The sequence below is a fragment of the Cryptomeria japonica genome, chromosome 3 (genome assembly GCF_030272615.1).
Source record: "Cryptomeria japonica chromosome 3, Sugi_1.0, whole genome shotgun sequence".
NCBI lineage: Eukaryota > Viridiplantae > Streptophyta > Pinopsida > Cupressales > Cupressaceae > Cryptomeria > Cryptomeria japonica.
In genome coordinates this window covers 615,657,255-615,729,343 of record NC_081407.1, presented here as the reverse complement: position 1 = coordinate 615,729,343, position 72,089 = coordinate 615,657,255, and positions in this window count along the sequence as shown.

Genomic DNA, 72,089 nt, shown 5'->3' with positions numbered 1-72,089 from the left:
TAAAATTGAGATGGCTAGATCATCTAAGTAGATAGAAGGAATGATAGAACTAGGTAAGTTGAGGATGTAATGAAGAAACTTGAGTTAAAAATTGAGCTGAAAATTGGGTTAAAGATTTAGGTATAATTGGAAATTATTAAGAATTGTTACAAAAGATAGATCAATTGTAGTAGAAGTTAGACAACGAAGTAGAGTAATGAGTTAAGGAAAAGGTTGAATCAGTGGTGACCCTATCAAAAGAGAGCCCATAGATCATACTTTGTTGCTCGTAGACAGATATTCCTTGCCATTTTTTGAAAGAGCGGGATGGATACATTATTGTTTGCATATGATAGAATACAATGATGAGATGACCAAATAATTTGCAACAACCTTTTTTAATAATGAGACCATTTTAAAAGGATTAAAGGTTGATGCATCAAAGGCCACCATTTAAGAGGTGACTAGTCTTCCATGAATTGGATAATTCCCAACATCTCCAGATGTAGTGTTAGAAAGAGAAGAATTTTCCTACCCTAACGAGAATTTTGATTCAACTTCTTAGGGCACTCAATGGGTTTCTTTGTCTCAACACTGGAGAGAAGTGGCATCCTATTTTATTAGTTATTCCACTTGTGATAGTAGGCACTCCTTTCTCTATATTGTATATTTTAAGTTGATGAGTCATCTTCATTATAATAGGTTAGTAAATATGTTGAACTAATTCCATCAGAAAGAAGATGAAACCCTCTTCCTTGTCTCATCATTGTTTAATTGTTCTATTGGTGAAAAAATCTTGTTTTCTGAATTTTTGAATTTTAGTTAGCAAGAATTTAAACAATGGGATAGTAATTATAATAGGCTTTTAAGAAATATTAAAAAAATGTAAATGATAGAGATGAAGGGTTTGGAAGAATTGAGAAGGAAGAATAACAAATAAGAAGGGTAGAAGAAACTAAAACCCTCATAGGACAAACATCAGGAGTTAATGATAGTAACATACCATCGTCTTCCTCACCTACCCAAAATTATAGGAAGTCCAAAAGGAAAGAATTGGAACATGAAAGTGATACTAACAATGAAACAATTGCTTCACTCATAGCATCAATGATAACACTTGCAGCCTTTGAAAAAAACCTCATATCATCTTCAAAACAAAGCCATAGACCTTCTACCTCACTAGAAAAGAAGAAAAGAAGAAATGAAAGGAGTTTGTCTTGTTGGCATGGTGTTGTCATTGATGTCAACTGATATGGGATGATAACCGACAAGTAAGTGTTGGAAACTAGTATGAAATGTCAATCGTTAGGTATGTTCCTGGTATGTAGATGCAATAAGGAGATCCACTGGTGAGCATGTATGAAAATGGAGAAGACAAACCAACAAAGTGAATGGTTGTTGGATCACATGAAGTATGGACATAGAACTGAAAGAATTATAAGTCAATATGATCTACCAATAGGGTCTATGAACCGGTAAGGTCCTTAACACTAGTCGGGTGTCTTGGTTGGTGAATGAACTCAAACTGACATAACAAACATGGTTGAGTTGGATGGTGTTTAAGGATGACACTTTGGTAGGCATGCAGTGGCAGACAAATTGTCCATCAACATGATAGGTGATGAGAAGGTCGACTTTAAATAAGGAACCCATGAATCATGGGTCAATGACAAAGAAGTGCGACTCAAGGTGGATCAAGATGTAGAAGATTTTTGGTGAGATAAATCAAGTAAGACAATCCAACCTTTGTGCTCGTTGGTCAAAGGAAACAAATGAGACATTAATGGTGAATGAAAGAGAAATGCCAAAAAACAAGTTGTAGGTTGCTAAATATAGAAAGTGTGTACAAATGTCATCAGAAATGGCAGTGATGTTTGATCTATTGTAGATCATCAATTGAGGAGATGAGATCTGATTAGATTTTATACAGATTTACTCAATGGATAAAAACCCTAACATGCCTAGTTTGAATGTAGGCTTTGGTCGGAACATTCAAGTATAAATATGCAGATAGGAGACTTAAGTTAATGATGCTTGATGTCGGTGAAGATAGAGGTGAAAGAGAGCAAAGAGTGATCATGGAGAAGATCAAAATCATTTGAGTGTTGGAGCTATCTGATAGAAAGGTTGAACCGATAGAAGGTTTATCAGAGGTTTTACTAGTAAGGATAGAGCAATCGACAAGTTGCCAAATAGAACAACAATTGTGTGAACCGACAAGGGAGATTTAGGAAGAAAGCTACTAAAGGTGAAGGAGAAAAGAAAGTGTATCGGTGAAGGGTATGCAAGATAGAATTAGGGTAGAAAAGGTATAAATAGAGGACAAAGAACTAGTAGAGAACTAAGCAAGGGAGAACCGATAGAGAAGAGTTAAACTGGTGAAGTATTTTGATTGCAAGAGTTACAAAACTCATTTGTAACAAGACTACAACTATTATATTAATCTGATCTATTGTATATCACTGAGTTGGATCTTGGTGTAGGGGTTGGCACTCCTTGGGTTGGTGCCCTAAAATTAGGGGTTGGTGCTCCTTGGGTTGGTACCCTAAACTTTGTAATAAGTGTTTATTGTGAGGTTGGATTGGAGCAGTAGTCTCCAACAATATTTCTCACTGAGGTTTTTCCCACATTAGGTTTTCCTTGTATATTTGGTGTTGTGTGTTGATTATATTTGTGTGTTTACATTTGATAACTTTCCTTATCTCACTGGTATATCTTCCTGATTTGCTAACCGGTACCAAGAGTTAGGTCTAAGAGGTTTAGAATATTGGGAACCACTAATTCACCCCCCTCTTAGTGGTACATTGTGTTCAACAATTGGTATCAAAGCCCAGGTTCCCGATCAGATAAGCTTTCTCTAGTTGGATAGATTCTGGTCTTAGAACACAATGGCAAGAAATGAGTCCTCCTCTTCTAAAGCTCCCATGTTTGATGGAACCAACTATGCATTTTGGTGCAAAAGAATGGAAATATATCTTTCCTCTCTAGGATTTGATGTTTGGATGTTTGTAAAGAATGGGTATACTATGCCTAGTGTTCCTCCCACTGACCTAGATGTTAAGAAGGAGTATGAGAACAATGCAAAGGATAAACATGATATTCTCAGTGGGCTATCAGATAATGAGTGTTTTTGTCAAGGTCATGCAATGCTCATCTGCCAAGGAGACTTTGGATAAATTGTAGAGATTATTTGAAGCAGATGCTAAAGTCAAAGAGGCCAAGCTACAATATCTAAGAGGTCAACTTGAAGGCTTGAAGATAAAAGATGAAGAAAAGATTGTAGACTACCTTCATAGAGTAGATGAAACTATGAACACCATCAGAGGACTTGGAGAGGAAATTATTGTCAAAAAGGTACTTAGATCACTCACATATAAGTATGATACTAAGGTCTCTAATATAGAGGAAGCCAAGGATCTAAAAACCTTCACAATGGATGAGTTATTTGGCTCCTTAACTGCTTATGAGATGAGGACAATCAGAGAAGGATCTTCAAGGAAAGAGGTTACTTTCAATTCCACCAAAAAGGGCAAGGAAAAGGTTACTCATAAAGGATCCAGTGGAGACTTGGATGCAGAGGTAGAAAACTTCATTAGAAAGATCAAGAGAGGATCTAGTAAGTATAAAGGAAACTTTCCACTCAAATGTTTTAATTGTGATAAAATAGGATACTTTTTTGCAAAATGTCCTTATAGTGAAACCGGTGGAGATGAGCAAAGGAGCTTTGGTAGATCTTTCGGTAAAGACAAAGAGAAGAAATTTTACCAGCAAGAAAGAAGAAGCTACCAGAAGTAGAATATATTATATACCATTAAGGATGATGTCATAGATGAAGAGAGTGCATCAAAAGATGACTATGATGAGGATGAATGAGAAGTTAATCTCTTTATGGCACTAGATGAACCAGTTGTTGAAGATGAGGAAGATGAATAAATTGAAGCTAAAGTAGATGTAGAAGGCGACCTCATAAGTGCTCTTGAGGAGTTAAGTAAGACAAGAAGAGAACTCAAGAAAGTCAAGCTTGTTGCAGATAAAGAACAAGATCTCCTGAAGCAATCCCTGGATGATTCCAATCAAGTAATTTTTGACTTGAAACTATAGTTGGAAGAAGATAAGAGGATATGTGAAGCCGCATCCTTTGATTTGATGAAGAAGGAGAAGGTGCATCAAAATCTAGAAGAAGAAATTGTAAAGCTCAGAAAGGAGCTTGAAAAGAGTAAGGATGAACTAGAAATAAAGAACAAGTATGAGGGCATCACTGAATCCTTGGACAAGATGTTGAACAATCAAAAGAATTCAAAAGATACTGGTGGCTTGGGATTTGAAGAAGGACAAAGTTCCAATAGAAAAGACACATCCAGCAAGGAGATATAGTTCTCTTCTTCAAGTGAAAGTAAAGAGAAGAAAATATTTACAATTAGCAAAAATACTGGCAAGAAGACCTATGCTAAGGCTATGAGAAATTGGCCTATGAACCGGTATGCTCAAAACCAAAAGGCTCACACATCATACCAGTATGAAAATCATAAAAGAAAGCCCAAGGTGGATAGTGAAGGATTCACTAGAATCAACAACATGAGAGGAAGAAATTTGGTGAGACAAAGGTTTGCTGGTTCAAAGCAACAAGATTGGTATGTACCTAGTTTCCATGGTTATTGCTACCAGTGTAATAAGTTTGGACATAGAGTTGCAGATTGTAGATTGGTGAATAAGCCCCCTGTTAGTTTTGAAAGTAGAAACTCCTTTGCTGCACTCTGGGGTATGGATTTTATTTGTTATCAGTGTAATGGATTTGCTCATATGAGTTTTGAATGTAGGAGAAGTCAACCGGTGTCCTACAATAGTTTTAAAGATTCATCTTTTAATGTCAATGAGAAATGTTATAACTGTCAAGAGTTTGGACATATTGCAAAGCATTACAAGAATGGGAAAATCAAGTAGAAAAGGACAACTCCTGATTAGAAACCAGTAGTTAAACTAGAACAAGAAGTTGCAGCAGACAAAAAGAAAGAGGACAAACCAGTTTGGGGTGAGAAAGACAAGAACAAAGCAGAATTAGGTCTGATTGTGCAGACTATCCTACATGTAGAAAGAAGAAACTTGTGGGTTGTCAACAGTGGTTGTTCCAACCACATGACCGGTGATAAAAATAAATTTATCAAACTTGAATAATGGAATGGAGGCTTAGTAAGATTTGGAGATAACTCCTCCATTAAGATAAAAGGAAAAGTTACTCTAAATATAGATTCCAAATTGAAGGCACATGATGTGTATTATGTAGAAGGTCTAAAAAAAATTTCATTTTTGACTCTACCGGTTGCTAGATAAGAAAACAAAGTACCAGTCAGATTGTAGCAAAAGGTAAAAGAATTGATGAAAATGTGTACAATCTCAAGGAATGTTTTGAGTCCCAATGCATGATGGGACAAGTGGATGAGATATGGCTATGGTACAGGAGATTAAGCCACATAAATTTTGATAATCTAGTTGTAGTAAGCAAAAAGGGCTCTATGAGGAATATAGCACCCATCATAAAACTAGTAAGCACATTTTGTGATGAATGTGTGAGAGGAAAGTAGACTAAGGTGATCCTCAAGACAAAAGAAAACAACACCTTAGAACCACTTGAACTTATACATACAAATCTGTGTGGTCCAACTAGGATGAGAGCTCTTGTCGGTGAGAGATACTTTATACTCTTCATTGATGATTATTCAAGAATGACATGGCACACTTTCCTATAGGATAAATCATGAGCATTTGATAGATTCAAGATCTTCCAGAAGATGGTAGAGAAGGAAAGTGGATGCAAGTTGAAATGCCTAAGATTAGACTGGGGTGGTGAGTTCACATCAAATGAGTTTGAGGAATACTATGAGAGACATGCAATCAAAAGACATTATTCAACCCCCATGACACCACAACAAAATGGTGTGGTAGAAAGGAAGAACATGACATTCAAGGAGATGACTAGAACTATGTTGAATGAGGAAAACTTACCAAATATGTATTGGAAGGAAGTGGTTCATATTGCAGCATATACTTTGAACTAGGTTCAACAGAGAATAAACAATAGGATGAAACCTTATGAGTTGTGGTATGACTAGAAACTATCAGTTAAGTACACCAAGGTGTTTGGGAGTAAATGCTTCACTAAAAGAGATCAAGATGGCTTGGGCAACCTTGATTCTAGGAGTGATGAAGGTATTTTCCTTGGTTACTAAACTCATTGTAAGGCCTACAAATGCTACAACAAAAGACTAAGAAGGGTCATTGAGAGTGTGCATGTAAGAGTTGATGAGGATATGCATAAAGACAAGAACAAGTGAACTAGTATGATTATTCTGGTGATGAAGGTGAAGAATCTCAGTCAAACAATGAACGAAAAGAAGCATCCAAAAAGGAACCTAATGGGTATGTGCAAAAAAACCACCCAGAAGAGAACATTTTGGGTAGAAAGAGTGATGGTGTGTAGACTAGAAGAAGACTTGCTCAGAATGAAGAACAAGTCAATTTCTACCTCATGACTGAAATGGAACCTAAGACATTCAATGAGGCCAGCAAAAGTTAGAAATGGATGGGTGCAATGGAAGAGGAATTGTAGCAGATTGAGAAGAATAAGACTTGGGAATTAGTTCCTAGACTGGTTGATAAAAATGTCATTGGCACAAAGTGGGTATACTGAAATAAGATGAATGAAGGAAATATTGTGAGGCACAAAGCAAGGTTAGTGTGCAAAGGATATTCTCAAGTAGAAGGTATTGATTTTGAAGAAACATTTTGCACCCATGGCTAGGTTAGAAGCTATTAGGATGTTTCTTTCTTTCTCTGCCTACAAGGGTTATAAATTTTATCAAATGGATGTCAAATCTGCTCTCCTAAATGGAAACTTAGAAGAGGAAGTATATATAGAACAACTAGAAGGTTTTCTAGTACATGATGATGAAACTTGTGTGTGTCGGTTGAAGAAAAAACCATATGGTTTGAAACAAGCTCCAAGAGAATGGTACTCAAGGAAAGATAAGTATCTAAAGGAGCAAGGGTTCATAAAAAGAAGTGAAAACAACAATTTGTATGTTAAAGTAGAAGGAAACCACATGATTATTGTGGTTGTGTGTGGATGACATCATTTTTGGAGGTAACAAGGACACCCTATGTAGGGACTTTGTTGATTAGATGAAATCAGAATTTGAGATGTCCATGCTTGGAGAGATATCATTTTTTCTTGGTTTGCGGGGTTCACAACAAGACAAGGGAATATTTGTCTCTCAAACCAAGTATACCCAAGACATGTTGAAGAAATTATAAATAGAAGATAACAAACTAGTAAGTACACCCATGGTGACTGGATACAAGTTGAGCAAGGATCATGAATCACTGGTAGTGGATCACACATTGTATAGATCCATGGCTGGGAGTTTGTTATATCTTACTACTTCTAGACTGGATATAGTGCAACTAGTATGCATGGTGGCTAGATTTGAAGTTTTACCCAAACAGTCACATGTAAATACAGTTAGGGGGATATTTTGGTATAAACAAGGAACACTTGGTTATGGACTATGGTATCCCAAGAAAGGGGATTTTATCTTGCATGCCTACACTTATGCTGATTGGGCATGCTACATTGGTGACCAAAAGAGCACAAGTGGTGGTGCATTCTTCCTAGGTAATCGGTTGGTCTCATGGCACATCAAGAAGCAACATTTAGTTTCTCTATCTATTGCTAAGGTAGAATATATTTTTGTTGCCACATGTTGTTCTCAGGTGTTATGGATGAAGAAGACCCTCAAGGATATTTAGGTAGAGATGTCTGATCCCATTTCCATCTAGTGTGACAATTATTGTACAATTAACATATCAAAGAATCTGGTTATGCACTCAAGGACAAAGCATATTGCCATAAAATATCATTTTCTCAGGGAGAAGGTGGCAGGTTAGGAAGTCAAGGTAGACTATGTCCCTATAGGTGAACAAGTGGCTGATATCTTCACCAAGCCTCTACCGGTAAGCACATTTGAGTATCTGAGACACAAGTTAGGAGTGGTGTAACCTACTTCATGCACTTAAATGTGTATGGAGATCTATGGTTCAGGGGGAGTTCATTGCAAAATCTCTTGTCTCTTGGACCATATGCTAGACATAGGAGGAGATCAAGTGATTATGTTGCAGTACTGGTATTCTTGAGCTTTTGGTTAGTACTTATTAGTCCTCATTTGAAAGTTATTTCAATGTATATTCAATTTGTACTTCAATGAAAGCAACAATTGGACCACTGAGTGAAAGGAACACTAGATAGGTGTATTGAAAGAGAAAACTGAAGAAGAAGGGAATTATTGTAGGAATACCCAAGAGAATTTCATGTTACTAGAATCTAATTTCTCAACTAGTAGTACTTATAGTACAATCACATTTGATTCTTATGAAGAATTGATATCAGTTGGTGTCTCTGTCCTCCATCTTGTATGTTGCTAGTTGAGAGGATAGTGATCAAAGGGGGAGAATACACTATATAATTGGTGGAGAATAAATTAGATGGAGAAATGCCCCGACCCTTTGTCATTGTTGTCAAAGGGGGAGAATAGTCCAATGATCCAGGTGAAGGAACTGAGTGTGTTGACATCAATTCCAAAGGGGGAGATTGTTGGTATTGTGTTGTTATTGATGTCAACTGGTATGGGATGATAACTGACAAGTAAGTTTTGGAAACCGATATGAAATGGCAATCGGTAGGTATGTTCCCAGTATGCAGATGCAATAAGGAGATCCACTAGTGAGTATGTATGAACATGGAGAAGATAAACCAATAGAGTGAATGGTTGTTGGATCACATGAAGTATGGACACAAAACCAGAAGCATTCCAAGTCAATATGATCTACCTATAGGGTATATGAACCGGTAAGGTCCTTAACACCAGTCATGTGTCTTGGTTAGTGAATGAACTCAAAACTAATATAATAGACAAGGTTGAGTTGGATGGTGTCTAAGGATGACATGCAGATTCCATGTGGCATGTAGTGGCAGGAAAACCGTCCATCGACATGATAGGTGTGTAGCATCCTAAAATTGTGACACTTGTAATTTTGACTGCATTTGGGTCTTCACAGTGGCGACGCAACACTGAACCTGAATGGAGACCCTAAAACTTGTTCATGACATCAAAAACTGCATTTTTCCAGCACCCTGGCCTGATCCTCCTTGCACCCTGCTGTCCTGGGAGGTGGGACCATGGTACCCAGCGCCCTAGTCCTTCAGGACTAGGGCGCCCAGCGCCCTGGTCCCCTAGGACCATGGCACCCAGTCCCCTGGTCCCCTAGGACCATGGCGCCCAGCGCCCTGGTCCTTGGCCCTATTTTGGGCCCAGTCTCTTATGGGGCTTTGGGTCTTTATGTTTACTAATTGGAAATTAATGTTTCCTTGTGGGCCCAAGGTCAGAAAAATCAGTCTTTCAACCCTAATTGGCAAGTATATAAACTACATTTCCCCTCCAATTTTGAGGAGGAAGGACATATGTGTACAAGACGTGGAAGCGATACTCAAACATTCAAACATTCAAGCATTCAAGCATTCCTTCAAGCAATTGAGCATTCTAAGTCTCCATTCAAGGCTAAGTGTTGCATTCAAGACAAGGATTCAACCATTGAAGAGGAGATCACATACAACATACAACATACAACAACATTTACACCTTCGTATGTAAGAATACAAACATTCTTACAACAAGGTATCAGTACTTGTTTACATTACAAACATTTACATTTACAACATTCTCATTTCTTGGTTAATTCCAAAACTGGGGTTTGGCCTAAGGGCAAACCCCTAATCCCTAACCCCCCAATCATCCTCTCTTTTCTATGTGTAGGTTGCAGGTACGTGGCTTTAATTGAAGATCTGGAATCCTTGTGCAGAGACGAACAGATCCCCCTTCATTTTGCGGATTTTTTGGAGGACCGTGTGCACGCCGGGCGCCATCGTCCTGTCAACTTTCACTGAAATTTGTAGGATAGTGCCATCTTGACATTTTACTACTAATTCTAGGTCCGCAGCTTCATCCTATATTCCTATCTCTGTTTATAAGCAAATCTTTCTTACTTTACATGCATTCCTAGTTCAATCCTTCTATCTACATTCTTTACAAAAGAGGGTAGCCTTGCTATCTTAACCCTTGAAACTCATTTAAAATCCAATCTTGCATTGTGTGGGATTGGATCTTGTGGGTTTCAACCCCTCTTTTGAATGTAAAGTCTCTCCTAAGTGAAAACCGTCAATCCTAGTGACCTCCTTTCCCTCTACTTGGAGTTGGGGAGGGGAGAACAACTAGGGTTCGATCGCGATTTTTCCACTTTATATTTTGGTGAACCCGACGTGGACATCCTTTTTGATTATTCATGGTTAGATATGAAAATTGGATGCCTTGATTACATTTGCATGTTTGATCTTTTGCAAATTTTAGAGGTTAATTGCATAAAAACCCTAAATTTTCTTTTTTAGTAATTGAGCTTGCGAAATGTTTAATGGTTAATGCTTGTTTCAGATCTACCCTTCTATTGCAAATTATCAATTCATATTTGTGCTTTAATTTTGGAAATTAAGTGGTTAAGTGTCGAAACCCTAATTTTTAAAACCCTCTTGATTCGACCTTTGACTAATAATTTCACTGATCAAAACATCTCCAAATCAGCTGTAACTTTGGATTCCGCAACAAAATCATAATATCTTTCATCCTTGAAAATTTGGAAAAAATTTGCGAGGACCGTGTGCACCCTGAGCGCCATCGTCCCCGATATTTTTTCCAAAATTTCGGGAGCTAGATCTTACTATATTTTTCTGCTAAAATCCAGAATCTTGGCTGATTTCATCAATTCTAACACTTTCAAAATTAAAGTCAAAGTTGGTCTAGTGATTGCTTGGATTAAGGCTTCTAATCATTCGAAAATTGTTGAAATTGAAATTTTGTGTCAAAATTGTGTTTCTTACTGTCCTAAATCTGAAAAGTGTGTTGGCGTTCATTCGAAATTTCAGTGCTTTATTCAAATTCTTGCAATTTGTGACTTTTAAAATTAAGTGTTTACTTACACCAACTTTGATTTCCGCTTTCAAAATCAAATTTTGCGTGAAATTGAGTCAATTTTTAAAATTCAAAACTTGCATTGCTTTTGGTATTCCCTCTAAAATCATAAAACTCAAAATTTCAGTTTCCCTCTCTTTTTCAAAATTCAAATTTTGCATTTTTCAATAATCTTGGTAGGGTTCAATTTTGAGATTGCAACTTTAATTTGGCCTATCTACAGAACGTAAAATCACTCAATTTTTTCATATTAGCTTTAAAATCATCATAATTTTCATCCCTGAAAATTTGGAAAAAAGTTGCGAGGACCGTGTGCATTCTGTTCGCCACAGTCCCAGACATTTTTTCTGAAATTTTGGGAGATTGTCCTGATTGTATTTAACAGCTTAAATCTAGGAGATTGGTTGACTTTATTGAAATTTGCTACCTCTAAAATTCAAAATCTTCTCTCTCTCTAGTGCATGAGTTTTACAACAATAAGCCCTACTTACACTATTCCCATTAGACGAAGCCTTAGAATTAAGTCTTTCCAAGGTTTAATTACTGAGGAGATGGAACCTAATTTGAATAGCCTTTTTAACAAGGACACGGGTAATTCCTCTAATCCTCCTAATGATGAAGAAGCTCTCCATGAGGTTTCTATAGAACAACTTTCAAAATTGGATAACCAATTTGATGATTTTCAGAAATGGATGTCTCAAGAGTATCCTGATAGTCAAGCTCTTTCATTAATTGAGGGTCTAAAACGCATGGTTCAAAGTGATAAGAATGGAATTGATATTTTGCATGGTATTGCACACATTGTGGATTTGAATGTGATGCCTATGAAGAGTTGTGCTGAAACTTTAGGTTATACGCAACCTCCTACTCAAGTCAATCATTCTATTCCTTTAACAACTTCTATTGCTAGCATACCTACTTTTACATCAAACATAATGACTACTTCTATACAAGACATTCCGCATATGATCACCAGTCATGGGGGCAATCCTTCCTCTTCAATTAACCCTCTTCCTTCATTCAATCCAACTTCTTCATTCATTCCTTCAATAAGTGTTCCTATTACATCTCCACAAGTGAACATGACGCAAGCGGACAATTCGTTTAGCCATTCCATTCCTCCTTGTAGTGCTCCTCTTTTCCAATCATCTCCTATGACTAACTATCATAGTGTTCCACCACCTTACTCTCAATCAATACCTTCTTTCAATAACATAATACCTCCATCACAATCTAACACATCTAATATAAACTCCTCGACTGAGGTGACCATTAACAATCTTGCACAAACTATCTCTTCTTTACAGCAACAAATTGCCTCTATGAATCAATCTAAGTTTAGTGTGCCCACATTTGATGTTGCGATCCCACTTTCTCTTGACATTGTTCGAGCTATCCCCCCTAAACATGTTGAAATCCCGCATTTGGAGCTTTATAATGGTAAGGGTGATCCTCTAACACATGTTAAGACTTTTCAAACAATATGTACCAATTTTGCTTATGACCAAAGGTTGCTTGCAAAACTATTTACTAGGACATTAAGAGATAAAGCCCTACAATGGTATTGCTTGTTGCCTTCTTATACTATTAATTCTTTCGAACAACTCGCAAATGATTTTATTCAACAATTTCAAAACAATATAAGTCCTAAAGTTACTTTGATTGATTTAATGCATTGTAAACAAGGTGTTAAAGAAAAAGTGACTGATTTCATTGGTAGATATAAGCATTTGTATGCTCAAATCTCTTTTCCAGTGCCTGACAATGATGTTCAAAGAATCTTTATTTCTAATTTACAAAAAGATATTAGAGAAAAACTTATGTTTTCTGAGTTTACTTCTTTCCAATAGTTGTGTGCAACTCTTCACAATTATCAACTGACTGTGAGTCAAATGGAACAAGCAAATCCTATGGCTCTGAGTGATAAGGGTGATAGTAGTCAACAATCACTTGGGAAGTTTAAACTGAATAGAGAGTCTATTAAATTCAATGAAAACATCATCAACAACAATGTGAATGCAGCATCAAGTGTGCCTCCTATTTCTAAGTTTTTCAAGAAAGAGAGAAAGTTTATGCCTTTGAATGAATCATTGCATAGTATTATGAACAAGTTATTGGAACAAAATGTGCTTACTCTCCCTCCTATAAGGCAAATAGATCCTGCAAAGATTAATTCGCCCTATTTTGATAACAAATCTTTTTGTCAATTTCATCATCAACCTGGGCATGATACTGAAAAATGTTTTGCTTTAAAGGGTAAAATTCAAGATTTGATTGATAATAATACTATCTCTGTTTCGGGAGTGAATGATAAAGGCAACACATCTGTAGCTCCTCCTAACCAAAATCTTTAGATTTTCATTGATCCATTACCTTCTCATACCTCTAATGTGATTGAGACTAATGATTCCTCTTTCTCATCTGACGGTCTTGTGTCTATGACTCTGAATGTGATTAACTTTGTAGAGCAGTAGAAAATCCCTAAAGAACCTTCCATCACATTTGATTCTAGTGAAACTATTAGGGCACCTGATGGTCCTTTATACATAGTTGCAAAAGTCAAGAATACACCTTGCCGTGGAGTGCTTATTGATCCTTCTTGCATGGTTAATATTATTACTGAAGAATTTCTTTTTACTTTGCAATTGAATCAAGTGATCTATGACAAAACAAATGTGGTTGTGAAATTATTTGATGCATTTTCTTCTCCTGCAGGTAGTTCTATTACATTACCTATTGAAGTTCATAACAAATCCCTTGATGTGAATTTTGCTATTATTCCATCGTCCAAACAATTTCGTGTGAAGCTAGGCTATCCTTGGCTATCTTCCATGAAAGCTATTGCTTCTCCTATTCATAAATGTTTGAAATTTCCCCATAATGGTGAAGATGTTATTGTCAATCATAGTCTCTTTAAACCAGCTGAAAGAACTTCTAGCGTTCCTATTGATTACTTTTGGCCTAAACAATTCCAATCTCTTCCTCTGCAAAGTGATCATCTTTTCAAATCTTATCAAAAGTGGAAAATAGATATGATCCTATCTCTAAGTGAACCTAGAACACCCAAACTTGATATTCCTATCGTTCTTGAGAAGGAAGTTCTTCCTTTGAAATATAAAACTAATGTCTTTCCTCAAGAAGATTCCCAACCTATTCCTATGGATGTGACTATGTCTATGTCTGATAAACTTTCTAAAAGTAGACCTATACCTCCTTGTCATGATGGACTAGGTCTTCTTCCTAAACCAAATATTCCTCCTTTATATGGAGCAGTTCCTCCTCCTTCCTTTTATAGAGAGAAGAGACCTTCCTCTTCTCCTATTATCCAACCTAAGAGACCACAACCTAAACACCCAAGTGATAAGGATGAGAACATTCCTCCTCCTATATCTTCTCCACTTCCTACTAAGACTAGATGAAATCATTCTGCACGTGAACGTCGATGAAAGCGTCATCTTAGAGCTCAGGCAGCTACTTCTCAAACTTTGCAATCCCCAAAAACACCTTCAGCTAGTATTATTCCATTTTCTCTGTAGCCGAAAATTGAGCCAAAATCTCCTAAACATAAGATGCATGATGGTCTTGATCCTGTGAGAGTTAAAGATCCTATTTTTATAAATCTTGGATGATATAGATGACAATGTTATTCATGATGAAAATGTTACTCCTCTTCATGTTGATAGTGAATATGAATATGTTGATGTTGATAACCATTTATCTAACTAATTTTCTAAAGCACTTATCCTATCTCCTAGACAAGAACAACGTGGCTTGGAACATGAACATAGCCCTTGTTTGGATCTTGTGATAGCTCCATCTGCTGTGTTAGATGTTCCTCCTCTAGCGTGTTCCCTGCCTTACCAAAATATTGATCAGCAAGATCGGGGGCTAGATGACGTGCCAGACTAGTTTCATTAGCATAGTAGATTCTCTCCTCCTCTCTTTTGTTACTTCTTCTATGTGTTATTCTCATTCTTCCATTTGTTGTCCTTAGTGTTGTCTACTTGAGGATGATGCAAAGCATTGAGATCTCTTTTGGTCTCTCTCATGTTGACTCAAAAGACACATGTGTTCCCTTCTTCTAGGTGACCTTCCTTGATTGGGGAATGAAGAACAATTATGCATACATACATATGATATACATGAACTATCATACAGCATACTGACCCCAAGGAAAGCGAAGTCACCTTGTGCTTTGTGTTTTGTGTCTATTATCCTTGGGTTTATCTCACACTTGGGGGCTAAATCTTTGTGATAACGTGCTCCTTTCCCTTCTCATTTCTTATGTGTATCACTACCTTAAAGAAATCACCCCCATTGAGGTGTGTGCGATCGCTTTAACGTAGGGGGGCATACACCCCATCTATCCCTTCAGGATACTTGAAAATTTATTGGCGAACTTAGCTTTGCCTTGAAAATTTTTGGTATTTCTCTTGCATGACTCATAGTGAGGGAACCTTACTACTGACAGTCATGGTTCTCCCTCGTGATCTTCCCTTTTACTTTGTCAATCGAAGTTGTAAGATCCTTAGTCCACTGGGGGCTTGGTGTGTCTTGCCTTCTTGACGTGGTGAAAGTCTTTCAATGTTGTTTCCTTGTACTTTATCAGAAGTATGAGCGTACGCTTATACTCCCGCTAAAGTGGGGGCTAAATGTAGCGTCCTAAAATTGTGACACTTGCAATTTCGACTGCATTTGGGTCTTCACGGTGGTGATGCAACACTGAACCTGAATGGAGACCCCGAAACTTGTTCATGACATCAAAAACTACATTTTTCCAGCACCTTGGCTTGATCCTCCTTGCACCCTACTGTCCCGGGAGGTGGGACCATGGCACCCAGCACCCTGGTCCTTCAGGACTAGGGCACCTAGTGCCCTGGTCCCCCAGGACCATGGCGCCCAGCGCCCTGGTCCCTGGCCCTATTTTGGGCCCGGTCTCTTATGGGGCTTCGGGTTTTTATGTTTGCAAATTGGAAATTAATGTTTCCTTGTCGACCCAAGGTCAGAAAAATCAGTCTTTCAACCCTAATTGGCAAGTATATAAACTACATTTCCCCTCCCATTTTGAGGAGGAAGGACATATGTGTACAAGACGTGGAAGCGATACTCAAACATTCAAACATTCAAGCATTCAAGCATTCCTTCAAGCAATTGAGCATTCTAAGTCTCCATTCAAGGCTAAGTGTTGCATTCAAGACAAGGATTCAACCATTGAAGAGGAGATAACATACAACATAAAATATACAACAACATTTACACCTTCACATGTAATAATACAAACATTCTTACAACAAGGTATCAATACTTGTTTACATTACAAACATTTACATTTATAGCATTCTCATTTCTTGGTTAATTCCAAAACCAGGGTTTGACCTAAGGGAAAACCCCTAATCCCTAACCCCCCAATCATCCTCTCTTTTCTGTGTGTAGGTTGCAGGTACGTGGCTCTAATTGAAGATCTGGAATCCTTATGCAGAGACGAACAGATCCCCCTTCGTTTCGTGGATTTTTCGGAGGACCGTGTGCACGCCGGGCGCCATTGTCCTATCAACTTTCGCTCAAATTTGTAGGACAGCACCATCTCAACATTTTACTGCTAATTCTAGGTCTGCAGCTTCATCCTATATTCCTATCTCTATTTATAAGCGAATCTTTCTTACTTTACATGCATTCCTAGTTCAATCCTTCTATCTACATTCTTTACAAAAGAGGGTAGCCTTGCTGTCTTAACCCTTGAAACTCATTTAGAATCCAATCTTGCATTGTGTGGGATTGGATCTCATGGGTTTCAACCCCTCTTTTGAATGTAAAGTCCCTCCTAAGTGAAAACCGTCAACCCTAGTGACCTCCTTTCTCTCTCCTTAGAGTGGTGGGGGGAACAACTAGGGTTCGATCGTGATTTTCCGCTTTACAAGGTGATAAGCAGGTCGACTTTAAATAAGGAACCTGTGAATCATAGGTCAATTAAAACAAAAGTGCAGCTTGAGGCGAATCAAGATGCAGAAGATTTTTGGTGAGAAAAATCAAGCACGACAATCTGACCTTTGTGCTTGGTGGTCGAAGGAAACAACTAAGACATTAATGGTGAATGACATAGCAAGGCCAAAAAAGAAGTCGCTAAATGTAGAAAGTGCATACAGATGTCATCAGGAATGGTGGTCATGTTTGATCCACTACAGATCATCAATCAAGGAGATGATATCCAATTAGATTTGATACAAATTTACTCGATGGATAATGTAGTGTCCACCCTTGATTTGACCTATTTTGACTAGAGTTGACTTTGATTTTATTCTTGATAGACTTATCTAGACTATATTTTGATGATGTGGATGATGATTACTCATGTGCTTCAATGACTTATGATTGATGTTAGACATGATCAGACATATGCTATTTTGATTATCTATATGGATGTTGGTACTATCATGATTGATCATGTGATTTGATGATATATGTACTTGATGGATTTTATATGCTTACTATTTGATGGATTATTGATAGATTAGATTTATCATGGTTTTGATGATGATTATGATTATGCTAACCCTACTTCATGATTACATATGATGAGATGTTTATGAGATGTGTTTGACTATTGTTTGATTGTCTTCATGATAGAGACGATTCCATGTAATGCCCCGCCAGGAACCCTAAAGGAAAACAACACAACTAGGCAACTAAAAGGTGAAATAAAAATTTTTTTGTTAAAAATTAAGTGTACTAACTATAATCATTGCATGTTTAACAACACAACGGAAGTCTATCATAAGTTTTCCTAAGGGTAACCAACAAAGATTAATTTCATAGACTATATTAACACCACAATTAATCCATTCAATAAGATAAATTGAAAACTTAAGTTTAAAACTACACATACATCCCAAAACAAAGATATAAAAGTATTCCAATGTATCCAATTTCCATAAATCATTTAAACATAAGATCAAAACAATAACATTCATTTCACTGACATAATAATATTACAATATCCATAAATACATGGCTTCCAATAATACCACTGGTTACAAAGATACAATATCAAGGTTACATAAAAGTCTAATACAATGACCACAAGGTCTTAACTGAACAATGATCTCAAACAAGAGCTAGTACATAAACCACGATCCAAGAAACACCAGCGAAGCCTTTCCTTGCCTGAAGATACAATCCAGCACATCCGATGGGAAGTGGCACTACCACTCGACCATGTGATCCTGAAATGGAACCACCCCACCATGCTAGGAGATAGTAGAAAACCCTCAAGCAAGCAAAGTAAGACAAGTACAAAAGGACTACAAGACTTTGCAACCATACATGTAACACAACTCACAAAACACTAGTGACTCTAAGAAGAGAGTGTCATCACATAGCTTGATGGTTACCATGGTACAACCTCCATAGGTCCTGACCCCCATACTCGGGTTTCTCCTGGTAACCTCTCTTGAGCATTCAGTTCCAACTAGGTCTCATGTGGACCCTACCAATCCTTTCATGAAGACAAGGTGGTAAGTTTGCCATTCCAAGCCTTCTCGTAACATAATGAGCCCTATACAAGCACTCACCTATGCACGAGGCACATTTATCTTAATCAATATTTAATCTACCCACCCCCTAATCAATTATTAGGTTATCACTTTCTAACTAACTTTTGACGGGTTATCCTATCATCCACTTCAGGCACGGCCCCCGCTCGAAAGCCACTCTCTCTCCTAGGACACTAACAGGAAATGTTTCTCTCTACGAGAACTCTATGGCGAAATAGGCAACCATAAACAATCCTGACAAGCACAGGTGAAGGATACACAAATACCAACCCAAGATTGACCATTTGAAAAAAAATACACAATGGCTCATATCAAATAGGTTATACAACAACACATGGTCTAGGAGAAATAACAACATAGGACACAATGGCAATTTAACCAAAAATGCAATGAAACAAAACTTGACTGAGAACACCATATATACGCAAGATCCTATTACAAGCAATCTTTCCTTAAAAACAGCCAAAGCATAAATAACATGCAATTTACGAATTTCCAGATAATAAGAATTTACAACTATTTAATACCAAAAACATCCATCTTGTCATTTGTCCAAAAAGATTTAAAATAAATTTACATATGTATTAATCTCCTAATGTATTTCCAATATGTATATCGAATATAAAATTATAAAATTACTAAATTCTAAATTCTGTATTCTTAAATTGACAATTAAAATAAAATAACTATATATATATATTAAAACATTATAATTATTTTATTATTATTTATTTATTATTTATTTTTATTTTTTTTCTATTAAAAAAAAACTAAATAACAAATAAAATAATAAATAAAATTAAAAACAAAAATTAAAATCTTTTAAAAAAAAAAAAAAAACTTGTGAAGGCTACTAAGGTAGCGGTGCTACCATAGGCAGCTAACGCTACCCTTAGGTAGCGCTACTGTCCTATGGCAGTAGCCGCTACCTTTGGGTAGTGCTGCTGTCCTAAGATAGTAGCCACTACTCTTGGGTAGCATTGTTTCCTTATGGAAGCAACCACTACCAAAGGTAGAGTTGCGTGGGTAGAGGCATAGCCTCCCCATATAATTTAATAAATTAAATTTTCTTTTCAATTAAATTTTTTTTAAAATTATTTTATATATATATATATATATTTTTAATAGATTTTTAATAGTAATAATAAAAGCAATATTTTTCCAACAATTCCCTTTTCACAGAATTTAAGTAAAATAATAAAAAGAACAATATTTTTTTAAAATTTAATTAACCCAAATAAATTTAATGTGTAATTAAATTTATTTTCTTAAGGTAATTAAAACCATTTCTTAGGTAAATACCCTTTCTCACAAATCTTGTAATTTCCATGCATCCTAAAATCTGACAAATATTCTATAATAATTTCCCTTAATTTTCTCAAAATTACATACTTCCCATAAATTAGAAATTCCCATCAGACATGGATTTTAAAATAAAACTCAAATTCACTAGAAGAGGGTTTTGAATTTGACAATTATTTTACACACACATCAAGCAGAGACAAATAAAAATATTTTTAATAAAACACACAACTAAGAAATCATCCAACCTGGTATAGCTTTCCTAGAAGAAATCTGTAGAAGAGCCCTAATCCCTTCAATAACTTCCAATAAATTTCTTCACCTAAATTCTTGACATGTTCCTGTGTGTCCCTGTGTGTAACTAAAATAAAGACCTAACCCCTATTTAAACTAAAATTCTAGGTTCAATAGCTTTTTCACAAAAAACCTAAATTTAGAATAATAGTAATTTTTTTAATTTTATTTTCTAAATTTATCACATGCAATAATTAAAAAACATTATTCTTTCTTTACTTTTCTCATGCACATTAATTAATTTTCTAAATAAAGAATTAATACAATATTTTAATTCTGAATAATCCTTTTATTCATTTATTTATTCTTTTATTTATTTAATCATTTATTTATTTAAAATTCAAGAAAATAATAAATATATTTAATCTAATTTATTTAAATAACAATATATTTCAAATACCATGTAGCTTGCAACTTAATTTAATTATTTCTTTAATTAACTAAATTTATAATCTCAATGCATAAACAATACAATACTGAGATAATTTCATAAAATTAAATCCACTAAAACACTCAAATTAAACAAATCTCAAGCAATTACCCATAAAAGATAAAATGACAAAATACGAAGACCGAACTAACTGACAAAACGACTAACTGATGACACTCATATGAGTGTAATTGAGTAAAATAGGGTCAACTACTATCTCCTCCACTTCCATTGGAAAATATAAGGCACACTCAGACCTGTGAAGCCAGGTGGAGACGATACCCTGTACCTACCCGGTACTTGTACCTGCAATATCCTGCATAACCGAACCACACATGCATATATATATACATATAGAAAACACGACATACACATCGATGAAGGAGAATCATGATGTTCCCTGTCTCACCGAAATGAGTGAAGGAAAATCGTCCCCTTGCATCCAATACACTCGCAAACACATAACATATAATTCCACATTGCATAAATAAAGTAAAATGTTAGTACATAGCAATAATACATAAAATGCCATAAATCACAAGTACTGAAATACTGCAAATAAATTATACATCTCATCTCCAAATAAAGCATAATGTCATAAAAATCTGAATAATATGTCATGGTAATGTATCCACTAAAAAACAACCAATAATAAAATATGAGTCTAATGAGTTCAAACTAGTAGGGGTACTACATTCTCCGCCCCAAAACTAGGCTTACCCCTGGAAGCCTAAAATAAATAAGAATACAATTCTCTCATCTTTGTTGCATCCTCCCAAGTCACCAAGGCCTCATCATTTGGGTCCCATATGACCCTTACCTTGTCAATGGTACGACCCCTGAGGATCAAATCCTGACGCTGAAGAATGCGCATGGGCTCCATGGAAAGTTGCCCGTCCTCGACTTGCAAAGAGTTCCAATCAAGAACATGTGTCACATCTAGATGATAAGGTCGAAGAACTGAAACATGAAAGACATCGTGGATGCGGGATAGACTCGGTGGCAAAGAAAGATGGTAGGCAATAGGTCCTATCCTCTCAAGGATCTCAAAAGGTCCAACAAACCGAGGTGCCAACTTAGATCCCTTTCCATAACGGATCGGACTCTTTCGTGGATGCACTCTCAAGAACACACAATCACCAATAGAAAACTAATGATCTACCCTATGAGCATCTGCATACTTCTTCTGTCTATCTTGTGCTGCTACTAAATGCTCACGAATCCTATCTACCTGCCACTCCATCTCCCGAAGAATATCCGGTCCTATAAGTACCCTATCCTCTAACTGATCCCAACTCAAAGGAGTATGGCAAGGATGACCATACAATGCCTGAAAGGGGGAGATACCTATGGAGCTATGATATCCATTGTTATAAGAAAACTCCACTAGATATATATAGTCCTCCCAACGGGACTGTTGGTCCATCACATACATGAGAAGCATGTCCTCTAATACCTGATTTACTCTTTTTGTCTGACCATCTATCTCTGGATGATAAGCTGAACTAAAATTCAATTGAGTCCCCAAAGCATGCTGAAGTGAGGTCCACAATGCTGAGGTAAAGACAGGATCTCTATCAGATATGATCCACCTCGGAATCCCATGCAATCTCACTACTTCTTCTAAGAAGACTCGTGCCACCATTGCTACTGTGTAGGAAGCTCAAATAGGAACAAAATGAGCAACCTCAGTCAATCTATCAACTATGACCATGATGGCATCATGACGACGTTAAGAGACAGACAACCCAACAATGAAATCCATGGAAATGATATCCCATTTCCAATCCGGTACTAGATTAAGCTGCAAAAGCCCTGCTGGGTGTTGATGCTCTGCCTTCACTCACTGACACTCTAAACATTTCGACACAAAATCAACAATGTCACATTTCATACCCGTCCAATGATAAATCTATCTAAGGTTTGCATGCATCTTCTTGACACCAGGATGTGCCGAATAAGGTACATGATGGGCCTCGGTCATGATCAAAACATGAAGACCCTCCAAAGGAGGTACATAAATCTATTCATGGTGACGAAGAAGTCCATCTGCCTCAAGGTTATACCAAGAAAATCTACCCTCTAAAGGCCTTCCAGACTCTATCACAACTCTAACATCTTGATACCAAATATCTTGAGGAAGAATTCCAGGAATTCTCTCTCTCAAGTCTACTCCAAGGGATAATGTTGAAACTTCATGCCGCCTACGACTCAAAGCATCTGCTACTATGCTCTCTTTCCCCTAAATATAGCGAACCTCAAAACCATATTCATAGAAGAATTCCATCTATCTTCGCTGTCGAGCATTCAAGTCTGGTTGTGTGAATATATACTGCAAACTGTGGTGATCACTATGCAGCTCAAACTGACACCCTAATAGGAAATGCGACCATCGAACCAAAGCATGAACTACAGCTGCCAACTCTAAATCATGAACTGGATAGTTCAACTCATGGTTCTTGATTTTGCGAGACTCATAAGCAACCACATGTCCATCCTCCATAAATACTGCACCAATACCTTCAAAAGAGGCATTTGTGCATACCATAAAATCTCTAGATGGATCAGGAACTGCCAAAATCAAAGCACTAAGAAGGAGTTCCTTCAAGGTTTTAAAAGCTGCTTCACAATGTTCTAACCAAACAAACTTCTTCCCTTTTCTCTGAAGAGAAGTAATCAGGTGTCCTATCCAGGAAAAGCCTTCAACAAAGCGACAGTAATATCCAGCCAAACCCATAAAATTCCTAACTTCAAAAACATTGGTCAGCGCTGGCCAATCAACAATGGCTTGGATCTGTGAAGGATCCACAGATATACCTTCTCCCGAAACCACATGACCAAGATAGTTCACCTTAGTCTGGAAGAAGTCACACTTTGCTAAATTGGCATAGAGTTGATTTTCCCTTAAGCACTGTAGTACCTGATGTAAGTGACCCTCATGCTCCTCCATAGATCTAGAATAAATTAGAATGTCATCCAAGAATACAATGACAAAATGATCAAGATAGGTGCGAAAAACTCCATTCATTAAGCTCATGAAAACTGAAGGCACGTTCGTCAACCCGAATGGCACCATTGTGAACTCATAGTGACCATAACGAGTATGAAATGTTGTCTTATGAATGTCTGCATCCTGAATGCGTAACTGATGGTATCTAGATTTCAAGTCAATCTTAGAGAACATCTTGGCTCCCTTAACCTGATCAAAAAGGTCATCTATACGAGGCAATGGATATCTATTCCGGATGGTTACCTTATTCAGTTGTCGGTAATCAATGCATAACTGAAGAGAACCATCTTTCTTTTTAACAAAGATAACAGGTGCACCCTAAGGGGAAACACTAGGACGAATGAATCCCTTGGCCAATAATTCTTCTATCTGCAATTTCAACTCGCTTAACTCCTGAGTAGTCATTCGATATGGAGCTCTCGAAATAGGTTCTACACCAAGAACCAAATCAACACAAAAGTCTATATCTGGCTTTGGAGGCATACCAGGAATATCCAATGGAAACACATCTACATACTCTCTAAGAATAGGGTGACTATCAAGAGTGATTTCTCGCCTCTTTGACTCATCCAATTCCTCAAGAATGATTGCAAAAATTTGACATCCTCTACTCATGCACTGCTTAAGTTGCATAGCGGAGATCATACGTAGGGATATTGGCCGCTGTACTCCAACAATCTCCACTTCTCTGCCAAGGTCATCTAAACACTCTACCGTCTTCTTGAAACAATCTACATGAGCACTATGAGATGATAGCCAATCCATCCCCAATGCAACTCCATAAGATCCCAAAGGAATAAGCCTAAGGTCCACTAAAGTAACTAAGGTTCCTAATTTCAACTCACAACTAGGAATAAAGGCATCTATAGAAACACAAACACCTATAGCCAACTCTACTTGCCACCTATCTGCCTGCTTAGCAGACATAAGTCCGCACCACTCCACAATGGATGAAGAAATAAAAGAATCGGAAGCTCCAGAATTGAAAAGTATAGAGACGGGGTTCCATGCAACATACTTGCTGCCTCAATGACTATACCCTGATGATCAACTTGGCGGTCATCTACCACTGCAAATACTCTATGGGACCTCCCTGCATCTCCTACTGTAGGTTCAGATGCTTCTAGTCTCTGACTACCTATGTTGTGGACATTTTGAGGGCACTGTGTAGCTCTGTGACCAAACTACCCACAAGAGAAGCAAGATCCTCTATTACCCGTTGGTCCACTAGATTGCTGGAAACTTCCCTGGCTAGGGGCATAAGATGCACTTTGTGGGGCCTACCCTGTAGGGCCCTATTTACCCTTCTACAAGTTCCTACCCTTCTTAAACTAAGAATTGCCACCTTGTTGGCCCTGGAATTGTTTAGGTTTTGACTGTTGCTACTGTTGTTGCCCACTCTTAGCAGGTGCTTGAGGAGTTCTAAATGGTGTAGCTGACTGGGACTGATTTCCCTGAGCTTTATTTCCACTAGTAGGTGCACTTCCTATCTACACACATGTTTGACCACCAAGTGCAAGACTAAGATTCAGCTCAAATAATCTGGCCCTTGCCATGACTATCTCCATTGAAGCTGGCTCGAATACCCTCACACCTCCACTGATACGGTCATTCAAACCTCTTAGGAAATGTTGGACAAGCATAGCCTCGTCATTACCAATTCTGACGTATTGTTTGAGCTCATAGAACCTGTGCTCATACTGGTCTACTGTCATCCCATACTGACTCAAGGCATAAAATTCATCTGCTCAAGTTTGCCTCCACTGGGGTGAGAGAAATCATGCCCTGAATCTCTCTAGAAATAGTTCCCATGTGATGGTGTTAATGCATACACCAATCTTCTCCTCCTCTAATCTCCACTAGATTGAAGCAAATTTATTTAGACGCATAATAGCACATCTTGCCTTGGTGTTACTGTTGTATGGAAACATAGTGAAACACTAGTCCAAGCCGATAAGCTAAGTCTCTGCCTCAAGACCAGTACCCATACCATCAAATTAAGGAGGACTGGACCTCATCAAGTCCTTTATGTGACCTAAGGATGGTGGATCTCAGACAGTTGGAATATCCCCTCGCCTTGGTGATCTATCTCTCTCTCTTTCCTCTGGAACCTGTTGAAGCGGCTCCTCAACCTAAGCATGAATAGGTTGCTCAAACTCAGGCCTTTGGCCTAACCTAGCTAGAACCTCCTGAAACATTTGTCTTAGCTCTTCCCTTTTAGAAACATGTTCTCCTTCATGCTGAGAGTTTTGATGAACAAATTGTTCCTGCTCCTGATGAACTGACTATTCTAGCTCAACACTCACATGAGTGGGTGGTGGTGAAGGACTGTGATGGTGAGAACCATGGCCCCATCCTCCACCTCTTCCTCCTTTGCGACCACCTGTATGGCCACCTTCTCTAGCTTTCTTAGCCATGACCTGGTACCATAAAAGAGAAAAAGGTTCAAATACATAGCAAGGATAAGTCATGAGAGATACAAACATTTATGACCTAAGCAAGATGGTCAATGAAAGGCACACTACAAACCCAGAGTACCCAGTGTTGAAAATTGGGCTCTGATACCAAATGTAATGCCCTGCCAGGAACCCTAAAGGAAAACAACACAACTAGGCAACTAAAGGGTGAAATAAATTATTTTTTGTTAAAGACTAAGTGTACTAACTATAATCATTGCATGCTTAACAACACAAGGGAAGTCTATCATAAGTTTTCCTAAAGGTAACCAATGAAGATTAATTTCATAGATTATCTTAACACCACAGCTAACCATTCAATAAGATAAATTGAAAACTTAAGTTTAAAACTACACATACATCCCAAAACAAAGATATAAAAGTATTGCAATGTATCCAATTTCCATAAATCATTTAAACATAAGATCAAAACAATAACATTCATTTCACTGACATAATAATATTACAATATCCATAAATACATGGCTTCCAATAATACCACTGGTTACAAAGATACAATATCAAGGCTACATAAAATTCTAATACAATGACCACAACGTCTCAACTGAACAATGATCTCGAACAAGAGCTGGTACATAAACCATGATCCAAGAAACACCAGCGAAGCCTTTCCTCGCCTGAAGATACAATCCAGCACATCTGATGGGAAGTGGCACTACCACCCGACCATGTGATCCTGAAATGGAACCACCCCACCATGCTAGGAGATAGTAGAAAACCCTCAAGCAAGCAAAGTAAGACAAGTACAAAAGGACTACAAGACTTTGCAACCATCCATGTAACACAACTCACAAAACACTAGTGACTCTAAGAAGAGAGTGTCATCGCATAGCTTGATGGTTACCATGGTACAACCTCCATAGGTCCCGACCCCCATACTCGGGTTTCTCTTGGTAACCTCTCTTGAGCCTCCAGTTCTAACTAAGTCTCATGCGGACCCTACCAATCCATTCGTGAAGACAAGGTGGTAAGTTTTCCATTCCAGGCCTTCTCGTAACATCATGAGCCCTGTACAAGCACTCACCTATGCACGAGGCACATTTATCTTAATTAATATTTAATCTACCCACCCCCTAATCAATTATTAGGTTATCACTTTTTAACTAACTTTTGACGGGTTATCCTATCATCCACTTCGAGCATGACCCCCGCTCGAAAGCCACTCTCTCTCCTAGGACACTAACAGGAAATGTTTCTCTCTACGAGAACTATATGGCGAAATAGGAAACCATAAACAATCCTAACAAGCACAGGTGAAGGATACACAAATACCAACCCAAGATTGACCATTTGAAAAAAAACACACAATGGCTCATATCAAATAGGTTATACAACAACACGTGGTCTAGGAGAAATAATAACATAGGACACACTAACAATTTAACCAAAATTGCAATGAAATAAAACTTGACTGAGAACACAATATACACAAGATCCTATTACAGGCAATCTTTCCTTAAAAATAGCCAAAGCATAAATAACATGCAATTTACGAATTTCCAGATAACAAGAATTTACAACTATTTAATACTAAATTATAAATTCTTTATTCTTAAATTGACAATTAAAATAAAATAACTCTATATATATATATATTAACACATTATAATTATTTTATTATTATTTATTTATTATTTATTATTTATTTATTTTCTATTTAAAAAAAATTAAATAACAAATAAAATAATAAATAAAATTAAAAACTAAAATTAAAAATTAAAATTAAAATCTTTAAAAAAATTTAAAAAAAACTTGTGAAGGCTACCAAGGTAGTGGTGCTACCATAGGTAGCTAACGCTACCCTTAGGTAGCGTTGCTATCCTATGGTAGCAGCCGCTACCTTTGGGTAGTGCTGCTGTCCTAAGACAGCAGCCGCTACCCTTGGGTAGCACTGTTGCCTTATGGCAGCAGCCACTACCAAAGGTAGAGCTACGTGGGTAGAGGCATAGCCTCCCCACATAATTTAATATATTAATTTTTTTTTAAATTATTTTTTTCTTATATATTTTTTTTAATAGATTTTTAATAGTAATAATAAAAATAATATTTTTCCAACAATTCCCTTTTCATAGAATTTAAGTAAAATAATAAAAAGAACAATATTTTTTTAAAATTTAATTAACCCAAATAAATTTAATGTGTAGTTAAATTTATTTTCTTAAGGTAATTAAAACCATTTCTCAGGTAAATACCCTTTCTCACAAATCTTGTAATTTCCATGCATCCTAAAATCTAACAAATATTCTATAATAATTTCCCTTAATTTTCTCAAAATTACATACTTCCCATAAATTAGAAATTCCCATCAGACATGGATTTTAAAATAAAACTCAAATTCACTAGAAGAGGGTTTTGAATTTGACAATTATTTTACACACACATCAAGTAGAGACATAGAAATATTTTTAATAAAACACACAACTAAGAAATCATCCAACCTGGTATAGCTTTCCTAGAAGAAATCTGTAGAAGAGCCCTAATCCTTTCAATAACTTCCAATAAATTTCTTCACCTAAATTCTTGACCTGTTCCTATGTGTGTAACTAAAATAAAGACCTAATCTCTATTTAAACTAAAATTCTAGGTTCAATAGCTTTTTCACAAAAAACCTAAATTTAAAATAATAGTAATTTTTTTAATTTTATTTTCTAAATTTATCACATGCAATAATTAAAAAACATTATTCTTTCTTTACTTTTCTCATGCACATTAATTAATTTTCTAAATAAAGAATTAATACAATATTTTAATTCTGAATAATCCTTTTATTCATTTATTTATTTAAAATTCAAGGAAACAATAAATATATTTAATCTAATTTATTTAAATAACAATATATTTCAAATACCATGTAGCTTGGAACTTAATTTAATTATTTCTTTAATTAACTAAATTTATAATCTCAATGCAGAGACAATACAATACTAAGATAATTTTATAAAATTAAATCCACTAAAACACTCAAATTAAACAAATCTCAAGCAATTACCCATAAAAGATAAAATGACAAAATATGAAGACCAAACTAATTGACAAAACGACTAATTGACGACACTCATACGAGTGTGACTGAGTAAAAGAGGGTCAACTACTATCTCCTCCACTTCCATCAGAAAATATAAGGCATGCTCAGACCTGTGAAGCCAGGTGGAGATGATACCCCGTACCTACCCGGTACTTGTACCTGCAATATCCTACATCACCGAACCACACATGCATATATATATAATACAGAAAACACGACATACACACCGATGAAGGAGAATCGCGACGTTCCCTGTCTCACCAAAATGAGTGAAGGAAAATCGTCCCCTTGCATCCAATACACTCGCAAACACACAACATATAATTTCACATTGCATAAATAAAGTAAAATGTCAGTACATAGCAATAATACATAAAATTCCATAAATCACAAGTACTGAAATACTGCAAATAAATTATACATCTCATCTCTAAATAAAGCATAATGTCATAAAAATCTAAATAATATGTCATGGTAATGTATCTACTGAAAAACAACCAATAATAAAATATGAGTCTAATGAGTTCAAACTAGTAGGGGTACTACATTCCACATCACTCATTGCGAGCAGGATGTGTCGTCGCGATTCTCTATCACTTGGTTGTTCTATATATATGTATATCTATATGTGGTATTGTCATTTTGTCGTTGCAGGATTTTGTAGGTACTAGACATCGACTCCACCTAGCTTCATAGGTTTGAGCGTGTCTTTATTTCCAATGGCTTATGTGGTTCGAAGATGGCATGGGTTCCCCTCACACACTCTAGGTCTAAGTTGTTCACCATGAGTAGTCAGTGTCTTGGCATAATTCACCATGTTAGATAGTAAGCTTGGTCTTTTGGCATTGTGAGTTCATCTTATGCTAGTTGATTTACTTGTTTATGTTAGAGTAATTACGTGGCTCTTGATGTCTAGTTTTATATTTGGTAATGTTTATTTTAATGTATTTAATTTATAAGTTTTGAATATTTAATTATTTGGTATTTATATTTATTTGATAATTAACGTTTATTTATTTTATGATTATTTAATATTTGATAAGCCTTATTGTTGTTTAATATTTATTTAATATTTGTGATTTAATCTTTAATGGTATTTGATTAATTAATTTATTGATTTGGTTCTTTAATTTATTTTATTAGCTTTTAATTTATTTGATTTTAATCCCCATTTGGATTATTTATTTACAACTTATATTTATTTAATAGTTTTACTTTTATTCCTAAGTGGGGTGTATGAACACATTAAATTAAATAAAGAAATAAAACAATCCCACTTAGCTGGATAAGTATATTTTATTTACTTTACCTACCCTTCACTCTCATTGGTCAAATTCAAAATGGGTGAATAAACTATATTATATGGTGGGTTGGTAAAATATACTCCAAAATTGAATATTTTGATTGGCCGAAATTGAGGCTAGGGTTTTGGATTATTGTTGTTTTTTATTTTCTTTCCTGCGAAGTTTTTCGGGTTGGTTGGTTCTTCTCTAGAAAATTTCTCTAGCAAGTTTTCTTTTGGGTTTTGGATTTCTTCTCTCTTGGTTTTGGCTGGAGCTTGGATTGGATTTGGTTTGGCTTGTGGGAGCTCTTCTTCAACTTCAATCCATTACTTCAAATTGCAAGTTGGAGTTCTTCACTTTGCATTTTGGTTTTCAATGGCTGCTCTGTGTATGCATTGTGTCTACAATGTTTTGGGTTTGGGTTGAAATAATATTTTATTCTATAGTTTTATTATTGTTGAAAGGAAATATTTGGGAAGGAAACTTTATGTTATGAGAGTTTTTATATAGTTGTCAGGAGATATTTATTTTGGTTTTCCCATGTATGCATTTCACGGCTCTGTGAGAAATTGTTCTGAAGTTATTTGATTAAATCTTGGTTTATAGGTTGAGTTATTTTATTGTGTTTATACCCAAGAATTCCTTGTTTTTGGGTGTTTCTTTCATATGTATTTCGAGCCCTTTCATTAAGTCTGTATTTTATTATTTTACCCAAAAGTTTTCTAATTTTTCCATAAGTCTTGTGCAAAAGCATTGTCTTAATATGCAAAAGTGTTGTTCTGTGATGTATTTGCACTGCTCTGTACAACATAAGCATTGTCTTAGGATATATAAGCCTAAATCTGGGAACATAAGCATTCTTTTAGGATGCATATGTGTGATTCTGGAATGCATAAGCGTTGTTCTTCTTGACATAAGCGCTGTTCTTTTTGGTAGTAGCACTATCCTGTGGGGCAAAAGCACTAACCTGTCTATGTTTTGTATTTTCTTAGTTTAGGTCATTCTTGAGGTATTTTTCCAACTTGATTTTTGTACCAGAGGCTTTATTTGAGGTCTGTTAATATTTTTTAGTTTTGAGTTTTATCAGTTTTGATGCATTTTGATGGTTTTGAGTATATTTGTTTCTCTATGTATTATGGATATTATAGACTCTCTTCCATGTGGATAGGCCATGGATGATTGAGATGATTTCTATGCTATTTGGAGCAACAAGTGAGTAGGCCTTGGTGTGATGTTATTCTTTATTTGATGGCTTGTTATGCCTTTGTTTATTGCTAGCCAAGAGGCTCATTTTTCTATATTGATGTTGTTGTAGCCTTGTTTACATTGTAAGAGTATGTGTGGAAGTTGTTGGTTGCATTGAGTATTATTTTCATGTAATTATGTTGGTAGAGCCTCTTGTGATTTATTTTTGGGCCATGTTAGGAGGAGTGGGCTTCCTTGTGATGATTGGGGTCACGAGAGATAGGCTTGCATGAGGTTCCTTGTAAGGATGCATGAAGTCTAGACCACAAGGGCACATTGGAGTTTTCTATGATTTGTAAATAAGTGATAACATAATAATTTATGGGTTGGGTAGTTAGATTAATTAATAAGATGATAAATTGATTTGTGCCTCATGACTTAGTCGTAGGGATGATGTTTTAGGATAAGCATGAGAAGGCTATGTAGATGGTAAGCTAATCTCCCTTAGTCTCTCATAGGTTGAGATGGCTCCACATGTCCATTAGGCTAGTGCCTTGTGTTATTATGGTATTATGTTATGAGGATGGCATGTGATGACACTCCACTCCTATGTGTGTTTCCCCTTTATGATTTATGATTATGCTTATTGGATGCATTTATGTCTTGATGAGTTTTGTGCCTTTGGGAGTTCATTCTTGTTGTATGTGTGAGTTCTTGCTCGAGAGTCCTTGTGTGGTTAGTCTCCTTGGTTATAGGTTCCAACTTAGGTTTAGAGTATGTGTTGGGACCTTGTATCATCTCCTAGTACGGGGGGCGGTTCCTCTAGTTCCACATGGTCGGGAGGTTGTTGCTTTTTAGCCATTGGGATGTTCTCTTGGATTCTTCTTGCATGGATGTGGATTCTTCTTCATGATGTACTATGGATGTACCTTGTAGCATATTTATGTAATGGATAAGATAGAATGCATGTAATGTAACATTCTTGTTTATAGTAGATGGATTCTTGTAGTAGAAAGAGCTATGCCCATGATGTATTTGATGTACTTATATTTGTAAGATGAATTGTAGTTGGAAAATTAGAATTTAGGCATATTGTATTTATACTATTGTAGAGATGTGATCTTATGAATCATGGAAATAAGTGGATTATAGCTGGAATAGAATGGAATTGCATTATGGATGAGTTGTATTATTTCATGGAATGTTTATATGCTAGTTAGAATGTTAAATAATCTTGAAGAGGAATATTCATAGATTAATAAGTGAATATGTTAGAAGATGTTAATTGGATCTAGTAAATAGGAATGATTCACATAGATGCATTGGTAGAAAGGAAATTATGCATATCATGAGGAATAAGTAATGTTGTAGGTTGCATATCTCATGGTTAAAGAATTAAAATATGATGCATTAATGAAGGTGAAATATACCTATCATGTGTGTAGTATGTTATTGTGGAAATGAATTAAGTAATGATGTTAAAGTGCCCTAGAGAAAGATTATTGACATTGTGTTATTTTTGCTTGCGTTATTTGATGAAATAAGAAATGATGTATGTTCATATTGGTTAATTGGTTAATGAATGTAAATAGATGGAGATGTTACATGTTGCATTAGTTATTATTAAATGTTAATTACAAAAATTTATCTCCATTTGTATATTATTGTTTAGTTTCTTTAAGGTATTTTGGCGGGCATTATAGAGAGCCTAACATGCCCAGTTTGAATGTAGGTTTTGGTGGGAATATTCAAGTATAAATATGTAGACTAAAGAATTAAGTTAATTATACTTGATGCTGGTGAAGATAGAGGTGAAAGAGATCAAACAGTGATCAGGGAGAAGATCAAAAGCATATGAGTGTTGGAGTTGTCTGACAGAAAGGTTGAACCAATAGAAGGTTTATCAAAGATTTTACTGGTAAGGTTAGAGCAATTGGCAAGCTAACAAATAGAACAACAATTGTGTTAACTGGCAAGGGAGATTCAAGAAGAAAGTTGTTGAAGGCGAAGGAGCAAAGAGAGTGTACCAGTGAAGGGTATGCAAGATAGAATCATGATAGAAAAGGTATAAACAGAGGACAAAGAACTAACAAACAACTAAGAAAGGGAGAACCGATAGAGAAGAGTTAAGTTGGTGAAGGATTTTGATTGCAAGAGTTACAAAACTCATTTGTAACAAGACTACAAATTTTGTATTAATCTGATCTATTGTATATCACTGAGTTGGAGCTCAGTGCAGGGGTTGGTTCTCTTTGGGTTGATGCCCTAAAATCAGGGGTTGGCGCTCCTTGGGCTAGTGCCTTAAACTTTGTAATCAGTGTTTATTATGAGGCTGGATAGGAGCAGTGGTCTCCAACAACATTTCTCACTGAGGTTTTTCTCGCATTGGGTTTTCCTCGTATATTTGGTGTTGTTCACTAAGTATCTTTGTGTGTTTGCATTTGATCACTTTCTTTAGTTCACCGTTATATCATCCTTGTGTCTGATTTGCTAACCGGTACCAAGAGTTAGGTCTAAAAGGTTTAGAATATTGGGAACCACTGATTTACCCCCCTCTCAGTGGTACATTGTGTTCAACATGTCTCTTGTATGACATCAAAACATAAGAAGCAAAAGATTGAGATATGAACTAAAAACTAGGCATTAAGGGAGTAGAGAGTTGTAGATGAAGTTGGGTGGGTTTCAAAAAGAGGGGATGTGAAGAGAAAATCTATAGGAAAATTTGAAACCCCAAAAGATGAGAGGTGGTCTCAAAATAAGAAGACAAAATAAAGGGGACCTCATGAATCACAGAGACCAGAGAGACACTCTAGTCATTTCTCAAAAAAGGGGATTTCATATAAACAAGAGCCTCCACACAAGATACTATACACATTGACATTGACTCAAAATGGGAATAATTATTTAGAGACCATGATATTTTTAATGCAGATGAAGAGATACAAAAAGGGGAACCTATTGGAGAAAAGGTACAAGGGTGTAAGAATTGTATGATTCTGATCATGGGAGTGATGATGACAACCCCTTCAATGCAAAGAAAAACACCACCAAGACATAAAGCCCAAAACAATAGGAGATAATACCCCCAATGGAGGATTATGGTGGCAATACTGAGTTTGATGTAGGATCTGATATCTCTATTGGTTTTGAATGAACCTTAGAAGGGAAGAAAATAGTGATGAGCTACTAGTATCTCTTAAAAAGGATAAAATAGTTGGAGTAGTAGTTGGTAGATTCCAAAGAGAAGAAGATGTGATTAAAAGGCAATGTGAGAGAATTAGAGACACAATTGACTCTCCAACAATAAGAAGGAGTAGGATTGGATAACATAGCCAATCTAGCTATTGTAAAATTACAAAAGAAAGGATAGAGTCAGTGCAAGAAGTTGTGTCTGCTTTTGGCCAAAAAGTTGAAGTTTTTTCCCTAATTTTTAGATTTTGCCACATTTGACTAGAAAATTTGAAGCACTTGGAGATTGATTATTGAAAAAAGTCAGTAATACAAAATGTAGCACTTAGAGTCTAGTTTCCAAACATATAATTTGTCTTAATACTCAAATAATAGATATTTACTTTCAAAAGGGATTTCTAAAAACTACTTTATAAAAATGCCTATTTCAAGCTATTAATATTTCCAAGAATCTAGTTTTTCAATCTAAAACAAAGAATATATCAATTAAGTATCATTTATTAAGGGAGAAAGTCATTAATGAAGAAGTAAAATTTGAGTATGTATCTACAAAGGATGAGATTATAGATATTTTTACTAAGCCTTTGCCTGCAACACATTTGTGTATTTGAGAGACAAGTTAAGGGTCTCTGCCTCTCCTGATGAGAACTAGGTGCATTGAGATGCATTAATCTAGTGGACTTCACAGTCTTGTTTCTTTATACAGATTGATGAGTCGGTGCTTCTACTCAATCAAATTAGTTAGTGTGTTTTTCATAAATATGAGTTTATCTTGTTTGGAGAGAGAAGCTTGATCAATTTATATTTTTGGCCTTGCTGTGAAAGGGGGAGAGAAGCATGTGAAAAACTGCCTTATCTTTGGAAATTTGTGTGCATGATCTTTGGGGGATTTTGTTGGAATTTGTTGGTGTTGATTTATTCCTTTGCATTGATTGTTTTTCACATTCATATATTGCCATCAATTCCAAAGGGGGAGATTGTTGGATATTATTGTTTCTAGGATATGCTATTGTCATTGATGTCAACATAGAGAAATGTTTCGGTGATCCAGTGATTTTAGTGAGTTGACTTAGTTGGTTTATCTATTTTCTATGCTGAATCAATTAGAGATAGTTCATTCTTTATTGATTCCATGATGCTATGTGATTATTTGATCGAGCTGTGGATTTCGGTATGGAGACTGGTTTTCAATGTTCAGTGTTGCAATGTTCTAGTGTTTGATTCATTATGCTTCAAAATGATCATATCTTGTGTTGTGGATTTGGGAGAGTGTTTGAGATGTTTGTGTGTATCTTCATTTCAAATGGTTCATGATTTGATTCTCTACAAGCTATCTTTCTTGTCTGAGTTGTTGTTGTTAAGTGTTCTTGAGTGTTAACGTGTTGATCGATGAAGATTTGAATAAGTGGTGTTGCTGCAGCTATTACAGATGGTTCTCACATGCTTGTTGGTGTTTCCTAATCATGTCCTATTTATTATGATGGTCTGCATTGATCATTGTGCATGTTATTGATGATCTTATGGGTCCGATGATATTCTTCATGTTATGTGGTATTTTTGGTTGTGTAACGTGTTGCGGTTGATCTTGGTGAGATTTACGATGGTGGTGCGCACTTGAGGAGTTGATTTAGGTTCATGCTATGGTGTCTATGACATTGTATTAGTTCAATGGTTGATTTATGTATCATGTGATATAATTTTGTAAGTAGGTGTTAAGGGTTTGGCCAACCTTGTAGTCAAGGTTGATGATTTGTATAAATGGGTGTAATATTCATGTATTTTGGTTGTTGTTGTTGAGTTTGCATTATCAGAGAATGGTGTATGTGAGATCAAAAAAATTCATTTTTTAGTGTGGTGTGTTGAGTAGAGATTGGTGAAGAGAAGACATTTGAGCTTAACCAAAACTATTATCAGGTATTAGCAGATGCTATTTTTGTAGTTCATCTTTTTTGGATTGTAGTTTGAATAAATTTGTAAGGTATTGAACCTTCCCTAAGGGTTGTAGCCTTTGGGATCATTTTAATTTGACCAGTGAGCTCTAGGTAGTGTGCCTAAATGCATGTGTATTCCCCATTGTAATATTTACACATACTATTGCAGATTATCATCTCATTATGGGTAGGTTCCCACCATGGTTTTTCCCTTAACTAGGTTTTCAACGTCAAAAATATTGGTGTTATGTGTGTTGTTGTTATTGTTGTTACCTTTTTTTTCTACAGTTGATCAGATACAAGATTATGCTTAATTTGATTAAATATCCAGTGAAAACTAATTTACCCCCCTTTGAGTTTTACTTTTTTGTTGTTGCCAACAAGTTGTTTCAAAGCTAGATCCTCTAAAAGAAGTTTAATTGCTTGAAGAGATTTGGGATGCCAACCTGTGTGTTCAAAAAGGAGAGTCGTAGATTTGATGGGAATAATTATACTGTATTAAAGGACTAGATGGAAGTTCATTTGAAGTTTCTCAGAGAAGATTATTGGAAGATTACAAAGAATGTCTACAATGTTCCTCTAAATGGGCCAGTTACTGTTGATGAAATAAAGGAAGTTGAACATAACATAAGGGCTAAGAAGCATTAATGAGTGCCTTGACCAATTTAGAGATGACTAATGTGATGGGACTTTAGATTGCACATGAGATATGGAAAAAGCTAGAGATCTTGTATGAAGGAGATGCACAAGTTAAAGTTGCTAAGTTGCAAATTTTGAAGGGAAAGTATGTGTCATTGAAGATGGGAGAAGATGAGAACATGACATCCTTTATGGCTAAAGTGAATGATCTTGTTATGAACATTAGATGTGCTGGTGGAACCCATGAGGAAGATGGGATTCTTGCTAAAGTGTTGAGATCCTTGCCTTCTACTTACAAAGCGAAAGTTGTCACTATTGATAACATTTGGAGTGTTACTACTCTGACAAGAGACATGTTGGTTGGTAAGCTAGTTGAATTTGAGTTGAGTAAATTTGAAGAATCACATGGTAAATCTGAGACTATATTTAAAGCCTTTGTATCTAGGAAGTAGTTGTATGATCCAAGAGAGAGTTCATCTAGGGTTTAAAGATATGAAAGAGAAATGAGAGAGACGGAAGAGTACGAGAAAGAGTTGGATGAGCTTGAAGCACTTATTGCTCGAATATTTCTTAAGGGAGACAGTAAGTATGATGGAAAGTTACCTTTGAAGTGTTTCTCTTCTAATTAGGAAAGTTACCTTTGAAATGTTTCTCTTCTAATAAGATAGGACATTTTTCTTCTAGGTGTCCTGAAAGAATGTCTAGATTTGATAAGCATGATAGATATGAGAAGCATGATAAGCACTACAAGCCCTACTAGAATTATATAAATTAGGAGAGATTCTATTATGTTGTTGATGAAGGTGTGATAGATGAGAAATTAGACAATGGGAATTTAGGAGATGAATTTGTATTTATTGTTATCAAAGAAGATGATCTGATACCAGTGAATCCTACAAGTTGCATTGTTGAGGAGAAAGATTTGGCTATTAAGATTGAATAGAAAGATGAATGGGTAATTGAAAGTGGTTGTTCACATAATATGACAAGTCATAAACGTAAATTTGTAAATATGGAAAGGTATGATGGTGGTATAGTGAGATTTGGAGATGATAAAGCTTGTGTGATTCATGGTAGATGTTTAATATCTTTTGATGGTAAGAATAATATTGATGATGTCTTATATCTTGAAGGTTTAAAGTGTAATATTTTGAGTGTTGGATAGTTGGTTGACAAGGAAAATGATTTGTAATTCAAGAATGGTAAATGCAAGATTCTAAATGCCTCAGGTATAGAGATTGCAACAGGGACTAAGACTAAAGGTAATATATTTCACTTGAATGGTGGTCAAAAAAGTTTATTGTTTGCTCAGATTGATGTAAGTTGGTTTTGTCATAGGAGGACATGTCATGTTAGTTTTGATTGCATGATAAGGATAAGTTCTACTCAAATTGTTAGAGATTTACCTAAGATTGTGAAGCCCTCTAATCCGATATGTAAAGAATGTCAGTTGGGAATGCAAACAAGAACATCATTTAAAAGTAACCAGTATACATCTAATGGACTGTTAGATCTTGTGCATACTGACTTTTTGTGGTCCTACAAGAGTGAGAAGCATGCAGGTATTTCATGTTGTTGATTGATGACTACTCTAGAATGATGTGAGTCTTTTCTTAGGGAGAAATAAGAAGCAGTGGATAAATTCAAGATATTCAAAGATAAGGTGGAGACTGAGATAGTATTAAATTTAAAGTGTATGAGATCTGAGAGAGGATGAGAATTCACGTCCAGAGAGTTTGATATATTTTGTGAGAGAAATGGAATTAGAAGATAATTATCTGCTCCTATAACCCCTCAGTAGAATGGAGTTGTTGAAAGGAAGAAAAAAACAATCTTGGATGCTGGTAGAACCATGTTGATTGAAGGAAATGTTGCACAAACCTTTTGGAAATAATTTTTTAGAACTATTGTTTACACATTCAACCAAGTGCATATAAAAGGTGATTCATGTAAGACTCCTTATGAGATATGGTTTGTTGATGTTCCTACAGCTAGATATTTCAGAGTTTTTGGAAACAAATTTTATATCAAAAGAGATGAGGATATATGAGAGTTTGATGCAAGATGTGATGAAAAAATCTTCTTGGGATATTCTACTAAGAGAAAGGCCTACTAGTGTTACCATAAGAGGTTGAAGAAGATAGTGGAAAGTGCAAATGTGAAAGTTGATGAATGTCATGAGAAGAATATCAGAGCATGCGAATATGAGATTGATGATCAGAATATTGTTTCTAAGCTTGCATAGACTGAGATCCTAAAGAAGAATGCTCTGATAGAGACTGTTAATCTGGATATTTCTACTACTAGTGAAAAGTTCAAGAGCCCGAGGATCATAATAATCCAAAGACTAAGGTATGTGAAACTGAATCATTTTGAGAATAAGATTATTGGTGATAAGAACAAAGGTTTGATGACTAGAAGAAGACATGTTTCTGAAGAAATATGCCCAATTTCTAAGATAGAACCCAAATTTGTTGCTAAAGCATGCAAGGATGAGAACTAGATAAAGGATATGGAGGAAGAGTTGAATCAGATTGAGAAGGATAATGCATGGGACCTTGTTCCATGACCTAAAGAAAATAATGTTATTGGTACTAAATGGGTGTTCCAAAATAAACTAAATGAAGCTGATGAAGTAGTAAGAAACAAGGCAAGATTGGTATGTAAGGGATGCTCTCAAATGGAAGGAATTGATTATGAAGAAACTTTTTCTCTTGTAGCTAGAATTGAAGCTGTTAGATTTCTACTTGCATATGCTACTTACAAGAATTTCAAGGTTTATCAAGTCATCCTTTTTGAATGGTGATCTTGAGGAGGAAGTCAATATTGAGAAACTAGAAGGATTTTTATTATCAAATGAAGGAAACATGGTATGCAGATTGAAGAAATCTCTGTATGGACTGAAGAAAGCCCCTAGAGCCTGGTATACAACATTAGATAAGTATTTGATGAAGTTGGGATTTTTTAAAGGTACTGTTGACAATAACTTATACTTTAAGGTTGAGATGACACTATTTTTGGAGGAGATGATGATTTGAGTATGAATTTTTCTAATGATATGCAAAAGGAATTTGAGATGTCTATGATAGGTGAGATGAAATTATTCTTAGGATTACATATTACACAGACTGGTAAAGGTATTTTCATTTATTAATCTAAGTATGTGAAGGAACTATTGAAGAAATTTGAGTTATCTGATTCTAAACCTATTGGAACTCCTGTGGTGACTAGATGCAAGTTATCTAAACAAGATGAATCCTAGAAAGTTAATCAAACCTTGTATAGATATATGGTTGGAGGAATGTTGTACTTGAATCAGACCAGACCAGATATCATGAATGTTATATGTCTTTATGCAAAATTTCAAGTTGATCCTAAAGAGACACGTGTTACTGTTGTGAAGAGGATTTTTAGATATTTGAAGGGAATTGTTGACTATGGGTTGTGCTATCCGAAGAATGATGATTTCATGTTATGTGCCTATATTGATGTTGATTGGGCAGGTGATGTAGATGACTGGAAGATAACTACTAGTGGAGATTTCTTTCTGGGGAAGAAGTTGGTATCATGGGAAAGTAAGAAACAAGATGTTATAACTCTATCTACTATTGAAGCTAAATACATTGCTACTGCTAGCAACTATACTCAGGTAGATTGGATGAAGTTGATGCTTAAAGACATAAGAGTTGTGTATGATGAATCTATTGTTATTTATTGTGACAATTCAAATGCTATTAATATTTCCAAGAATCTAGTATTGCATTCTAAAACAAAGAATATATCAATTAAGTATCATTTCTTGATGGAGAAAGTCAGTAATGAAGAAGTAAAACTAGAGTATGTATCTACAAAGGATCAGATTGTAAACATTTTCACTAAACCTTTTCCTATAGACACATTGTGTATTTGAGAGACAAGTTAGGGGTTTATGCCCCTCGTGATGAGAACTAGGTGCATTGAGATGCATTAATCTGATGGATTTCATAGTCTTATTTCTTTATCTGTATTGACGAGTTGGTGTTGTTACTCAACCGAAGTAGTTAGTGTGTTGTTCAAATCTATGAGTTTATCCTAAGGGGGAGATTTGATCTGGTTTAGAGAGAGAAGCTTGATCAGTTTATATCTTTGGCATTGTTGTCAAAGGGGGATAGAAGCATGTGGAAAAATACCTTAACTTTGGAACTTTGTGTGCATGATCTTTGGGGGAGTTTGTTGGAATTTGCTAGTGTTGATTTATTCCTTTGCATTGATTATTTTTCACATTCATATATTGCCATCAATGCCAAAGGGGAAGATTGTTCGATATTGTTGCTACTAGGATATGTTGTTGTCATTGATGTCAACATATTCTTGTGTTTTGGTGTTGCAAAGAAATGTTTTGGTGATTTGTTGATTGTAGTGAGTTGATCTAGTTGGTTTATCTATTTTCTATGTTGAATCAACTAGATATAATTCATTCTTTATTGATTCCATGATGCTATGTGATGATTTGATCAAGTTGTGGATTCTGGTATGGAGACTGGTTTACAGTGTTCAATGTTGTAGTGTTTTGGTGTTTGATTCATTGTACTCCAATATGGTCATATCTTGTATTATGGATTTGGGAGAATGTTTTGGATGTTCATATGTATCTTCATTTCAGATGGTTCATGATTTGATTCTCTGCAAGCTATCTTTATTGTCTAAGTTGTTTTTATTAAGTGTTCTTGAGTCTTAACGTGTTGATCGATGAAAATTTAAATAAATGGTGTTGGTGCAACTATTGTGGATGGTTCTAACATGCTTGTTGGTGTTTCCTAATCATGTCCTATTTGTTTTGATGGTCCACATTGATCATTGTGCATGTTCTTGATGATCTTATGGGTCTAGTAATACTCTTCATGTTATGCATTATTTTTAGGGGTGTAACGTGTTGCAGTTGGTCTTGGTGAGATTTACGATGATGGTGCACATTTGAGGAGTTGATTTAGGTCCATGCTATGTTGTCTATGACATTGTATTGGTCTAGTGGTTGATTTATGTATCATGTGATGTAATTTTGTAAGTAGTTGTTAAGGGTTTAGACGACCTTGTAGTCAAGGTTGATGGTTTGTATAAATGGGTGTAATATTCATGTAATTCGATGGTTGTTGTTGAGTTTGAATTGTCAAATAGTGATGTTTGTGTGATCAAGTGAATTCATCTTTTGATGTGATGTGTTGAGAAGAGATTGGTGAAGGGAAGACATTTGAGCTTAACTACAACTATCACCAGGCATTAGTAGATGCTATTTTTTTAGTTCATCTTTGCCAGATTGTAGTCTGAATATCTTTGTAAGGTAGTGAACCTTCCCTAAGGGTTGTACTCTTTTGGTTCATTGTAATTTGAGCAATGAGCTTTAGGTAGTGTAGCTGAATGCATGTGCATTAGCCATTGTAATATTTACACATACTATTGAAAGTATCATCTCATTGTAGGTAGGTTCCCACCATGGTTTTCCCCTTAACCAGGTTTTCCATGTCAAAATTTTTGGTGTTATGTGTGTTTCTTTCATTGTTGTTATCTTTATTTTTGTTGTGATTGATCAGATCTGAGATTGTGCTTAATTGGATTAATCTGGTCCTTCCTTGTTGCCAAGAACTTGATATACATTCAATGATATTAATATTACTCCTAAAGGGAGAGAAATAAAAGTTGATAATAATTCACCCCCTTCTTTGAATGAAAATGAAAGTAATTTTTTTCATATTGAAAGCAATGTCTTACATTAACTTCATGATTTAGTTTCTTGGAGGCAAATCGGAATACATGCCTATAGATTGTATAAATAATTTTGTTATAATAAAAAGCTAGGATTTCAATGTAAACTTATGTTACAATTAATGAAAATACGAAAAATGATGAAAAATTAAAAATTTATACAAAACCAAAAGATGAAAATGCAAAAATTGATGAAAAAATAGGAATATATATAAAACAAAAAAAGAAACATGAATCATTTAAGCAAGTTGTATCTACCATTGCTAATGTCATTGATTCTATCAGAAAAAGAAGTGGATCAAAAGATAAGAATGTGGAATGATGAGTTATAAAAATTTCTATAGTTAACAAAACATCTACAAATAAAATAATGTTAAGTAATATGAGTGAATATTTGAATATACATTGTAAAACCTTGTCAAGAGTGGCAAAGTAAAGATTTACCATTGAAAGCGATTCAATAAACCATTGTTGGAGTTTTAGTGGTAAAATTCATGAAACTAAATCATTAATTGAAATTTAATGGCATCATAATACAATATTTTCATCGAATTCCAAAGATGTTTTGAAGTTAAGGGTGGGATCAAAAATTCGTGATCCTCATCCAAAACATCTTGTAGATATGACCCAAACTGAATTTTATAAAAAATTATTAGATTTCAGTGTTAGTGGTGCAGAAGTGGGAGGATTCTTATAAAATCCTACAATTAGGGTTTTCTACATCACCAAAGTAGGCAAACACATAGGGAGATCTTTCTCCCAACTCAACTAGCAAACTAGGTCTCCTAGACCTTGGCAAAATGGACTCAATTTGGTGTAGGTATTCAAATGAATTAGGAATTCAAGGTAAATATTAATAAATTATTAATACATCCACAAAAACACATTCAAAGCATTTTTTAAGGTTTCTAGCATGAAGAATGGTGAAATACATCACAACCACCTGAATTCCTAGTAATAGCCCTCCATTTTAGGATTGGTGCAATTATATCTCTACTAAAACCCTTTATAAAAAATATAAAACCTTATTTGAGTACCCTTTTTAGAGTCATAAAAAATATCTCAAATTTACCATAGGATGTTTTGGAGTGTATGCATCAAAACTTGACTTCTATCGCTACACTAGAGCCCCAATTAGCCCTATTTTACAAAGCAAGTACCATTTGTTTCACTCCACCACTCAAAAAATGGTATGGAAAGGTTTAATACATCACAAAACAATCAATTCAATTTTTTTTGGGATCCCAAACACTTAGGTTTGCAACAAGTTCACTCAAAGCTACAATTTCACCCATCTTTATGAGCCTGCCACATAGAGATGCTAGGCAAGATTCACTTCAAACTTGGTCTAGACTTGATTACCTAAATTGAAACAAAAATTAACTTTGAAATTAATCCTACATATATAATTACACTAGGTTCTATCATTTTCCTAAAGTGGAATGGAGACTTATTAACATTTTTGTGATCAAACCCTAGGTGGCAAGGGTTTACAGGCAGTTTTCACCAAAACGCTTATATCTCCCAAAATAATGGATGGAATTGGAAAAAGATACCACCAAATGAAAGTATACTCACTCTAATTTCCAAATAAGTGAGTCTTGAATCCAGAAGGTACCATACAAACAAGTACCAAATGCTGCAACATGACAGAAACAAAAAATTTGTAGGAAAATCAGAATTTTTGTATTGAAACTTCTCCAAAAAATCACCAACCAACCATGCCTTAAACCAAAGGGAGGAATTTAAACATGTGAGTAACCATTTCTAATTTTCCCCAACCACTTTTCAAAATGGGTGATCATTGGTTATGTTGGCAAACAACAAGAAAGAAAATTGAGAGGGGGGGGGGGGGGGGGGGGGTTGAATGAGTTTTCATCGGATTAAATCAATTAAGCACAGTCTTAGATTTGATAAAATATAGAAAAAAGAAAGATAACATAAATAAAAACAACACATAATACCAATATTTTTGACTTGGAAAAATTGGTTAAGGGATAAACCACGGTGGGAACCTAACAACAATGAGATGATACTCTGCAGTAGTATGTGTAAATATTATAATGGGGAATGCACATGCATTCAATCACACTCCCTAGAGCTCACTTCTCAAATTAAAATGACCCAAAAAGTTCCAACCATCAGGGAAGGTTCGCTACCTTACAAAAAGATTTTGACTACAATCTAGAAAGAATGAACTAAAAAAAGTAGCATCTGCTAATGCTTGATGGCAGTTCTGGTTAAGCTCAAATATCTACCCTTCACCAATCTCTGCTCAACACACCACACCAAAAGATGAATTTACTTGTTCTCACATACACCACTCTTTGATAATGTAGAGTCAACACATATGACCACAAATTACATGAATATTACACCCATTTATATAGATCATCAACCTTAACTACAAGGTCGGCCAAACTCATAGCACCTAATTACAAAATGCATCAAATAGTACATAAATCAACCACCAGACCAATATGTTTTCATATATGACATAGTATGGACCTAAATCAACTCCTCAAATAGGCACCAACACCAAAAATCTTGCCAAGATCAACTGCATCACGTGACACCACCAAGAATACTGCATAACACGGAGAATATCACTAGACCATGAAGATCATCAAGAACTCGCACAATAAACAATGTAGACCACCAAGACAAATAGGACATGATTAGGAGATACCAACAAGCACATTAGAACCATCCACAATAGCTGCACTAACACCACTTGTGCAAATCTTCATCGATCAACACACTAACGATCAAGAACACTCAATAACAACAACTCAGATAAGAAAGATAGCTTCCAGGGCACCAAATCACAAACCACTTGACACGAAGATACACATGGACATCCAAAACATTCTCCCAAAGCCACAACACAAGCCATGATCATATCAAAGCTCATTGGATCAAAAACCAGACTTTGCCAACCATTGAACAAAAAGACCAAACCTTAAACTAGATCAAATGATATGATCATGTAAACTTCTGGATCACTGAAACCAATAAGAAATGAAGTATTCCAACATCCCAATCAGAGGTAAGTGCACCAAGATGGTGTGCAAAAATGGGGGTAAAAGTGGACACTTTTCTTTTCTTTTCTGAAATCAGGTAAACCTGAACTTCGAAGAGAAAGTTGAGAGCCATCCACTCAAGATATGAAGATACTCAAACAACAAAGATTATAGTACTCTAAATCTAGTTTCCAAACTACTATTTTTTTTCAAAATTGGATAAGATTAAGGGGGTCAAATCCTCCATGCACGAAAAAAAGACCCTTATTTTTTCTGAAAAACATAATATAGTGTTTAACGTGTGCATCAAAAAAATCATAGTTAGATTTAGTATTTTGACAAATCATTTGGCAAAAAGATGGTTAAGAGTGAGAACTAGAAGTTGTGTATTTTTTTGCAATTTTTTGTTGAGTATTATTTATCTTTTTATGATTTTTCCAATCAAGCACATCTTGAAAATTAGGTACCTATTTGTGCGCGAAGCATAACTTGCACCAAAACAATCAAAAATACAATTTTTTTTTTAAATTGTAAAGAATCAAGTGCACTATAATAATATATATATATATTTAAATTGGATAAGTATATTAAAAGTTATTAAAAAAATGGTACACATATGTCTCTAAGAACTATGGAGACACTGGTAAAAGAAATTCAATAATAATGTTATTGTTGTTCAAATTTAAAACAAATTATATGGTTAGAAAGCTCGAAAGATGGGTGAAAATATAGTGGAAATTTTAGAAATACCCACTTAATGAAGTGTAAACCTAATGATGACAAAGTTGAAAAACCAAGTTGATAAAACAAAACATGTCAAAAAGGAGGGAAATGGAGGGAAATCAAACTTCCAACCCGTAACTTTGTCATCCAGGCCTATTCACAAGCCTAAATAGTCAAAAGTGTGTATGGGCTCCCTGTACTATAAACAACGCATACGGGGTATTTTTAAAACAAAACTGCGTATGGGATTTCTTTACAATAAGAAGCACATGTTAATCTTACAAGATCTGGTTAATGGTGAGAGGGGAGGTGAATCAGTATTAACAACAATTTCAAAATAACTTGAACTTATAAAACTTCACCAAATCAATCATAAACTAGTAATAAGCTCTCTACCATTACCAGTAATCATTGATAACCAACTGTTAAACCAGTTTATCATAATTGCTCATTAATTCTTCAACAACATGCATAAACTAAAAGTAAAACATAACAGCACATAAAAAATATTCACCATATGAACACCATGTTTTTCACATGGAAACCCAAATAGGGAAAAACCATGATGGGAATCAATACCCACAAAAATTGTGCACTCTTTCAGAATGTGCTCTGTTAGGAGCTTAGCCTAGTTAGAAGCTTGCAATCATGCCTTGTTAGGAGCAGACCCTGTTAGGAGTCACTCGGTTAAGGGATTTAGATGATGATCCCTATTAGGAGCTTTGACTTGTTAGAATCAACCTCGCAAAAGGATTTAACACTCAGATTTTGAGCTACCCAGTTAAGGGATTTACAATAAAAGTGTTATGATTCCCAAAGATACTGAGAGGGGTGTGAATCAGTATCTAACTAGTTTTTGAATTTACTTGATTTAAAACATGTAAAGCATATCAATATTGTATACCGGTAAACCAAGAATAATGCAGTAAACAAGAATAACAACAACCACATGAAAAGCACACCATAGCACAATAGTTTAATGAGGAAACCCAATGTGGGAAAAACCTCAGTGGGATTTGTAACCCACAATATTCACTTAATGGCCAATAAGTGAATATTACTGTTACAATAGGGGCCTGCACATGCAGGAAGGCCAAGTGCCTAAAGCTCACTGCTCAATTAAAAAATAAGAAGTCACACTAACTTACAAAATAGATTATACAAATCCAATGTCTTGTACTACTTCAAATTAGCATCTACTATGCCAGATCCAGTACCGGTCTTAGCTCTACTTCATACATAAACCCTTAACCTATAATTCACATATTAGGTCTGCCTTATTTCACCTATCTCATTATTACAAAATGTTCTACAATGATCTCATACATATATGAGTCATATTACAACTCACCATGTTGGCTTACAATGATTTTACAATTAATTACAAAATATATTATAAACAAAATTCTTGTCGGTCAGGGTGCTGGTATCCTTCCTTTGTCGGTGTTCTGTGTGTCAGTGTAGAGTTTGTCGTTGCCGGTGCCGATATATTGTCTTGTCAGTATCATATGATTTCAAGGTTGCCATCAATGAAAAAACCTTCAATCACCTACAATTTCTTATTGGAGTGTACATTTGCCAACAATCTCCCCCTTTGGCATTGATGGCAACACTCATGAGAAAAATCCAAAAAGTATCATCCAAAAATGAGTCTGCCAGAATTGTCTTACCAAAAAAATATGAGCTCCCCCTGAGCTAATGAGCCATCTATTGATCATTTTTCTCATAGCCTCTACTTCCCCTTTGACATCAATGACAAAGTTTGTCATTCGTTGTCAGTGGAGTCCTACCTGGATTCTTGTAATCGGTGGGTTACAATCTGAAAAATATTTGTCAAAATTAAATTTATGTCATTGCTAAATGTTTTACTATCTTTTATAGCCTCATGGATTCTCTGCACTATACCGATGAGTATGTGCATTTTCTCTTTTGTTGTCTTTTGTTTGGAAACAAAAGCCTCAGATATTTCTTTTCTCAAAGAAATAAGATACTCTAGTCTTGGACCAAGTCTACATTTTAAGTCCTTTCCTTTGTCCTTTATTCTTTTTTTTTCATTTTCCAGTTTCCTGATTTTCTCTTCCTGCTTTGCAATTTTCTTCTGTAATTCCAAAAATGATTCTGATGTTCCAATCATATTGTTGGCAATATTGTTAATCTTATCCTGTGTCTTTCTAATTTCATTGTCAAGATCTTTTGTTAATACATCCATTTTGCATGTATCTTTGTACAATTTCTTGAAGTCAAAAATGATTTCATTGAGTTCCATTAAAAGAGTATCCATCTCCTCTTTGTTCTTATTCACAATTTCCATAAAGAATTTCTCTTTTTCTTTTATCATCCTTTCCTTAAAAGTATCCACATTTATTTGATCAACAGTGTTAGGTTACTGGTGATGAATTTAGACAATGTGTCTAATTGTCCAAAAGAATCTTTATTCTCTATGTTACACTTGTGTTATCAATAGCCTTATATCCTAGTGCATTACAATCTATTATTTTCTTAATTGAATCTAGCAATACCTCTATCATATTTGTTGGTTTGAATTCAAACATGGAGGTTTCAGATGTCTGTCCAATTGTCTTCACAATTTGTAATCCGTCGGTGGTGATAACAGCATTGCTTTCCTCTTTCACTGGAGGATCAATTTGTGTCTGCATTTTAGCTACCAAAGGTTCAGATCTTTCAGTTGTAGTCGGTGGCACTATCTCTGAATGTACTTATGAATGAACCTGTTATTCTACCTGTTTCTTTGTAATCTCTACTGATGGTTTCTTTGATGGTGCCTCTGATGATTTTTTAGTGGTATCCACTGCCAATATTTTTTGTTTGTGACTCTGTATGTTCTACTGGGTTCTCTATGCTTGCTCCTAAAATGTCTATAGTCAGTATCTCAACAGATTTTTCATTATTATTAGTTGTCAGTTTCTCAATACATACATTATGTACACCAGTGCTATCAGCTTTTCCTATATCCATTGTCTATTCAATTTGTTTCTTACTCCCATATTGTTTAGCAATTCTGCTAGTTGTTTTCCTACCACTATATCATAGCCAAAATCTTTGGTGCTAATATCGGGTACTTGTTTGGTTATATATAGCATCAGACAAACAAGTAGGTTTCCAAATCTGAATGTTCCTTTCTTTTCGCTTTTGATATTTGCTAGATTGTCTATTAGTTCATCTTTAAGCCATTCACATATGTCTATCCTTGCATTATCATTTACTATATCATAGGCACTCTTAATACATAGGCTAGAAACTGAGTTTAACCTATTTGCATGTATAGTCTTGTAACCTAAGATCATACTAATAAATCTAATATTTGTATCCTTTACATCATTTATCCTTAGTGATCTCTTATCAAATGTTGCACCGGTTAGGTTTGTCACTAGATAATTTGAGACCTTCTTAGTTTTGTTAGGTCTGTTGTCAGTGGAGGGTAACCCTGTCACAACCTTTACTACTTCTTTTGTGATTTTATGAACTGAGTCCAACCAGAAAAATTCACCATGTACTCTTCTTAATACTATCCTTATGATATCCTTGGGGAAATCCGGGATACTAAGAATTTTAGTGAAACCTAGAGTTTCTATTATCTTATGTTCAGGTTTGACATTTCCCGATTCATCACAAATCACAAATTCATACATATTCTTAATTTCCTCATCACCTAGTTCATCAATATGATAGTGTATATACATTCTAGGGTCTTCAGCATATACTACCCCTTTAGGTATTTGAGAAAATGCACCTAAGCTATCATCTTTCTTCACAATTTTGGGAACTAGCTGGAATACAGGTCTAGGGCGTTTAATAACTTCAACAATAGTAGGGTTTGCAATAAATTTAGGAGTAGATGAAAATACCTTAGTCTTCCTTAGGGATGAAAGATTTGATAGATTGTTTCACTTCTTTTCTTGGCATGACTTTGCTCAGGATTTTTGCGCTCTCGAAGATTTGAATGCTCGATGAAATGAAAATGGAGCCAAAACACTTGTTTTATAATGTTATTTTCTAAACCTACCACATTTAATGCTTGTCAGTTAGGTCACAACTTTACTTATCTGCCAGTAAAGAAGTAATCTCAACTTCTCACCATCAACCAAGGGAATAATAGCATGTTTTTCATTTAGCTGCTAAACCCCTAAAGGAATTTTCTCTAGTTAGATGAAGTGTCTCCTATCGGTGGAGTGTTACTCTGTTCTATCAGTGGAGGAGTATTCCCATCAACATTTTGTTCTGACTTTCTGATCCATTGTTTTGAGAATTCTTGTTTTACCTCTTCAACCTTTTCTTTACCTTTCAAACTAGCACCCTTATTATTTGTCGGTGGTGCTTTACTTCTATAGAATTTTGCAATATGTCCAATCTTGTTACAAGCATAACAAGTCACATTATTTTTCTGAATAGCTTTCCCATATCCTATGCCAGTTTGTGTTCTGCATTGATTAAATAAGTGTCCAAATCTCCCACAAACATAACATCTTACATTCATTCTACAATTCTCTAAATTATGACCAACTTTGTTACATTTAGAACATTGACCGGTGGGTGTATTGGTGTTCTAATAATTTCTAGATCTACATTGATTTGCTCTATGACCATACTTGTTACAGTTAAAGCATTTGCCATTAAATTTATAAGTGTAGACATATAAAAATGACCATATTTCTAAAATAAATATTTTATGTTCATTCCTCTATTTAGTTAAATCTAATTTAATTAAATTACATACATTCTTCTTTTTTATTAAGTAAATTATTCAATTTACTTAGTTAAATTCACTTATGTCATTTAATTGAATAAATCATTTTATTCAATTAAACCCTTCTCTCTACTTTTAATTAAATTTATATTTAATTAATAGTTTACCCCAAATTGAATAAATCTAATTTATTCAATTTCCCAAATTATAACTAAATTGAATTAAAACATTTTATTAAACCCTTTTATTCCTCATCCACTTGCAAAATCCTTCATCTCCCACTTGCCTCCTAAATCCCCTTCTAGACTCTTCTAATCACTTCTAAATTAGCCTAACCCATCTCCTAAACATTGTCACATCCCTAAGCAAGGGGAAGTCACTTCTCAAACCCTCAAAGTCTTTGAAAACCATTAAAGGCTTCAACAACTTAGCTTTGAAAGTCTTCCAAACCATTAATGGTTAACTCAACCCTCCAACATGATTAAAGACTTTCTCTAAACTCAACCCACATCTAACCCAAGGGTCTCATCAAGCATTCATTGATTTGACCATGGTTATCCCTTTAACCCTTGCACAAGAGTTTATCCTTTGGGTAAAAGCTTTATCCAATGGATAATCTTAACCTAACCTTAACCCTTACCCCCTAGGGTAACCATGAGGTCTTCTCAAGCATTTAATGCTTCCTACCTCTCCTCTCAATTGGTCTTATGTTGACAATTGTCACCATTTCATTGGTGGAAATTGTAAATATGGATTGCCAACTTTCAAACTTGACCCTTGATTAACTCTTTCAATCCTAGCCATCCATTGCCCTATTTTCACTATAAATAGAGCTCTCCTTCCTCCATTTTAAGGATCCATGCAAGCTTTAGTATCTCATTTATGCTCAATTTTATCAACACATTTAGCCTCTTTTTAGGAAATAGTCTAAATAAGAATTTTTAGAGTATTTTCTTTATCATTATCTTAGAACATCAACTAGTATATCATGTTAGGATAGTGTTTCTACTAATCTTGTCATCTTATAATCTAGTTTTTTTCATTTGTAGAATCATGCATAGCTTAGGATGCATTTCCATAACTAAATCAATCTAAAGCATCCCTCATTCTTGCATTAGCCATCCTTAAGTCACTTTTCTCAGTGATCTGAGAGAAAAGGCATTGGCTTGAGGGACTTTGTGAGATAGAGAACCATGGAACCAACCTTGGGAAGTTGAGTCATTCTTCATGACTCCATAACTTTCACCAAGAAGTCCTGTGGGTGTGTGAGCAAGCCTCTTTGAGACCACTTTTTCACATTTTGAGTTTCATAGACCCACTTTTCCCACACACATTTTTTGGTGCCCACTGTGGGGCACTACCCCATTAATCAAATCAGTTTTTAAAAATAATCACTTTTGCAGGTACGTGGGAAATAGGAGTCAACACGTGGGGAACATCCCTTAGTGCATCCAGATAACATTCTAGCACATCGCGCTCACTGTTTAGCGCATGGGGTTTATACTCTAGCATGTCAAGTCCTTAGCTTAGCGCATCATCTTAACTGAGCTTTTCCTATAGGTCTTGGTGTGGAAGAAAAATAGAGCACCGCATTTGGAAAATAGAGTCATGCATCAGATCTATTTGATAGTGCATCCAACTCATCCTGTAGCACATAACAGACAGAAAACAAAAATGAAATTGTAACCGAACTAAAATTTAGACTTGTAAAAGTCCACCAAAACCCAGATTTTTCTAACTGTTTGGTTGGAACTTTTGCAGGACTCTGACAATTTCTTGCAAGTAGAGCTGGATTGTATTTGTAAAATTAAAATAGTTTTAAATTTTACTAACTTAGTTAAGTTAGTTAAAATTTAGAGTCATTTTAATTTTTGTGGGATAAAATTGAACTCACCTTACTTTGGGTTGTAAAACAAACCACAACAATAATCTTTTCTTGCTTTTTTTAGGAGAAAAATTCTCAAATTGGGTTCAAAAAAGAACAAAACAAATTTTCATTTTTGCAAAATCAAAGGGCTTAAAAATAATTTCACCATCCTTTGGTGTGCACAAGGATCCATTTTAATTTTTAGCAAAGTAAAGAATCACACAAAGTCCCAAGGTCATTTGCAACCAAAGAGGGAAGATCTTCCCCTTTTGATCGATTTATTTTGTTGACCAACAATCGATTTATTTTGTTGATGAAATGTCGGATTTACTTTGTTGACCCTTTCTTTTCAAATAGATCAAAAAATCATTTCCATGAAAGGTTGAAATAAACACCATGTTTTTGTGCAGCAACATCTCCATATAGATCTTAGAAAATCATTGACTTGAAAGGTAAAAAGAACCTTGTTTGCCTTGTCTCAAAAGTAGAAGGTTTATGCTCTCCCCTTAATTGGGTGATCAAAAAGCCAAACTACTCTTATGCTTTCAGTCATACAACATTTAAATCCTTTAGTAGGTCTGCCTTCCCAAGGGGTTGAAAAAAATCTTAAAGCCATTTTTGGCCGGTGTGAAGGGAACAACCTAAGTGGGAAATGACTTTGATGCCAAGTGTTCCAACCCACTATAATCAAAAGTGAAGGTTAACGAAAGTCCCTTCAACGGTTTTGCTCAATGATTAGCCCTCCCCCAGTATCCTTGAGATACGTAAAGCCTTTGTTCTAAAGGTTGGGAATCCTCCCGAGGGAGTTTATCACTAAAGACTGAACGGGAAGCTTGATTACAAACCATAGTATAGAAACTTTGAGCCGAGTGAGCAACTAGACATTTGCAATATCATAGTGCAAGGGTGGGGAAGAATCTATCCCCAAGATCACTCACCATATATCTCCCAAGATAACTACTCAATTGTGAAGCAATTCACTTTGAGTTAATTTCTGGCAAAAGGCAAAAAAATGGGCGCTCCCTAGGGGGTGACATGACTGTTTGAGCTGATGGAGTATCAAGACTAGTGGGCTATGATATTGCTTATGACCTTTGAATAAAGAGTCTTTTTGAAGTGTATTCTTTATATCCAAAACTTGTTAAAACATTGGGGATTTGAACACATCCTCGCAGAACATACACTTATTGTTTAGATTAGGCAAAACTGTTGTCTCTTTGGTGCTGTGCTTTCATTGGTTACTTCAGAAAATCATCTATCACTAAAAAACTCAAGGCAAAAACTCTAAAATTACATAAAACAATCAAGTCAAGGTAGTTTAGTGCATAAGAATAACATCTTAGCGCATTGGAACCATACTTTAGCACATCAGATCCTATCTTTAGTGCATAAACTCTTAACAGTGACGCTTCATCAAAAATCTAAAATCAATAGTAGCAGTTAGCGTGTTCTAAAAATAGTGTAGTGCATGGAAGCATCAGCTTAGCATGTTGAAGTCAACCTTTAGTGCCTAAAGTTTAACTGTTAGCACATAGAAGGCCCATGTTAGCGCATGACCTTTTGAGCAGAAACTGAAACAAAGTTAAATAGTATAAATCAATTAGCATGTAGAAGGGGCCAACATAGCATGTAGGGTCTTTTCATTAGCACATTGAGAACTTTCTATATCACATCGCATCTCCATTTTAGCGTGTAACAGAAACCAGAAAAATAGAGGGCAAAACAAAGGTCAAATTGGAATATTTTGAAAACATTTTTGAAAACCTCCTTTCATCAGCCTGAGCTTTGTCAAATTAGAATACCAAAAATAGAGTATCAAAAGTTATTTCCAAAGTAAGTTTCTCATCAAACAAAAGTTGTCCAAAATCTAAAACTGGACGTACGATAAGCATATCTATCCTATCAAAATCAGGAAACCTTATTGCAGATATCAAATAGGTCCTTCAAATCAAACGGATTTTCATCCCAAAACACACTTTTTCTAAAAACTCCAAGTTGTCAAACTGAGTTTCCATATCGGGAATGCTCGTATTCCATATCATTTGACACAATTTGTCGTGAGGGGGCATCTAAACCTTCACTTGATAAAGTAAACTTGAGTTTCCAAAACAAGATAAACTGAATCCAAACCAACTCAAAAGGAACCATTGATCACTTGTGCATGACTAATCCTCATATTCTGAGAAGAAAGAATATTTATCATAACACTAAGTTAAAGAAACAACAACCAAGTCCTTCAAAATTTGCCAAAAGAAATAAATTTTTACACATCAATTGTCAACTCTTCAAATCTCATCGAACATTTCTTCATCATGTACAACTCTATATTTAGAACAAATCAAATGAATTTGACAAGGAACCTTTGAAGACTAGAGCATTCTGCCAAAAATCTGTATTCAATCAACAAATCAATTGTGGAGGAAAGATCAATCCTGCATTCTTTCCTGATGAGTGCATCACTTATAACTTCCTAAGGTTACCACCACCAACCCCCGAATATTTCTAAAATTCCTACTGTAACTCACTCTCAATGAAATAAACAAAGTGAAACAACACTAGAATCAAGCATAAATCAATGGTTATCTAATCCTTTTGAAGGTCCACATCTAGAGGAGCCCGAAATTACTGATGAACTCCTTTGAGAATGTCAGGAAAGCACTTCCTTTCAAAAGATTGTAGAACAACTCATGGAAAATGACAAAGAAAAATATCTGCTCATGCTCACAAGTAAAGGAGTTAAACTTTTAGAAGATTTAGACACAAACATTTTTGGAATAGAATCGTGACATTATGAATATCAAGAACAACAAAGAGACAAAGAGGCTCGTGACCCTAAACCAAACATACCTAAACAAAATATCCCAGAACTGAATATTCCTAAGCAAAATATCCCAGAGCAAAACATACCATTCAACACACCTTTTCAACTGAGAACCAATGCAAGGGAATAATTCTACCCTCAGCAAAATAATGCACCTTTGGTTGCTCTTACTCAGAAAATGCAAATGTTACAAAGACAAATGCAAGACATACAACAAGGGACAACAATACAGTATTCATTAAATGAAATTTGTCCTTATCTGTTTGATAGAAGATTGAACTTGATACCTTTTCCTCCAAACTTAGACGTTCCCAAATTTGACAAATATGATGGAAAAAGCGATCCTTGTGATCATGTTTGAGAATTTTGCATAATGAGTCTTGAATTCGCTCATGATGACACCTATTTGATGAGGTTATTCCCAAGAAGCTTGGAAGGACAAACAATGGAATGGTTATCCAAAATCACACCTCCTGTCAGATCATTTGATGAACTAGTCAACAAATTCATAACTCAATATTCCTATAACATTCAACATGCTATCACCATGTTAGACGTCTGTAACACCAAATAGAAAAACAATGAAACATTCATGGTTTTCCTTCAATGATGGCAGCATATGATTTCAAGATATCCTCGAGATATCCCCGAAAAGGGAAAAATGGAAGTTTTCATCAACAACTTAAATGGTGAGATGAGTTATAGACTCAAGCTCTAATACATACCATCTTTCACTAAATTCATTGAGAATGGAATTCAAGTGGAAGAAGCATGTGTCAAGAAAGGAATGTTAAAATTCTTCAAAGAAGGAACAAGTTCATCCCATTACAATAACCAAAAAAACAACAACTTGGACAAGTCCAGATTCTAAACCAAAAACAAAAATGATGGAAATGAAGGAGGCAATGAATCAAATGATCCAAAATCTAAGCAGACCGTGCTTGCATTATCGGGTAATACTCAGGCTATAAAGAATCCCAAAGGTGCTAGCCTAGACACTAATACTTACACACTGAATACCAATCAAGGTCAACCCAACACCAACAATGCCAACAATGCTCAAAATAATCAAACAAATCAAGGGCCCAATAACAATTCATGAGGTAACACCAACAATTGTCAAAAATGTGTCTACACACCACTGGGACAATCACTAGAGTCAACATTCAGAGAACTCCTGGCAAACAAAATTATCTCTTTACCAGCAATTAGTAACTATGAACCACAAATCAAACCACCTTGGTGGAATGACTTGCACTTTTGTGATTTTCATCGCAACAAAGGTCATCAAACAAATGATTGCATGAGACTGAAAAACATTGTTCAGGACATGTTTGATAGAGGTGATTTAATAGTGGATGGTCTCAAGACAAATGGTGACCATGGAGCCTTTAAGAATCCCCTTCCAAACTACAACAAGGATGGAGCTTCAACCTCGAATGATACACATGGAGCTTGTATCAATCACATCTACAATAACACCATCAATCATATATCAGTTGAGGACAATCAAGTCAATGTCATCACAATCCGAGATCAACGTGATCATGAATATATCAACGTAACAACCAGAGCTCAAAAATATGTCTTAAAGGGACATATGTCAACAACAAACACTATACCCAAAATTCAATATGATCTAGTCAGCCAACAATGCAAAACTCCTACTCAAATATCTATACTAGAGTTTCTGAAACTTTTGCCAAAACACAAAGACATATTAGAGAAAGCACTATTAGAAATGAATGTACCTCAACATCTGGATGCTGACAAATTCCAAGCCATGGTCGCTCATATGATAGGGCCTCATAATCTCACTTTTCTAAGCATGATAATATCTCGTTGAGTCATCCACATAATACTCCTCTCCATATTGAAGTCATAGTCTATAAACACCAAGTAAAATGAGTATTAATAGATGGAGGAGCTGGACTTAATATATGTACCTTAAAACTTATCCGTGCATTAGGCTTCTCAGAGGAGTCTATTGATCCATGTAAAAAGATTACTATAAAGGCATATGATGATGAAGAAAGATCCTCTAAAGGAACAGTGGTGTTCTCGATTCAAGTCAGATCGATACAAAGAGATACTATGTGCCAGGTCTTAGGCATAGACCTCACATACAATATCTTATTAGGTCAACCCTGGATACATGAAATGCAAGCAGTGCCTTCTACGTATCACTAGTGTGTCAAATTCCCCTATAATGGGCAGGAGATTTCTATATCTGCTGATCACAATCCCTTTCAAAATTGTAATGCAATGGGGGTAGCCCAGGACAGTATGGTTCCACATAATAGAGAGAAATAGAATTCCTTAGCACCAGATCTTCAACAAGAGAAGTCAAAATCATTACCTAGAGATTTCAAGCAAAAAATGAAAATCAAAGAACAAGGCATGGGGGAATACTCTTTGGAACCTATGTGTTTGACTAACTTACCCACTTCACCTAGCTCTCATGGATTACCTACAACATCTGTACATCAAGCAACTCAGCCCATCACCAAGTTCGATGGCACATTCATTCAACTCGACACTTTAGGACATGAATCTAAGGAAAAGGATATCCTCAGTTGGCTATACAAAGATGAGGAAGAAGACAAAGAAGCTACTATGGAAGTAGCCATACCCACACACCTATATGGAAAAGTCTACTTAATCATGCAACAAATGGGACACAATGGCAAAGGACCTATTGGTAAGCATCGGGAAGGTGTCACAAAACCATTGGATCCTCTTTCACAATTTAGTAAAGACAAAAAGGGATTGGGCTTTGAACTCACTCTACTACCAAAGAAGGTACCATGCAAATATCAAAAACCTCAGTGGAAAGAAAAGAATAAGTACAAAGAAGAATCCTAGAAAGAAGCACTATTTGAGTCAGCAGAGATAATCTCTAAGGAGCATGAACATCAAGAAAGGAAGCAACATCAAGGGGAGTCCATCATTCACAAGAAGACAACATCTACAGAAGTCAATCATATTCAAGAACAAATATCCAACAAAGCAGTATCATCTCTTGATAACATCATTCCTCCCCAAGGAGGGATAGTATATGAACAAATACAAAAGGTTGAAGCAGGATTTGACACAGAATCAGAGAAAACTATCAAACTTGTCTCAATCATCAAAAACCTATTTTCTCCATTCAACATACTTGTTCACAACACTAAAAGGATCTGGGATAAAACCTCAGAGATGAATATGAATGGGGTAGCTACTCAAATACTACTGAAGATACCACTGAAAATACTAGTTCTATATCCCTTTCTCAAGAAGAACATAGCACAGAAATTAGACTACTTGAATTTGGACCACAGAATATCTATGATGCTAAGGAAAATGAGCAGCGTCATTATGAACAAGTCTATATGAAAGATGATACCATCGAAGATGTCGATAGAGTCCTTGACTTCTTTAGCACCCAAACCAATCACAATGAAGCCTCTATCCTAACACTTACAATAGCAGAGCTTGATCCACCAAATGATTCCTTACCACTTGTCTTTCTAGACCTCATAAACTGGGATGAACCAAAAATTCATGATATACCAATTTTCCCAAATGATGAATCCCTTATCCATTACTTATGTATTATCAACTCAAAAATAGACTCTACCAGTGAATAGAATAGCAATGTCTACAATCAGGAGAGTGCCAAGTCTCTCAATTGCAAAAATAAACCAAATAAAGGATCTATTGCTGAAAACTAATCAATGGCAGCTATGGATCACAAAAAAGTAAAAATAAAGGATGCATATGAGGGTGAAAACCTTTTTAAGGCACCTAAAGATGGGAGACTTGACACTCTTCCTGAACAATATCATGAGCGATCACCCATATTGATTGAGCCCACTCAATCAATCAACATTGGTACTATAGAAGCAGCCAAAAACATACACCTGGCAGATTCTCTAACAAAGGAGGAAAGATCAAAATTTATAAATTTTTTTAAAGAAAAGCAAATCAACTTTGTTTGGTCATATGTAGATATGCCCGAAATTGATCCATAATTAATCATGCATCAGTTGTCTATGGATCCAAGAGATAAGCCAGTTAAGCAAAAACTGCGAAAGATGAATCCACATGTGGCACTCATGGTCAAAGCTGAACTAAAGAAACTATTAGATGTCGGATTTATTCGACCTATAGACTATGCAGAATGGATTTCAAACATTGTGCTAGTTTCAAAAATAGATGGCAGTATCAGAATATGCATAGATTTTAGAGATGTCAACAACACCTGTCCAAAGGATGACTTCCCTTTACCAAGTATTGACATAATTGTAGACCTCACAGCAGGCCATGCAATGTTATCACTAATGGACGATTTTTCAGGATATAACCAAATCAAGATCGCTCCAAAGGATCAATATAAAACAACATTCACCTATCCTTAGGGAACATATTGTTTGAATGTCATGCCTTTTGGCTTAAAGAATGTTGGGGCAACTTATCAATGAGTAATGACAACAATATTTCATGATATGATGCATACCTTCATGGAAGACTATGTGGATGATTTACTAGCTAAATCCTTCACCAAAGCAGAACACTTAAGCATCTTAGAAAATATTTTTGAATGATTGGAAACATTCCAAGTCAAGCTCAACCCTAAGAAGTGTGTCTTCGGGGTTACATCAGGCAAATTGTTAGGCTACATAGTCTCAGAAAAGGGAATTGAAGTGGATCCAACAAAGGTACAAGCCATCATGGAAATGCCACCACCAAAGAATATCAGCCAACTCAGATCTCTACAAGGATGGCTCCAATCAATTAGGTGATTCATCGCTCAGCTAGTAGATAAAATTCTACCATTCAATCATCTACTACATAAAAATGTACCATTCAAATGGGAAGCCAAGTGTGTAGAATCCTTCTATCAAATCAAGCAATATTTGATGAACCCACTAGTCCTAGTACCACCAATAGCAGGAAAGCTACTCATTCTATACATTTCAACAATAGATAAATCTCTAGGGGCACTGTTAGCACAAGAAGATCAACAAGGCAAGGAACGAGCAATATACTACATTAGCAGGACATTGAACGGCTATAAGCTCAATTACACATTTATTGAGAAAGCCTATTTAGCTATGGTCTTCACCTCTAAAAAATTCCACCACTACATGCTAGCTCACACAATTAAGCTAGTTGAATTGATGCTCTCAAATATTTACTAAGCAAAGCAGCTCTTACAAGCCGATTGGCCAAATGGGTCACGATTCTCAATGAATTTGGTATCTACTACACGAAGCGAAGAGCTATCAAGGGACAAGTAATAGTAGATCAACTAGCAGAAGCACCACTACCTGGTAAACAACCAATGGAGATCAAATTTCTAGATAGGGACATTCTTTCTATCTCTACAAAACAATGGACCCTATACTTTGATGGATCATTTACCCAACACGGCTCAGGTGCTGGCATTTTATTCATCACTCCAAAAGGACACACCATACCAAGATCCTATAGACTTATGTTTCCATGCACAAATAGCATTGCTAAGTATGAAGCATTGATCATAGGAATCAAGATAGCTGTAGAATGGAAAATCATAGAACTAAAGGTCTATGGAGATTCACAACTGGTTATCAATCAAATCAATGATGACTATCAGATGAAAGATGACAAGTTGCTACCCCACAAAAGAATAGTGGATGACTTCAAACAATACTTTGTACACATCAGCTTCACACAAATACCAAGGTTGGACAATAGAGAAACCGATGCAATGGCTACTATTTCTTCACTACTACAAATTCCAGAACAACAATCTCGTTATGAATTTCTGGTAGAGCAACTTTTTTCCCCAGCCTATGACAATTCCGCATCCCAGGTCACCTACGCCTTAACTGGTTCAGACTCCCCCTTATATGGAATGATATATGTGTATCTTAAGACCAATATCCTACCCATTAACTTGTCCCAAAACCAAAAATTTAACTTTATCAGACAAGCTGCCCGTTATACCCTTACTGCTGATACTTTGTACTGTCAAGGTCTAGATGCTCTTCTTCATTGCCTTGATCGTAATGAATTTGACTCCACTTTACATGAGCTTCACGAAGGTATCTATGGCACACATTCTAGTGGTACTACTCTTGCTAAAAAGCTTCTAAGAATGGGATATTACTGGCTAACAATGGAAAAAGATTCTTATGACTTTGCAAAGAAGTGTCCTAAATGCCAAATCCATGGCAATCTTATACATGCACTAGCATAGGAACTGCAGCCATTCACAACATCCTAGCCCTTTTGTTAGTGGGGACTAGACTTAGTTGGCAAAATTCATCCTTCATTGTCAAATGGGCATAAGTTCATTATCACTACAACAGAGTACTTTACCAAGTGGATTGAAGCATCCCCATGACCACAGTGACTGGGAAACAAATTGCCTCTTTTATCCTTAATTATTTGATCTACAGATATGGCATTCCTAGTTCCATCATCACAGATAATGGACGACCTTTCAAAAAATAGGATGTGAGAGAACTATGTGAACGATTCAAAATCCAACATCATTTCTCTACACCATACTATACACAGGGAAATGGTTAGGCAGAAGCATCCAACAAAATGATATTGAAAATTTTAAAGAAGATAGTCAATGATGTAGGCAAAGATTGGCATCTACAGCTCAATCCAACACTTTGGGCATATAGAACTAGCATCCGCATACTGATAGGAGCTACGCCATATTCATTGGTGTATGGATCAGAAGCAATTTTACCCCTGGAGGTAGAAATTCCATCTCTTAAAGTCTCTTTGAAAGGATTAATCCCAGATGAAGAATATCGAGTTAACCGACTGCAAGAACTTGAACTTCTAGATGAAAGATGCCAACGTGCCTACACTCATCTCAAAGCATATCAACAATGCATGTGCAGAAGCTACAACCACAAGGTCATCCCTAGAAACTTCAAAATAGGTGATCTAGTACTCAAAGAAAATCCTAGAAATCAACAGGATTGGGAAAAGAAAGGGAAGTTTGAACCTAACTAGTTGGGTCCATATGTCATCATTTCAACCTATGGATTAGGTGCCTATCAACTAACTACCTCAGAAGGAGATGTGCTCGACGAACCCACCAACAACATCCATTTGAATAAATACTACACTTGAGCAGTCTAAATGCACGAAAAAGGTAAAAATACAAAAAAATCAAAAAATTAGACAAAGCAAAGAAAAAGATGCAATAAAAACAAATGGTGAAAACCTCACAAACAGGCGCTATTGTGAGAGGATGACTCCTCCATCTATTCTTATCAAACTCTTGTATCCATGCAAGCTTTAGTATCTCATTTATGCTCAATTTTATCAACACATTTAGCCTCTTTTTAGGAAATAGTCTAAATAAGCATTTTTAGAGTATTTTCTTTATCATTATCTTGGAACATCACCTAGTATATCATGTTAGGATAGTGTTTCTACTAATTTTGTCATCTTATAATCTAGTTTGTTTCATTTGTAGAATCATGCATAGCTTAGGATGCATTTCCATAACTAAATCAATCTAAAGCATCCCTCATTCTTGCATTAGCCATCCTTAAGTCACTTTTTTCAGTGATCTAAGAGCAAAGTCATTGGCTTGAGGGACCTTGTGAGATAGAGAACCATGGAACCAACCTTGGGAAGTTGATTCATTCTTCATGACTCCATAAATTGCACCAAAAAGTCCTATGGGTGTGTGAGCAAGCCTCTTTGAGACCACTTTTTCACATTTTGAGTTTCATAGACCTGCTTTTCCCACACACATTTTTGAACAACTTCATATCCAACACATTCATATCCAAAACTTGACAACTTTGAACAAATCTAAATCAAGTTTCACATCATATCTAATTCCACAACAAATCTATAATAACTTGAAACATCACAAATCCAATCAAGTTATGTCGGAACTCATATTGGACAACTTATGACAACAGACACACAAATGGACAATTCGCACCTATCTTGGCAGAACTAACCTCCACCTACCAATTTTCTTCATCCAAAAATCACACTTTACCACAAAATTTTTCCCTATGCACTAAACAAACTTGTCTACATGCTAAAAATATACCCATGCACTAACTTGTGCTCTTCATGTGCTACCCAACCTACCCTATGCACTAGACAAACCCTACATGCTACCCTTTTCTTCCAATGTGCCATCCAATATACCCTATGCGCTAAAACTACCCCATGCACTACCCTATCTTTCTTTTGTGCTACCTATCTAACCCTATGCGCTAGGGTACACCTACACGCTATCTGGGTCTACCCATGCGACCTCCTCATCCCCCTATGCGCTAGGTCTATCCAATGCACTACTCATTTAATCCAATGTACTGCCCTATTCACCTAATGCGCTAAACTACTCCTATGCACTAATCTAGTTGACCTATGTGCTACCCTATATCTTTCAGACGCTACCTAATTTGGCAAACCCTACACACTACAAAATTTATCGTATGCGCTATGAAACGACCTCGACGTGCTAAAATGTAAAATCCGCATGACAAAATTAAAAACATGATAAAAAATGATAAAATCAAAAATCAAAAAGGGGTCCAAAAGGTTGACTTACTAGTGGTCCATACGTGACAGGCCTCCGATACCTCCGAATGCGCTCGAATCAATGAGAAGAGAAGGGAATTGACATTTTGTCTTTCTCTCCAAAAGTATCTCTCTCCAAGGTCAACAAACATAAATGAGACAAAACAATGCACTTTTCCCCTTTTATAGGGTGAATTGAAATTAGAGTTTGGAGATGGGCCATGTATCTTGCTTGCGGTTTCCGTCTAACCCTAACAAACATTATTATTGGGAGATGAATCAACTTTTCACATTCCACATTGACAAAATTTTAAAATGCAAACAAAATTATCAAATTAAATCAAATTTTCCAAATTTTGATTCATCTCCCAAGTGGGCATTATCAAACATCATTTATCAAATCTGGGGCATCACTTATCAAATCTGGGGCACGACATGAAAATCTTAAAATGACATCACACTGATCATAATCAAATTTTGATGACACATCATTTTCTTTGAATTAACATGTGCACACATGTCACTTCAAAGAGGGGCAAAATGTAGACGTATAAAAATGACCATATTCCTAAAATGAATATTTTATGTTCATTCCTCTATTTAGTTAAATCTAATTTAATTAAATTACCTACATTCTTCTATTTTATTAAGTAAATTATTCAATTTACTTAGTTAAATTCACTTATGTCATTTAATTGAATAAATCATTTTATTCAATTGAACCCCTTCTCTCTACTTTTAATTAAATTTATATTTAATTAATAGTTTACCCCAAATTAAATAAATCTAATTTATTCAATTTCCCAAATTATAACTAAATTGAAATAAAACATTTTATTAAACCCTTTTATTCCTCATCCACTTGCAAAATCCTACATCTCCCACTTGCCTCCTAAACCCCCTTCTAGACTCTTCTAATCACTTCTAAATTGCCCTAACCCATCTCCTAAACATTGTCACATCCCTAAGCAAGGGGAAGTCACTTCTCAAACCCTCAAAGTCTTTGAAAATCATTAAAGGCTTCAACAACTTAGCTTTAAAAGTCTTCCAAACCATTAATGGTTAACTCAACCCTCCATCATGATTAAAGACTTTCTCTAAACTCAACCCACATCTAACCCAGGGGTCTAATCAAGCATTCATTGCTTTGACCATGGTTATCCTTTTAACCCTTGCACAAGAGTTTATCCTTTGGGTAAAAGTTTTATCCAATGGATGATCTTAATCTAACCTTAACCCTTACCCCCTAGGGTAACCATGAAGTCTTCTCAAGCATTTAATGTTTCCTACCTCTCCTCTCAACTAGTCTTATGCTGACAATTGTCACCATTTCATTGGTGGAAATTGTAAATATGGATTGCCAACTTTCAAACTTGACCCTTGATTAACTCTTTCAATCCTGGCCATCCATTGCCCTATTTTTACTATAAATAGAGCTCTCCTTCCTCCATTTTAAGGATCCATGCAAGCTTTAGTATCTCATTTATGCTCAATTTTATCAACACATTTAGCCTCTTTTTAGGAAATAGTCTAAATAAGCATTTTTAGAGTATTTTCTTTATCATTATCTTAGAACATCAACTAGTATATCATGTTAGGATAGTGTTTCTACTAATCTTGTCATCTTATAATATAGTTTGTTGCATTTGTAGAATCATGCATAGCTTAGGATGCATTTCCATAACTAAATCAATATAAAGCATCCCTTGTTCTTGCATTAGCCATCCCTAAGTCACTTTGCTCAGTGATCTAAGAGCAAAGGCATTAGCTTGAGGGACCTTGTGATATAGAGAACCATAGAACCAACCTTGGGAAGTTGAGTCATTCTTCATGACTCCATAACTTGCACCAAGAAGTCATGTGGGTGTGTGAGCAAGCCTCTTTGAGACCACTTTTTCACATTTTGAGTTTCATAGACCCACTTTTCCCGCACACAATAAGCATTTGATTGCCTTACCAATTTGTTATGATCATGTGTGTTTGCGGTACCGAAGATTTCACCAACTTCAAAGCCAAGGCCATTAGTGTCACCATTAGGTTTTTGATTCTTCAGCATGTCACCAAGTTCTTCTGAGCTTTTCTTGAATTTTTCTTTGTGTTGATTTGCAGTAGCAAGTTCTCTTTCCAAGATTCCTTTTTGTCTCATAAGTTCATTTGATTCATTTTGTGTATGCATCAGATCTGTCTTCAACATATCATTTTCATAACTAAGTCTTGTGTTTTCATTTGCAGAATCATTTAGTCTTCTAGTCAGATCTTCTTCATTTTTCTTCCTATCTTCAATTTCTTTGCAAAATCTCATAGTCATATCCTGCATTTCATTCTTTGTAGCACTGCGTTCTTGTCTCAATTTGTTTACCAGATCATTAAGAGTTTCCTTTTCATCATTCTCATTATGCATATTTTCACAAAGTTCTCTTCTCTTATTTCTTGCAATGGTAATATTTTCTTGAAGTGCTTGAATAATATCTTGAGCAGCTTTTAGATCATCTTCAAGTTTGATATTCTTCAATTTTTTTGTATCATAGTTTGAAAGAATTGTTTTTAATTGTTTCTTCAAGTTATCCATCTCTACCGGTGTCAAGATCTTCCTCAAGCTATTAGGCTTCTGAAAATAGAGGACAAAGCTCTGATACCAATTGTTAGGATTCCCAAAGATACTGGGAGGGGGGGTGAATCAGTATCTAACCAGTTTTTGAATTTACTTGATTTAAAACATGAAAAGCATATCAATATTGTATATAGGTAAACCAAGAATAATGCAGTAAACAAGAATAACAACAACCACATGAAAAGCACACCATAACATAGTATTTTAATGAGGAAACCTGGTGTGGGAAAAACCTCGGTGGGATTTGTGACCCACAATATTCGCTTACTGGCCAATAAGTGAATATTACTCTTACAATAGGGGCCTGCATATGTAGGAAGGCCAACTGCCTAGAGCTCACTGCTCAATTACAAAATAAGAAGTCACACTGACTTACAAAATGGATTATACAAATCCAATGTCTTGTACTGCTTCAAACTAGCATTTGCTATGCCAAATCCAGTACCATTTTTAGCTCTGCTTCATACATAAACCCTTAACCTATAATTCACATATTAGGTCTACCTTATTTAACCTATCTCATTATTACAAAATGTTCTACAATGATCTCATACATATATGAGTCATTTTACAACTCGCCATGTCGGCTTACAATGATTTTACAATTAATTATAAAATATATTATAAACAAAATTCTTGTCGGCCAGGGTGCCAGTATCCTTCCTTTGCCGGTGTTTTGTGTGTCGGTGTAGAGTTTGTCATTGCTAGTGTCGGTATGTTGTCTTGCCAGTATCATATGATTGCAAGGTTGCCATCAATGACAAAACCTTCAATCACCTACAATTTCTCATTGGAGTGTGCATTTGCCAATAGAAACACCTGTTAGGACCTACCCGGTTAAGGGGTTATGGTGCTATTATTGTTAGAGAACAAGAATGAATGACCTGGGTATAGTACTTAACTGCTTGCTTGATCAGATCCAAATCTGCTACACTCTTGTAGATCTCATACTCTGGTTTGGCTTCACACTCTTCTCAAAACCACCGACACTACAAACATCAACTATACTAACATAAATAACCTTTTCAACTCTTTTGATTACAAAACCTAAGACTTACAATATAGATCATCAAATATCTTTACAACTCATTATAGATCATCACTGATAGTCATATGGATCATTGCAATTAATTACAACCATTGAATGATCACCACATCTCGATCTAATACAAAGTCAACCCCTTAGAACACTCTGCTAAGCACTTTGCATATTCCCAAGAAATTTTCTATCCAAACGTGCCAAAAAATCATTCAAACACTTCACACAATTTGAACCACATCATCAGTAATATTTGAACTTGATGTAGATCACCGCCAAACCAAAAATCATTACTGGTTAGGAGAATTCTTTGCTAGTCCTTAAATCCTTCTTAAACCCTAGCAAAATAATAACATAAATCATAACCATGATTTCTGAGAACCGAAACATCATGCGGTTCTGGTCATATACATATTACAATAATACAAACTCACATTCCAAACTGCAACACTTCAATCATCACCAATCACCAAATCTAATCAAAACATTTCCTCATTTACTGGTTAAGGTCATCAATCCTAGTTCACTATCTCTAATAATAGTAAGGCATTTCTGGTAGACCAAAAATGACTTAGATGACAAAATATGACTTAGTAAACATCAGTTGCCATCAGTGATAACACAAATAACTGATCAAACTCACCCAATCATGCAATCTCAATCTCTTCATCACAATGTCATCACAAACAGTCTTTTACCAGTTCAATCATCATTCTTCATTTGTCAGTTATGCCTATCATGCCAAAATTCTCCCCCTGTGGCATTGATGGTAACACCAACATAACACCAACATATTCAACTAAAATCATGCTGCTCAGATCTGGAACTTCTCTGCTATACTTCACTCTTCTGTCATTTCTCCTACACTTCACTCTTATGTCGGTTCTGCTCTTCTCTTCTTCATTTCTTCTAGAGCCCCTTTCTATTACACATCTTCTCCTCCTTAGGCTAATAAATTTTTTCCCCCCCTTTGATAGCAATGTCAAAGGTGCATATGCATCACCGATCATCAAATCTAATGTTGTTGTCTTCAACATCTCTACAAATCTCATCTAAGCTACTCCCCCTGTGGACTAGCCACCATTTCTTCAATCCATAGTGAAAAGTTTTCAATAAGCATACTAGATTGATGCATTTCCTGCATCCTAGTTTTCCCTGTGTAGGGGCTTGACCCCTAATTTACCTCTGAGGTACTTAGAGGTATTCTTTGGCAATGGTTTTATGAAAATGTCTACTAGCTGCTCTTTGCTTGTCACATACTCCATTCTGATTTGTTTTACCTGTACTCTCTTCCTTAGAAAGTGATATTTCAATTCTATGTGTTTAGTTCTTGCATGTAATATATGATTTTTTGAAATATTAATTGCACTTGTATTGTCACAATAAATAGTTACTGGTTAGACATATCAAGTTTAAAACCTTCTAACACATGTCTCATCCAAATTGCATGCGTGCAATTCATTGATGTTGCAACATACTCTTCCTTTGCTATTGACTATGATACACATGTTTGCTTCTTACTTGTCCAAGCAACCAATATACCTCCAAGAAGAAAAGCTCCACTAGTGGTGCTTTTCTGGTCATCAACATTGCTTTCCCAATTTGCATTAGTAAACACTTCCAAAGAGAAATCATTTTTATAAGGATACCATAGGTCATAATCTATTGTGCCTTTCAAGTACCAGAATATCCTTTTCACTGCTACCAAGTCTCCTTGGGATCGTTCTGAAATATAGGAACCAAACCAACAACATGTGTAATATCAGGCCTACTATGAATAACATAATGCAACTTACCAATCATGGACCTGTATTCTTTTTCATCAATAGAGGGTGAATCATCTTGTTTATACAATTTACAACCTATCACCATTGGAGTACCAACTAGTTTACAATCCTCCATGGCAAATGTTTTCAACGTTTCCTTTACATACTTACTTTGGTAGATAAATATTCCACCATCCAATTGATGGACCTACAACCCAATGAAATACTTAATCTCACCAATAAGAGACATCTCAAATTATTTCTTCATCTCCTTAGAAAATGCCATACATAAATCATCATCACCTCCAAAAATTATATCATCTACAAATACTTTATCTATCAACACTCTGTCTCCATCAGTGTTAAGATATATATTACTATCCTCACTGGTATGCTGGAATCCTATCTTGATCAGGTGTGCATGCAATCTTTCAAACTGTGCTCTCAGTGCTTGATTAAATCCATATAGTGCCTTATGTAACATGCAGACCATATCTTTATCTTCAGACAAAGCAAATCCATCAGGTTGTTCTATGTACACCTCTTCCTGAAGGATACCATTTAAAAAAGTAGATTTAACATCCATCTGGTAGACCTTAAAGCTTTAAATGAAGCATAAGAAAGTAACATTCTTACTCCTTCCAATCTTTCCATAGGTGCAAAGGTTTCTCCATAATCTTCTCCTTCTTCTTGTGCATAGCCTTTGCATACCAACCTTGCTTTAATCCTCACAACCTTTCCTTCTTCATTCAACTTGTTTCTAAAGACCTATTTAGTGCCAATCACATTATTGTCTTCCAATCTGGGAACAAGTGTCCATGTCTTGTTCTTCTCTATTTGATCCAATTCCTCATTCATAGCATTAATCCAATCATCATCCTTCAATGCCTCTCTTACTATTTTAGGCTCAATAATAGAAATTAGACGAGAGTTTTCTCCAATTTTCCTTCTTGTTTGTACACCAACATTTTTATCTCCGATAATTTATTCTTCTGAATGATTTAGTTTGACATACCTTGGTATTACTAGTTCTTGTGTTGTTCCTTTTTCTTCATGTTCTTCATCTTATTCATCTCTATCTTCATTTAGCGGTTGAGCACCTATTTCTACATTTTCCTACTCATCATTCTTTTGTACTTCTAGTTCAACAAACACAAGTTTTTCTTCATCTTTCTCAAGTTTATATTTGTTGGTCTTATCAAATTTATCAGAGAGTTCATCTACCTTCACATTTGCACTCTCAATGATCCTTTTTGTTCTCTTGTTATAACTTGAAATCCTTACTCTTTGTAGAGTAACCAAGAAAAATACCTTCATCACACTTTGCATCAAACTTTCTAGTGAAATCATCATGTTTAATGAAACATTTACTCCCCAAAATTTTAAAGTAACTTACATTAGGAGTCTTTCCATGCCATAATTCATAAGGTGTTTTGTTTTTACCTCTTGACAAGTACCCCATTTAAAGTGTAAACAACAATGCTAACTGCTTCTCTCCAAAATATTTTTGGTACTTCACCTTGAATCAACATGGTTCTCGTAGCTTCAACAATTGTTCTATTCATTCTCTCTACTATCCCATTCTATTGTGGAGCTCTAGGAGCTGACATCTACCTCTTGATTCCCTATTCATCACAATACTTCACAAACTCATCAGAAGTAAATTCTCCTCCCCAGTCAGATCTCAAACATTTCAAATTCTTCCTGGGTTCTTTCTCAACTAAAGATTTGAATGCTTTGAATTTATTGAATGCCTTAGACTTTTCTCTTTGAAAAGTTACCCACATCATCTTAGAAAAATCATTAGTGAAAATCATGAAATATCTATCAGGAAAATAGCTCTTAATCCTCACAGGACCACAAAGATCAGTATGAACCAAATCTA